This window comes from Gallinula chloropus (assembly GCF_964237585.1).
Source record: "Gallinula chloropus genome assembly, chromosome: Z".
In the NCBI taxonomy this organism is placed as follows: Eukaryota; Metazoa; Chordata; class Aves; order Gruiformes; family Rallidae; genus Gallinula; species Gallinula chloropus.
In genome coordinates, this window is record NC_140089.1 from 50,433,958 (window position 1) to 50,506,046 (window position 72,089).

At 46.1% G+C, this 72,089-nt stretch overlaps 1 protein-coding gene across 1 annotated transcript; it reads right to left on the reverse strand.

Annotated features, from left to right (window-relative positions):
• Positions 1 to 4,193: 4,193 nt before the first annotated feature.
• SLC49A3 (solute carrier family 49 member 3) lies at positions 4,194 to 29,835 on the reverse strand (the record flags this gene model as incomplete). Its single annotated transcript, XM_084278205.1, has 10 exons — positions 4,194 to 4,348; positions 5,988 to 6,100; positions 6,581 to 6,738; positions 8,852 to 9,004; positions 10,581 to 10,697; positions 11,258 to 11,395; positions 11,513 to 11,589; positions 19,998 to 20,217; positions 21,164 to 21,322; positions 29,707 to 29,835. 10 exons carry the CDS (start codon positions 29,833 to 29,835, stop codon positions 4,194 to 4,196), a joined length of 1,419 nt encoding a protein of 472 aa, XP_084134331.1.
• Between the last annotated feature and the right edge of the window lie 42,254 nt (positions 29,836 to 72,089).

Here is a 72,089-nt window from a genome sequence, read left to right on the forward strand (position 1 = left end):
AAGGTGTCCTGGTGCTGCCTCTGAAGGAGGAAGGTTTGGAGTCAACCAACCAGCTCAAGCCAGGAGGGATGCCTGGTGCATTTCTCTAGCATTTGCAGTACTGAAGAGCTATCCCTTAGGAATGCAGTTCTTGCCAATGATTCATGCTTGCACAATATTAAACATCCTCTCTTTGTTTCCTGCCCTGGGAGTCTTCAGCTCTGTGCTCAAAGAGCTGCCCGCCCTGCGGAGGAGCTGATGCCATCTCTTTGCCATGGCTGGCTATGGTCCTGAGTGGCTGCTACTCACAGGGGTGATGCTGCTAGCCACAGAGGTGATGGGGCTCAAAAGCTCTCTGAGGAGAGAGGTCAGTGCTCTTCTAATTTTTGTCCATCACACCGGACACTTCTACTTTACTGCTTCCCTTCTGAAACTGGTAGAGTGCTCCTCTGTTCCTCACACTGCTTATCTCTGTTTTGAGTTTGCTACCCTGTATTCAGGATGTTTCTTACTTGCAGTTCTTTGTGCTTATCATCTGGAATCATTTAGCTACTTGAAAACTTTACTTCTGCTCCTGCACCCCTCTTTGGACTTTTGCTGATCTACATGGTTTGCATACTCAGCCACAAAACATGCCTGGCTCTATCATCACAGTGTTACCAAGTGCTTGGGCTCTGTTCACATTACACTAGTTGAACACTAATGAATGTGTTTATGCAAAGGTAGTATTAATGAAATTCTGATTAGTACACTTTAAATTCATGAGTAACTCAAACATTAGCTATGGTTACACATCTTCCTTTGTTACAGATCCCTGCATGGTGACATGCATAGCAGGGTGTGAGACATGAGGACTCTTGCAGGAGATGCCTGAACCCAGAAGTTCCCAGACCCTGACCCATCTAAAGATGCCCAGGAAAATGTCATTCCTTCTAGTGGGGTATGTGCAGACACTGTCCATAGGATGTGTGACTTGCCAGCTGCTGGAACTGCTTAGTATCATTTGCAAACTGCAAAGAGAGACACTAGAAGTTTAAGTCCATTGGTGCTTGAGTTACTAAAAGGGACTTGTGGTTCAGACTTACAGTGAGTCAACCACACACTTGTTTTCTGCAATACAGTCTCATGCAGGAAAGTGAAATCAGAGATGTGCTGCTGACAGGGCATCTTGAGTCCAGCCTCCTTCTCAGAGTAGGGCATCCATGGCACCATGGGGTCTAGGCACCGTGCCTTTGCTAATGCCACAGCAATTGTTCCTTGTCTGTGGCTGAAACAGCCTGGCAGAAAAAGAAGGAAAAAGAAGGCAAAGAAAAGATCGTGAAAGAGCATTCACTGGGCAGTGGTAGTGGTAGCAGTAATAATACTAGCAGGTTAAAGTACAGCTTTGGTGATTGGAAGAGGGTCTGCCTAGATTTCTCCTTACAAAAAAAAAAGGAGGCTTTTAGCTCAAAAGAGCAGCTTTGAGCAGAGAGCAGGGAGAGGTTAAGCAGTACATCCCTTTCCCCTTTTTACTTCCTGGCACTTACAACTATGTCTGACCAGTGCAGGAGAGCACAGGCAGGAACTGCTCAGTTTTCTGACTGTGGCATACCTCACCCTCAGGCTCATATGCAGTTGACTTTCCCCTGCCAGTCCCAGGCAGTTGCAGGGAGGTCAGAGAGAGTTTTACCAGGGGTGCTGCAGGAAGCCTGTAGGTGTATCTCACCAGGCAGAGCTGCTCCAGTGACAGGTACTGACAGTGTCCCATAGAAATCCTTTGGACTGAACTTCTCTAGAGGCTTCAAGACCGGTTGCTGCGCAAGATGAACCATTTTCTTCTTGTGGTGTCTTGACCCAAACTGTGCAATGGGTGGCAAGATGTGTATCCCTGCCTGAGTTGGAGGGTTCCTCTGGGATCCACAGCTGTGATGGGAACAGTTGGCTGACCTTTATGTCCCTCTCCTTTGTCTTTACAAAAGCATCCAGACCACTCCTTTGGCATGGAGAGGACATGGGTCCACTCCCCCACCAGCATACCAGGCTGCTTTTGCCTTAACAGCAAAACTGCTCTGTGGTGATGAGATTTCAGCTTCATACTTCCACAGGCTTTCCAGGGAAAGACATATCTAAATGTCAGCTGTCAGAGACAGACAAGTTATGCAGCCTTGAGAAGGGTGTGTAATTACAAGGGTAGAACAGAAATTTGAGCCTCTTTTGTTCTAAAGTCAAAATGTAACAACTGATGGGACAATGTACCTGGCCTTGCTGTCAGCAGTGCCCTAAGACCTCTATGGTGTGCTGCCAGGTATGACAAATCATGTGGTTTCAGAGCAACTTAAAAATACATCTGGAAAATATGGAGACCTTGGGTTTGTGCTACATAGCATCTGTAAAATACTTAAAAAAATTAATATAGCAAGGAAAGATCAATGTTTTCTTAAACCACCCTTTATTAAAAAACATAAGTGTTTGTAAATATATAAAATTATAAAGTACCAAGTGCTTCTTGCTTCCCAGTACAGTAGGACTCAGGAGTGGCAGGTAAATTTTGTGTTGATCTGTTTGGTGTATTAGATCCAGGGCTGCAGAACTGAACAGCTAGCTTTGCAAAAGACAGCTAATCTCATTCCTCTGACAGGTTCAAACCAACCTCGTTTCACCTCAGTTTCACACTTCTTTCCTGCTCCTTTTGACAAACATCAGTGCTTACTGGTGAGAGCAAGGCTGGACCTGTAGGAACTAGCAGGCCCCCTAGAAGGATGCAACTAGGTGTTTTGCAAAAGGGGAGCTTTCCAGCTGCTAATGAGGAAGATAATTCAGGCACTGAGAGAGCTCCTCTATGCATTGTTTCTTAGGGAATGTGCATCCTTTGCTGTGGGGTCATCCTCTAGCTGGATTGGATGAAGCCAGTCACAGGCCAAATCATTTCCCTAATCAGCAAGTATTTAGATCCCCATTCACTATGCATGGCATGAAGTATCACCAAGTCCCATCTATTTTTTTTTTTTACCACTGAAACATTTGTTACAGGGTAAAAAGTTCTCAGATTGTACATCTACATGTGAACACCAAAGCAGGACAATGGACTGCTGTGGAAGTACTTTAAAGTGAAAAATCCGCTTGCACCATTGCAGTTGTTTGAGTAAATGAACTCCAAATGGGATCTTTTGTGTCACTACCCATCTCTTCTGACACCAAAGAACACCAGTCAGCTGCAGAGAGAACTGGAGAGTGATTGCTGACATTTCTCCATCGTCTTCCCCAATAAGCCCCTACCACATGCAGAAATTTATGACAGGTCTCTGCATGCTCTGAGTGCCAGTTCTGCCACCATACCCCACATATGGGTGGGGGTATGCATACCCCACACTGCTGTGTCACTGTCCAAAAGGTGAGCTGCCCTCTCAGCGTTCAGCCATTCCTTGGGCCAGGGAGGGTACAATACCCTGATCTTACACCAGCAGGGTCATCTTGTGGAAAATTTAAAACCACTGGAGTTGCAAGATGGAGAAAAGAGAGAAGCCCAAGTAAAACCAGCTTAATGTGAATGTCTCAGCATCTGGTGGAGGACCAGAAGGGTGAGGAATGTTGCCATATTTAACTTTTGCTGCATACTAAAATTCCTTTTTACAGTTGGCACTGCAGGCAGTGTTTTTTCTTTTCACGTTGTAGGAGAGGTCAAAGTGGCTCATCACAAACCACCTTGTATTACAAATCACATACCTACACTTACGTGCTTCACGGGAAGGATGCTCTAACTCCTATGGCCCTTTAGTTAAGAGGCACAACTATCTCCACCCTTAGAGTGGAGGAGTTATGTTGTACAAGAACCACAGCCCTTAAAAAGTTTTCCAGTAAGCTGGTGGCTTCCTCCGCTCTGAAAGTTTAATTCCTGGTACAAGTACATGAAAATTAAAAAATGGCTAAAATATGATGCCCTTCTCCTCTGAAACACTTCTATAGCTTGAATCAAGTCAGCTAATAATCCCCGATACCTATATAGTTGTCCAGTTCCAATTTGGCCTTCCTGGCAGCATGATCTGGATTCACAAATAAATAACGAGATTGAGGAAAGTGCAGTAGAGGCATCCCCGTGACTCTGCTCTAGCCCTTGCTTGTTGTGCAACAGGACCCAGATATCCCAGCGTGCCAGCTGAGCATTTGCAGTCATGGTCCCTGCCCACGGGTCTGAGTCCTTCCTTTAGTGGGCCCTTGGCATCCCCTTTTTGGCCTGCTTAGGCTTCAGGAATGTCTGCTGTTGCTGTATCTTCTGCCTTGACCAAATCATTATTGCTTGTCTCAGCATGGAGCCGCTTGTAGTCAGTGTGGAAGAAGATCACGTAGAAACAAGCCATAGCACTGCAGAGCCCAGCTAGCACCAGTACTGGAGCTGCAAAGAAGATACATTTTTAGGTGGTACACTCACAATTCCCCAGGGAGGATGAAGTTTAGACATCAGCCCCCCAGCAACAGTACAGCCTGGCTGACCTCCTCCCAAGGGCTGCTCCCGAGGACAGTAAGCAGCTCATCTGGGGGAATGGCAGCTTGGCAGCAGCTAAAGCTTGCCTCATGTAACACTGACATGGGAAGAAGATTTGGGTAAAATATGGAAGGTTTCCATGACTCTCACCCTGTGTGACCCCACTTGTCTTGCACCAGTGCATGTAGTGTGCTTGTGGGAGTGTGTTTCTGTGTGCGTGCATGTTTCTGTGTTGAGGGTGTGGCAAAGACAGCTGCAAGAAAGACTGAATCAAAACATTCAGCTTCCTAAGAGAACAAGTTCAGACAGGTAGTAGTATATCACCCAATAGCAAACTGCAGGAAAGGTACACTAAGGATAAACTTTAACCAAAGAGAAATTAATGTTCAAAGAACCCTTTCTGAAGAGGAAAAATAATAATAAAAGAGTAAAGCTAGAAGGCATGGAAATTGTTGCATTCTCATTCCAGCAGTGTCTCAAAACTCTCCATGCTCTTCTCCAAGTAAGTCCTTGCATGTATGAGACCATAAAATCACAGAATCACAGAACTGTAGGGGTTGGAAGGGACCTCAAGAGATCATCACCTCCAACCCCCCTGCCAGAGCAGGTTCCCTAGGACAGATTGCACAGAGAGGTGTCCAGACAGGACTTGAATATCTCCAGAGAAGGAGACTCCACCATCTCCCTGGGCAGCCTGTCCCAGGGCTCTGTCACCCTCACTGTGAAAAAGTTCTGCTGCATGTTGGTGCGGAACTTCCTGTGCTCCAACTTCCAGCCATTGCCCCTTGTCCTGTCTCCACAGACCACTGAAAAGAGGCTGGATGTTTCCCCCTGTGTCCCACACTTGAGATATTTATAAACATTAAATAGATCCCCTCTCAGTCTTTTTTTTCTCAAGGCTGAACAGTCCCAGCTCACTCAGCCTTTAAATGAGTAGGAAAGGGTACAAATGGCGACCTAATCATGAGATCCAGCTCTGATCTGATGAGATGGAGAGTTGTGGGCTTTCAGATATGAAGCAGTGAAACTGCTTTTTGGGAGCAGTTATTGTGAAGCCTTGTTCCCTGCCAGCTAGTGGAACTTGTTCTGGGGAGTTTCTGCTCAGCCAAGCAGGTTATTTTAAGAGGTGTTTGTCACCCTTTGTGTTATGGTGTGGCCTCAGGACTTGGTGTCAGTGTTCCATAAATATGAACCAGCTGGGCCACGGTTCAGCCTGCAACAACACATTTATGCTCCAGTTCATCTCAACTGCCATCTATTCACAGCTAGGAAAGGAAGGGAAATGTGCAGTAAGACAGAACAAAGCTGTACCAGTGTGTTACAAAGTCAGGCAGCTGTGTGAAGCAAGGGAAGTAGTTTTCAGTCAATACATTTGTAATCTTGGCCTTCTACACTGCAAAGCAGCACAGGCTGTTTGGGAAAGGTGGCTAAAAGATGTTTACAATTGCAATAAGTCTTGCAGGCTCCCTCACAGAGAGACTTGGAGGAGAGTGGGGGGTACATGAGGTACAACTGAGCATCCAGCGTAACATCCCAAGGACATACTTACTTGTCCAGTCCAGGGCCCCATCCTGATCAAGGGCACAGGTGGAGGATGCATCCTCAGAAACACGCACAGTTAGGGCTTGCAGCAGAACCATTAGAATCACACCCTCAATCTGGCTGTGGGGAGAAACCACACACATACATGACCAGGCCACATATATCACTGCTTAGGGCTCCAGCAATTCATTCCTACTGCAGCCCAGTGCCATGTAGATTGATGACAGGAAAGACTGTCACTGCCACATCTGTTGTGGACAGCTGCCTTGTGAGTGATGAGGCCCAGCTCCCTTAGCAGAGCACTGAGACCTGACAAGTCCCTGTACTGCCATGGGAGCGGGTACCCCTCTCAGGCATACTTCAAAGGTAGGTGATGCTGGGCATGGTTCAATCCCGCTTTGTGCCAAGCAAGGAGCTTCATCTTCCTTCTTGCTTTTCTTGCACCAATTCCACATACTCCCCCTTGCTTTAAAACCTTCAGCTCGGTGGCTCAGCTAGCCAGAAAGTTCAGCATGCTACTCCTGAAGTCCCTGCTCTTCTCTGTGTGTGCATATTTGAACCCAAGCTCAGCTGTCAACTGAACTCCACCTGCCAGCTTACCTTGCGACAAAAATGAGGCCTGTAGATGTGCCCTCTCCCACGGGGTAGGAGCACTCCACAGCCAGCTCCATTGCAATTGGGTAGATGGCAAAACCAAAGAAACCAAAGAGCGAGCTGGCAATGGCCAGTGTGATGGCCTGATGTCTGAATCGGGAAGCCTGGAGGCAGAAAAACAACACCAAAGTCTCAGTGTCAGCACTGCTGTGCAGAAAGTCTCTGAACCCATAAGCTGCAGGAAGCCCCCAGGGCTGAATGTTCTCACCAGTACCTTCCCTGCCTGTTCCTGAAATCTCTCTTTTACCTCCAACCCTCTAGACAGCAAATGGCTAAGCAATGGAGATTTATCTGTTGACTGTCAGGAATTGGAGAGAGGATCAGCAGAATTATCTGAAAATAGCTGGTGCAGTTGCATTACTGTCACTTGACTTCCTGGTCAGTAACTTACCATGAGCATGCTCAGTATATCTACAGCACCAAGTGAAACACACACCTTCCTCCCAATGCAAGCGAACGGGTCAGAGGTGGTGTTTGCATTGGGCTACACAGCAGAATTCACTGGGTTGCTGCAGATCATTGATAGGAAAAAACATTATTTATCATGTCAGTCTGATCTTTGTAACATTGGGGTTTTACCATCAAAACCACACAGAAAGCAAACAGAAATCCACCTGAAACATTAAAAAATCCTGGAGGTTAGTTTAACATCTAGAACAGTCTTGTTGCTAAATCTGCAGGACAGACTGTCCACCCAATGCTAGTATAGTCAAAAGGTAGTGCTGGTACAACCTTCGTTAACCATGTAATAAATTACCACAGAGGAACAGAAGGTGTCTCTCCTGGCACAGCTGCAGGAGGCCTGGCCCAGATAAATTGGGAAAGTCGGGGAAAACTCTATCTGTCTGGAACCTGAGTTCAAAGTGTCAAGGCATTGAGAAGATTTGAAGGGGTGTTTTGTGATTTACTACTTTAAACAACTGGTTCATCTGTATGAGACGAAGGGGAAGGAGGGAAAGGTGTGCTTGTTGCTCCTGACAAAGCCTCTTGCCTACTCTTTGCTTTACCTGTGCCCAGGCATGCTGACTTGTATTTTGAGCATCCCACAACAAATGCCAAAGCACTGAAGTGGTAAACGCGTGGTCTGCTTTAGGCACTGTGTCCTACACTTAGAAAGGCACTGCATTTGTGGAGATTACATCACTAGGATCTTGGCCCAGGGAAAAGTGTCTTAATGCTCTTTTAAAAGCCTGTTTTTTTCAACACACAGGAGAAATGCACAGAATCAGCCTGTTTGGAAAGCAGAGACCTGCACCAGTCCAGGTCCTCTGCAGTGCTAGAAGACCTGTGCCTTATGTTAAGGTTCCTGCTGGGTGATGGCTCCCATCACCAGCAATGATCATAGAATCATAGAATGGTCTGTGTTGGAAGGGACCCCAAGGATCATAGAGTTCCAACCCCCTGCCACAGGCAGGGCCACCAGCCTCCAGGCCTGGATCTACACAAGGTTGCCCAGGGCCCCATCCAACCTGGCCTTGAACACCTTCAGGGATGGGGCATCCACCACCTCTCTGGGCAGCCCATTCCAGCACCTTACCACTCCCTCTGTAAAAAAACTACCCCTAATATCTAATCTAAACCTTCCCTCCTTTAGCTTTAGTCCATTCCCCCCTTATCCTGCCATTATCTACCCTTTCAAAAAGTTGATTCCCCTAAACGATGCTTGAGTGCAGTATTTATACTCCAGCCCCATGAGTACAAAGTCTCCAGGTTCTGCACCCTTCTTCAGGCTTGATTCAAGTCCCTTTTCTGCATCTCCCTTGTCTTGAGCTCTTCAAGGAACTACTGCACAAGTAGGCATGTAGCTAGGTCCCTTCCACTAATCTTGTATTCCTGGCGGCTACCACTCTTAAAGGCAGTTGTTAGGAAAACTGTAGGATACTTGTTCCTTTTTCTAAGATGGATATTTAGCAATTAGATTTCTTTTTGGAAGGAATGGTTTCAGGGCAAGTAAACAAATATGGTGATCCAATGTAAGGAGGTAGAATTATGCTATTTTACTTGTGTCCTGAAGCAGTCTTCCTCAGGCTCCACAGTGACTGCGAAGTCCTCAGTAAAGGGTTTTTCTTTAAAACATTCCTAGCTGAGAGAGATAATCCAAAAGCATAACAGGTGGCTTAATAAATAAGGACATCAAATGACAGTGGTTTGAGTTGATTTATCAGGTGACAGCAGAACTAAGCCCAGAGGTACGGTGTAATGCAAGGGAGAACTCACCACTGCGAACATGATGCTGGCAAGCGCGCTCAGACAGTAACAAATCTTGGTGGACTCTATGAACTTCCTTGTCCGGTCAACATACAGGCCTAGCAGGAAAGCACCCAACAAGCCACACACTGTGAACAGTGCACCATTCAGGCCAGCAAATTCCTGGAGAGCAGAAGAAAAGCAACTGAGCAATTAGAGCAATTAGGAAAGAGGTTTTGATGTCACTGACCTGTCTGCTTTCAGTTCCTGTATCATTTACTGGAGTGAGAAAAGTTTCCCTGTGTGTTCCAACAGCTGAGGACTTCACCAGGCTTTGAGTAACAACATAATGTGCCCCAGGTGCTGCTAAAAGTGTGAAAGATGTGTGGGGACAGCAGGGCCACAGGACTCCCAAGGTGTCAGTGAATGGCAAGTCTCTGCACACAAGGTAAGGGAGACTAGGCACAGAGAAGCAGCAGCTCCCTGGCTTTAAATGCTCCAGCCCAGGCATGAGACTGTTCTTGGCTCCTCAGGGGCAATCTCGTGGCCTTCCCATGCTGCTGGGATTTCCTGTTTATAATCATATTCCTGGCCATTTTCTAGCCAGGGACCTGCACTGGTGGAATGTCTTCTACAAAGCTGGCAGTCCCAAAGAGTGGTAGATAAGACACAGCATCACCTGGCTGTAGCAAGAAGGTCTAATGAGAGAGGCTGTGAGCAGCAGTTAGGACAGGGTACATGCTGTTGCCTGCAGTGACTACAGTTGTTTGAACCAGTCCTTCAGCTTTGTAAGGATTCAAATACAGACATCAATCCTGGAAGCAGGGAAGCTGTAACAAGTTTGAGTAAATGCTTTGGGACCCTCAGGGGCAGACTGGAAGTGGTATCTTCCAGGGTATCTAGAAGAGTTCTGGTGGGCTAAAGGGCCAGAGAGCAAGCCAGTCACACACAGTCAAAAGCACCACGATACACAGAAAGCAAGGGTAAGGAGTGTAAAACATGTCCATTTAAAAGCCAGTTGACTCTGCAAATGTGACCCAGCAATCAAGTACTCAGCTAGGTATCAGACCCAGGATCAAGAGGGAATGGACAGAGACCAGACAAGTAGATAAGCATACATAACAGCTAGAGAGGTATTTTAAGAGGACTTCCACTGCCTGTCTGAGAGGAAGTACAAGAACTGGGGCAGCCCTTTGCTATCGCAGGGAGAGAGATGGAGGAACCAGCTATACACACATTGTGTTCAGCTGCCAAACTGGACCCTGGCCGATGCTGGAAGATAGGGAAACAGCTAGCACAGTACCTGTGACTTCCTCTGCTGCCCTGGCTTCATGTAAGGCTGTGCAAAGAGGAAAAGATGCATCAGCCTGCCTACAGTTTCACTTCAGGGCCTGTCTAAATCTCATCCCACTCTGAGGAATGTGTCAGAAAGTTGCATAGACATTAGCACTCTTGAGTGGCTTATAAAAACCACAATACTCTTTAAAAAAAAAAAAAAAAAGTGTTTGAGGAGTAAAGGTTTTTCATTTGCAAATGTGAGCTTGGCCACAGATAGTAGTGAAAATGCAGATCATCCATTCTACTAAACCCTGGATTAATGTACTGATTAATCTATGTTAGATAATGTGAACAAATATGACAAGAGACAGTGCAGCACATTCAACTGTCTTCATTTTGCTCTGAGTCCCTTATCAAGGAAAATAATTTTGATTGTATCATAGATGATGTGGACAATAGGGACAAAAGGAGGAATACTCACATTTGAATACCCCTTTTCACAAAGGATCTGCTCTAGCAGAGCTGAAAAGCAGGTGAACATCCCAATTCCTCCTCCAAAGGACACTGCCAGGATGATGTATGACTTATTTCTCAGGAGCTAGAGAAAGAAGTTAATCATTTAAACAAGTGAAGGGGGGGGGACAGTATGACAGTAGACTTGAGAGTCAGTGGCTTTGATCCCTCAGTTAGAAATACTGAGAAGCAGTCCTGTGATCATTAGAGGACTTTGGCTGTCTCCTGTCAGTTCATCCAGAGGACAAGTTGAAATGGGAACCATATAGGGAGGAAGGATCTCTTCCATGCCTGAACTCTTCCTTCACTTTGCCACGTGCTCTCCTACCTGTTATCACATCTGCTCAGAACTCTCAAGTCATCTTGTCCTCTTGGATGAGCCCAAGTGAGCCTGTTTGAGCTAGCTGAATGGCAGCCAGCCCATGGCTGAAGGGTCAGATAGCATTTCTCACAGCTTTGCTGTAAGCAGCTTCCACTCCCTGAGGAAGGAAGGTATCCTGGTCTCCTTCAGTGGGCTCTCCACAGTGGGGTTGGTGGAGTGGAGTTCAGAGTCTGCTTTTTCAGCTGATTCCCCTGCATATCCCTGTCTGTCAGGGCTGCATCCCTCACTCTAGCACTGGCTTCTCTCTGTGTTACAGCACTTACCGTTTTGAGCCCTGTGAAGAATGGCTGGGCGGTGGAGTTAGTGGCACTGGCAGAAGGAGGTGTTGGAGGAACCTTCTCATGAATCCCCACAGTGGCTAGAGCACAGGCTGTTACTGCTGGGACAGCATAAACACACAGCTACACAACACAAAGACAAGACCTGTTACCAGTCCTTCCAGTTGCACTGCCTCCAAATAAATAAATCAGCTGGACCCCAATTAACCCAGCAGGCTGATTAAAGCAGTTTTCATTTACCATCAATGGGATGTGCTTTCCTTCAGGAACTAGTGCAGGTGACAGCACGTTTGCTATAAGGATACCCAAGGGGTTGGCTGGAAGAAAATAAAACAGAGAGACATTTTTTTTCATGCAAGCAGTCAGAATCTTGTGTCCACCCCTACTGCCAGTCAGTACCAGAGCTGCAGTGTACAGCAGAGCAATCAGTAAGGGCAGAACAAGGCATATATAGGGAGAAATAAGGAGGGGAACGCTTGGAGAAGCTGACTCTGTGGTCTTGCTGTTGCCATGTGTTCCCTCACCCCCACAAAGTCCATTCTGTGAACCTGTTTCCCTGCAGCCCCCAGCCCCTGTAAACTGGATTTCATCTATGAATTACAGTGTCCTGATCCTCACCAGACTGCCTCAGTAAATCTAAGCTGAAGGGACAAAATAAATATGGGCAAATCCATGTCATCTATCCTGATGCTACATAGCAGCAGTTCCAGAGGTGCTTCCTTTCCTTTACTTCCCCTATGCCATTAGATGTCTATACTTACAGATGAGTTCCCCCCAAGCCTTCTCTAGGGTGAACAGTCCCAGCTCTCTCAGCCTTGGCTGGCATGACAGATGCTCTGTTTCTTTAATTGTCTCAGTGGCTCTTAACTGGACTTACACTAATATGTCCGTGTCCTTCCTGTACTGAGGAGCCTAGAACTGGACACAGCTCTTCAGATGTGCACAGAAGACCTCCCTCAAGCTGCTGGCAATGCTCCTCCTGATGATCACCAGGATGTCATTGGTCTTCTTTGTCAAAAGGGCATGAAAGGCAGGAAAGCCCTGTGACAGCTTTCTAAAGTGATACTAGGTCATTCCTGATCCTTTTCAGACCAATGCATTTCCTCAGTAAAGCCCAATCTGGCATATAAATTGATCTCTGCTACCAACTACAAAAATCACGAGCAGAAGAGAACCTTGGACACTTGTTTGCACTGGAGGAAGGGGTTAAGTTGTTATGGGGCTGGAGCCGAGCAGCACATGAAACAGCACTCCTGGAACTCAGCTTGGGAACATCCAGAATTCCAGGAGACAATTTTCTTACTTTAAGATGCTCTGCAAACAGTCAAACAAGTCAAGTTGATTTTCTACTACTGTGCAGGGATGGGATTAGGGTAGCTAAAGACAACCTGGAATTGAATCTGGTGAGACATGTGAAGGGTAACAAGAAGGGTTTCTACAAGCACTTTAGCAGCAAAAGGAGGGTCAGGGAAAATGTGGGTCTGCTTCTGAATGGGGCAGGAGACTTGGTGACAAAGGACATGAAAGCGGTGGATGACTTCTTCACCTCAGCCTTTACTGGTAAGGCTGACCTTCAGCCTGGAGACCAGATGTAAAGCCTGGAGCCCAGTGGAGGATGACTAGGTTAGGGAACACTAAATAGACCAGACATACACAAGTCCATTGGGCTGATGGGCTGGCCCAACAAGTGCTGAGGAAGCAGGCTGTTTTCATTGCAAAGCCATTCCTGGTTATCTTGAAAAGGCCATGGCAATTCTAAGAGCCTCTTGAGGACTGGAAGAAAGTGAATGTCACTCCCATCTTCAAGAAGGGCAAGAAGAATAATCCAGGGAACTCCAGGCCTTTCAGTCTCACTTTGATCCCTTGGTAAAGTCATGGAACAACTAAGGCTGGACACCATTTCCAGATGAATGTCACCTTCAACAAGGTGAACAGGAGTAGTGAGCAAAGGAGATGCTTAACCAACCTGAAAAGCTTTTTGCAGTGGGATGACTGGCTGGGTGGATGAGGGGAGAGAGCAGAAGAATTTTTTTATCTCATCTCTGGTCAGGCTGTTGACACAGTCTCCTCTAACACCCTCACAGACGAGCTGATGAAGTACTGGCTAGGTAAGTGCACAGTGACATGATTTAAAAGCAAATTAAACATCTCGGCCCAGAGGATTACTATCACTGATATGAAGTCCAGCTGGAGGCCTGTCACTACTGGTGCCCCCCAGGGGTTGATACTGGGGCCAATACAACTTAATCTAAACAGGGCAAAGTAAACCCACCATCAACTTGCAGATGATGTCGCCAAAGAGACCAGCTCCAGAGCAGGTATATTTGCCCTGAGGAAGAGCATTGTGGTGAAAAAGGCCAACAAAGAGCTTTGGGGGGGCTTTTTGAAGCTGAGACACATGTTTGTGCTGGGGCCAGCAGCTTGTGGGGTGGGCAGCACACTGGCAGCACATCTGAACGCAGCATAAACATGCCAACAGTCACTTGCTGAGAAGACCCTCTCCAGAGCAGAAGAAAGATAATACTTGGAAGGAGCCTAGCCCTGGCATACACCCAGTGAAGGGCTCAGACTTCTCTGCTTGCTGGATGGACTGTGGCTACCTTGACAGAGCTGCCACAAAAACATGTAGCCACCCAGACCTCAGGCTGCAGGGAGTGCCAGAGCCTGTCTCTGGTGGCGGGGAACAACAGCAAGAAAGGCTGTGTGAGGAGCGACCAGGTGGATGATCTGCTGAAGCTGCTAGAAGAAATGAAAAGGTGGAAGAGTATCAGGGAGTCTGAGAAAGAAACAGACTGGTGAGCCCAAGCTCTGCCCTCCCAAGAGAAGCAGGAATTGAAACACCAATTGAAACCAAAGGTGGAGGGGACCTTGTATTCTCCCCCTGGCAGGCAGAGGGCAGTAGCTCAAATGAAGAGTGTGAATTGAGACAAGTCTGCACTCAGAGAGGCAAGCGAACCTCCTCCTTCTCCTCACTGCCCACCTTGCCCTGCCAAGTGCCACTGCATAACAGGTATGAGGCTCTGTATATGGAAGGCTATTTAGTAGAGGACACAGGTGATAGTCAAGCTACACCAAAGGCAGCACCAAGGCCAGAACGGCCTGCATGGATGAATAAGGAGCTCCTGGGAAAACTCAAACAAAAAAAGAAAGTGTATGAAGGGTGGCAGGAAGGACTGGTATCCTGAGAAGAGTACAGGGAAACTGCCCAAGCTGCCAGGGATCAGGATCAAAAAGCTAAAGCCCTGTTGGAAATAAATCTGGCCAGGGATGTAAAAGGAAATAAGAAAAGTGTTTACATGTATATCAATGAGAAAAGGATGATGAGGGACAACGTGGGAATGGAATGGAACAGCTGACCTTGTAACCCATGTTATGGAGAAGGCTGAAGTACTTCATGACTTTTTTGCCTCAATCTTTACTGGAAAGAGCTCTAGCCACACTGCCCAAGTCATAGTGGGTGAAGGCAGGCACCAGGAATATGAGGAACTGCCCACTGTAGGAGAAGATGAGGTTTGAGAATTCCTAAGGAACCTGAAGGTGCACAAGTCTGTGTGACCTGATGAGGTGCATCCATGTGTCCTGAAGGAACTGGCAGATGAAGTGGCCAAGCCAATCTCCATCATATTTGAGAAGTCCTGGCACTCTGGTGAGGTCCCCACCGACTGGAAAAGGGGAAAATAGATGTTGGACAAGGGAAGAATGACAGACATCATCTTCCTGGTCTTGTGCAAGGCCTTCAAACCTGTCCAGCATGACATTCTTGCCTCTAAATTGGAGAGACATGGATTCAGCAGATGGACCACTCACTGGGTAAGGAACTGGATGGATGTTTGCACCCAAAGAGTTGTGGTCAATGGGTCAGTGTCCTTGTGGAGGTCATTACCATGTGACGAGTGGTGTTCCTCAGGGGTCAGTACTGGGACTGGCACTGTCCCGTATCTTTGTTGGTGACATGGACATTCTGTGAACTTCTGTGATTGAGTGTACCCTCAGCAAGTTTGCTGATGACCCCAAGCTGTGGTGAGGTTGACACGCTGGAGGGAAGGGATGCCATCCAGAGGGACCTTGACAAGCTGGAGAGATGGGCCCATGCGAACCACATGAATTTCAACAAGGCCAAGTGCACAGTCCTGCATATGGCTTGGCTCAGTCCCACACACAACTACAGGCTGGACAGAGAACAGACTGAGAGCAGCACTGAGGAGTAGGACTTGGGGATGGTGATCGATGACAAGCTCAACATGAGCCAGCAGTATGCGCCAGCAGCTCAGAAGGCCAACCATGTCCAGGGCTACACCAAGAACAGTGTGGCCAGCAGGTTGAGGGAGGTGATTCTGCCCCTCTACTCTGCTCTTGTGAGACCACACCTGGAGGACTGTGTCCAGGTCTGGGGTCCCCAGCACAGGAAAGATGCAGAGATGTTGCACTGAGGACAGAGGAGGGCCATGAAGATGATGACAGTGCTGGATCACCTCTCCTATGAAGACAGGCTGTGAGAGTTGGGCTTGTTTGATCTGGAGGAGTCTCTGGGGTGACCTACTTGTTGTGTACCAATATTTAAAGGGGTCATACAGGAAGGTGGGAGAGGGACTGATCACAGTGGAATGCAGTGATAAGACAAGGGGTAATGGCTTTAAGCTGAAAGAGGGTAGGTCTAGGGTAGACATGAGAAGAAATTCTTTACTATGAGGGTGGTGAGGCGCTGAACAGGTTGCCCAGAAAGGTTGTGGAAGCCTCATCTCGGGAGGCATTTAAGGCCAGGTTAGATGGGGCTTTGGGCAAGCTGGTCTAGTGGAGGGTGTCCCTGAGCGTGGCAGGGGGGTTGGAACTAGATGATCTCTGAGGTCCCTTCCAAGCCAAAGGATTCTATGATTCTATGATGCAGAACTGGAAAGAGTGGCTGACTGAAGAGATGACTATGCTGCCATTCAGAAGAACATCAGCTGGTTGAAGAAATGGGCAGGAGGGAACCTTGTGAAGTTCTGTGAGGAGATGTAAAATCTTGCACCTGAGGAGAAACAACCCCAGCCACAGGTACATACTAGGGCTGACCAGCAGAAAAGCACCTTTGCAGAGAAGGATCTGGTGTGGGGGCCAGGGGTACTGGTGGACACCAACTTGATCATGAGCCAACAACACAACCTCATGATAAAGAAGGTCACCAACACCCTGGGATGCATTAGGCAGATTGTTGTCATCAGAAAATGATCCTTCCCCTCTACTCATCACCAGTGAGGTCAAATCTGGATTATTGTGTCAACTTCTGAGCTCCTCAGTATGAGGGAGACACAGACCTACGGGTCCAGAAAGGGCGAAAATAGGAATTGGAGCTCCTGTCATGTGATGAAAGACTGAGAGAGCTGGGACTGATCTAGGAGAAGCTGTAGGGAAGCACTTTTGCAGAGAAAGATGGAGAGACTTGGTGACTGCAAGTTGACCCTGAGGCAGCAATGCACCATTTCAGACGGGTGTCTAACAGCATCCAGGGCAGCAGTAGAACAGCACTGCCAGCATGTGGAAGGCGGTGATCCTTCCCCTCTGCTCAGCCCTGGTGAGAAACATCTGGAGTGCTGAGTCTGGTGCTGGGCTCCTCAATACAAGAGAGGTATGTAGTTAATGAAGCACGTCCAGCCAAAAGCCAAAGACATGATCAAGAGACCATATGCAAAAAGGCTACAGGAGCCAGGACTGCTCAGCCTGGAGCAAAGAAACTTGATCAGAGGTTGCACAGAACAGGGAACCAGACCTTTCTCAATGGTGCCCAGTGGTGGGATTAAAAGGCAGTGGGCACACACTGTAACGTAGGAAAGTCTGTCTGCATATAACCTTTTCTACTGTGACAGTGGTTCAACACTGAAACATGTTGCTGATACAAGTTGAAACATATCCATCCTTGGAGATAAGTCAAAACCTGACTAGAGCTGACCCTGGGGCACCCCACTGTTAGCCAACACTGCTTGAGCAGGGGGTGGACGTTATAATCCCAAGCAGCCTTCCAACCTCAGGAAGGTACTAGCTTATGATCCTGGTGAAACGTTACCTGCTTCTAAGTACAGGGACACAATTAAACAAATGTTTCCAATGAGACAGACTAAAGCTTCTCCATTGGGGTAAAACGCATCTGGGCATTGTAGGGTTCTGGTTGAAAGCTGTAAAGTGTTTCCATGAATGCCAACAGGCATGCTGAAATAGCTCTGGAAGGTATGGCTGAGTGGTGGAAATGTGAGCATTGGGCAAAATTTGAAAAGACTAAGTGAGACTATCTGACTAATAACAGGGGTTTAGCTGCCTTCTGTCCCTGGGAAGAGAAATCATGTAAGTCTAGACTAATAATGGAAAGGAAATCACTGGAGTTAATCAGCTGTACACTGTGGTCTGGGGGTCCTGGTGGATTAGATTGCAATACTCTGCAGAAGGGCTGTGTGTTTCATGGACAGCGATGCTGATGCAGTAAAACTCCACAGGGTGCAGAAAATTACATACTGACAATAAATTAAGATTCCATGGATGAAGCAGAGGCCACTTCAGTGGACTCTGACAAGTATTTCTCCTGACACAGGAGAATTTCTCAGTCTTCACAGGGGATCAGTTCTCGGCCCTGCACTGCTTCTCTCTGAGTAAGTCTCTACAAATGATGGGGAGGACTGAGATATGTTAAATACTCAAGAGCAGAGCTGAGTCACAGTGATTTCAGCTGCTCAGCAGGATCCTGGGTGCAGGATCTATTTTTGCCTGCACACAAGCAAAAGGAAGCCTACCCAGAGATACTAACAGAGGCTGTGGGGATATTGGCAAGAGGCAGTCGGACCAGTTTCTGTGTGCAGCGCTGGTATCGACAGCACTGCAACACTGAGTGCTGCTTTGGCATTAACACAGGCAGTGGGTACTGATAAACTGGGGCAAGCTGAGAGAAGCAGCTCATGTGGGAAACAGGCAGACAGAGATATGTGGGAAGAGGCAAAGGGAAATGTGGCTGTCAAGTGCTGGGGTTTGCAGCCATTCAGACACAGAAGAGGTGACTCCATCCATAACCACCCAACAAACAGGTGTAACAAGGCTTAATAGCTAGGGGATAAGGAGCATCAAGATGAGAAGTAACATGTAGGCATTTGCCAGTGAGGTAATTAACCACCAGACTGGGGCTGTGGCAGATGCTCCTAGGCAGTATTTAAACTTTCTTCTAATCCTGATTTTGCACAGTAGACAGTAATGGGCGTAACCAGACACTATTAAAGGAAGCCCTCTGCACAGCAATATGCAGGTATTGCAGCAGACAGTAATCACAGCCCATTCAGTCCTCACACCGGTATCTCAACATGCCACAGATTGAACAGATTCAGGCGTAGCGTTTCCAGTATTCCTTGCTCTTCATTCTTTCCCATAATCAGATACATTTGGTCCTGTAAGGACTGAGGACAATATGTGAAAGAAATGCTCTTTGGCTGCTCTGGCTGCTATCTCACTTAAAAAGTGCAAGTTGTCTGCAGGCTGGAGTCCTTCAGGGGAGTAAAGGACCAAGTGCCCAGCGATGCCTGGCTGTACTAGTACACCACTGACAACAGAGCTCCTTCTCCAGCAAGGAAGGTGAAGGCCTAGCTCAACCCTGGGAAACAATGTGAGCCATCAGGTCCACCCTATTCTAGGGAAGGGAGTGCAAAAAAGTTTTGTTCTGACAAATAAATTCTTGCCAATCAACAGTGTTTGTGCTCTGGGTTTACAGCAGCACTTGTAAAACTGTATAGGTGTACTCCTACACTGCCCTTTGCCCCATGCATCACAACTCCAAAGCAGTGGGGAGGGAAGGCAGCTGTTGGCTGTTTTGAGGGAAGGGCAGGTGGGGCTTCCACACACATATAAGTTCTGTGAGATTTTGAGCTGGAGCCAGGGAGCCAGCCAGATTCAGGGGTACCTCTCAAGTCCTTGAAGGAGAAAGACATTTCTTCTGGCTGCTGGAGAAAATGTCACATGGAGGGATGAAACAGGTCTGTGAAGTGCAGCATCCTTTGTCTAGCAGTGCCCAAAGCAGCCAAGATGGGAATGAGATCAGAGCAAGTATATCTGTTGCCTCCCCTCGCTTACCAGCCTCCAAGCACTTTGCAAGGCAGATAGGGTTTCTGTGTGAGTAGCCTTGCTGCATTTAGCATCTCCAACATGTTTGTGTGACCAGTTGAGTACATTTTATCTGTGTGTGCATACATACCAACTGAGAATCCATGCTCAGCCTTGCTACTGGACAAATCAGTGGACAAAACTGCTGTGCAGCATCACCTCTATCCAATTACAGAATTTGACAGCCATGACCACTGGCAGCACAAGCAATTTGGGCACCTTCCTAACCAGCTGAAGAATTAAGACCACTACAGACTTTAGCTTTAGTAATACTGAGGGCTGTCCTCACGCTCTGTGCTATTTAGGCAAATATGTTCACCTCATCACAGCAGAGAGGAAGAAGGCTGGGAGCCTGGGAAGCTTACTTTGAAATTTGCACCTGGATGTGGTGAAGGGACACTTCTTTCTCCCCAGCATGGGAATGCCTGTCTGTCTTGTGGGGTCTTGAAAGCACTGGCTTATTGCACATGGCTAGGAAGCTCTTTGGGAGAGCTGTATTTGCAGGGCCAAAGGGTTGTTGTACAGAGGGTTTCCTCTACCTGGTGCCTCTGAAAGGCAAACAAATGCTAGTAAGATCTAGGGGGTGCAGCAATATTACTTTGCAGCTATCACTTACACATTGATGCGATCATATTTGCTGTCGCTCTCTGGTGGTCTGGGAACCATAGTGCTGCCAGTTTTGTCGGTGAAAAGATGATAAGGGGCTGTGCCAGTGCACAGAGGCACTGCCCAATAAACAGGTACCAGTAACTCTGGGAACCCAAGCTCAGGAACTTCAGGACGCTGAACATCCGGATGATGCTACCCATCATGTTCAGCCACGCACTCAGGATCACCTGCAGCAAGCAGAAACAGCCAGGGGTTGTGTGCAAAAGCCCACAGGGCAAACTTCCTGCAACTGGGTAGCATGAGTGGGGTCTGATACACACCACTGGAGGCACCGGGGTGTTAGTAATCACTTCATGGTAAGTTACCTGCAGACCATCCCCCACCCCCCTCTGGGTCACTGTAGGATGCTCAGTGAACAAGTTACCTGTCTCCTTAGGAAGCAAGGTGGCTCCCCTGGCCCACATGAGAACTACACTGCAATGTAGCTTATGGAAGACAGCAGACACTGTTACAGAACTGACGAGGAATTGAGTGTTCACTTATTACACTCCACTTGCAAGTTTGTGGCATAACCTGTATTTTGCTGTGACAATCCCAAGATTACAGCAATGAGTCACACTGCATATGGATCCTGCTAATGCTCTTCTTTACCACTAGCACACTAACGTTTCAGGGCCACATTCCACAACACTCTCTTGCTTCTGGGAAGACGGTGTAGAGATCCCAAGGTGACTTAGCACAGACCAAGCTCTGAGCTAACAGGGGTCCCTTGCTTACACCCTGTGCTACTGCTCCTTAAACTGGCCTTGAAAACAAGAATAGCTGTGCTAACAGCTTTCCATAGCAAACTCTACCCAGCTACAGCAAACTCTTCACAGAGCCAACTCAAAGTATCCAACCCTGTCAGGTGGCTAAGACAAAATGTGAAGCAGGAAAAGGTAAGTAGTGGTGTACACTGCTCTGACTTTTCCTGCTGCTTTCAACCTCAAGAGGCGATGGGATGGCTATTACTGAACTAGGACAGAGCTTCTAACATACTCATCCTCTGCAGCATTTGGCAGAACTCCCCTTCACAGTGTGCATGTTAGTGCTTGGTGCAGCCAAACCCACAGAGATGTCACCACTGCTACTCTGGGTGAAACACCCTCAAGGACACAGAACAGTTCAACTCACCGCACATCTGAGCCCCACGCTGTCAAGAACCCATGTTGCCACCAGACCAAATGGGATTGAGATGAGTAGGTACACTATTGAGAGCCAGTTGACCATCTCCAGGGAAATGGAGAAGTAGGCAGCTGTCTTATCAGCCACAGGAGCAAATGTCAGCCACAGCTGCAGAATAGAGAGCAAAGATGGGAAAGCACGAACACCTCCAACAGAACATTCAGCATCCCTCCAAACTGCCTGAGTTTCAAAGGGACTCACTATCAGTCTCTCCTTGAAATTAGGATGTTAATGCTGGTAATTAAAATTCTAACCCCCAGTATCTACAGTTACTCATTATAGCACTGTTTTACCACTAGTATCATCATCGTCTTGGCCCAGTGCACCTCATTCATTTCATTACCTCATCCCCAATCTCCTAGTCCTGCTGCAGGGAGCTGGCTGAGGCAGAGGTGACTACCTTCTTCTGTCCCCAGGTTGAACATGCTGGTCCCTGATGCACCTATTTACCTGATGTAAACTGCAAGCAATCTTTAGCATAAACAAAACAGGGTACCATCTCCTCTTTGCAACCAGAAGCCTTCTAAACTCCACCTGGTTGCACTGGTAGTCCCTGGATGTGGCCTTGTAGGAGTAACTTCACTATGTGTCAGTCAAGAGACACATTACTCCATGCTGTCCTGCATGACTCATTATTTGCATTTATTTTCAATTATTCAATATATAAGGACATGTATCAGGAAAACAATTAGGTGGCTGCAGATGCTGGGTCCTGAAGAAAACTGTAGTGATTAAACAACAAGGAGGCTCTTCTAGGTCACTGGGAGACTTGCAGCAGACTTCTAATAAAGTGAGGTTTTTAGCAGTTCCTCAAAGTAACATATAGTAGTGGAATGATGTTACTGTCCTGTCTCATGAAGAATTTCTGCCCACCTTTCTTCTTCCAGAACTCCTATCCATCAGATTGGATACAATCAGATTGGATTACAAATGTGTAATGCTAATATTACTGTTTAGATTCACAGGTATCACTACATGAGTATTAATTTGATTATGGGATGATAAACTGCTACTAAACACAACTCAGCTCTGTTTCCAGCAACAGCAATTCTCAGTTCCTCACTGCCATCCAGATGGGGGTGGTAGTGATGAAACACTGTACTAGGAAACAGTGTAATTAAAGAGATAAGCCAGATTCAGGTACATTTTCACTCCTCCTCTTCCTCCACAACATGTCACATACACGACGTCATTAGAATGATGCCACAAGACAGAGCACGACATTTCATGTTCAGTGGTTGTACACATCTAGGCAAGTTGGGATCAAGCATTGTGACACATTTCCATTAGACCTAGTAAAACCATCCCTTGCTGAAAACCATGCATTTGGACTGCCCTGTATTTCTACCCTAAGCAAGAGCTCCAGTTCTAGTATACATGTGGGAGAGCACAGAAGGTGCGAAGTTGCAGCCTGTCCAAGCTTGAGTTTGTTCTTCAAAATAGAAAGTGGGAGAGAAAAAATATGTTTCTGGCTCTGTTCAGGCAGGAGTTATTTACCATGTGTTGATTTTACAGAGAAATTAAGATCTGGGCAATGGAGCTTGAGATGTAGCTGTGGTCAAAGTGGCTGCAAAATGCCCCTGCAACAAAGAGAAAGCATTGTGGGGTTTTGCCAACACAGGGAAACTGCCATGCTAAGCAAGTGAGTATGCTACCTTCTGGTTTTCCCAGCTATGATGACTTCATCCACAGTAATTAGCAAGCTCTTCTGCTGGGAGCTGGAGCCTTTATCCTACCTGTTGTGTCTGAAACTCTGCATTGCCAAGGCTGGTACTTAATGCAGGGACTATCCTCAGGCAGAACAGGGTGTGGATGATGCAGTTCTTTCCTAGTAAGGTAACTTCTTAGCTCTGTAACTTCTCAAGACACAGAATAGAGACTGAGAGGTTCCCCTCTCCTCCAGGCTCCAATGGCCATTGTCGTAACACAGCTTTGGCACACTAAAAATAGCTCCCCACTGTAGGGCACTGTGATAGATGCAGGAGGTGAGATATGATGTGAGGTTACAGGATGCCAACCTCCAAACCTGGGTTGCTCCTGAGACAGACAAAAAATGGAGAAGCAGACACCTCTGTCCTTGCAGGGATGTCTATACACTTGTTTGGTCCCTGCACAAGACTCACTTTGCGGAAACACGCCCATGAGGTCTGCTCAAACTGCACTCAGCCCCATTGCTTGGGTAGCCACACAGACCTAAAGCCTCAAGTGAGGTGCAGAAGGCATCAAGGGGAGTCTGTGTAATGCCCTGTGCTGCCATGTTTCTGTCCACACACACTCATGTGAAGGCAGCTCAACAATGCTGAAAGCAACAGCAGTATTGAGAGAGTCCAGCCCCTTGTCACTGTTTCTTCCTGACTTCTAATAGTGACATGAAATTTCCAGTCACCCACTATGGCTTATATCCCTCCTGAGCCCTGTCAGGGCTAGCTACAGTCAATCAAAACCTTTTGGCAAACTTCTCCAAAATTCCCAGCTTGGCATGCTACAGATTAGGAATACCTTGTACCTGAGGCTTCAGATGCACCCAGGTCAGAGTCCCACACACTGACCGCTCAACAACTATATTGTTTAGTCCCTAGAGCAGAAGGGGTGCTTAACAAGTTGGAGGTCAGCAGGAGTCCACTCTCTGTGCCATGGCATAGTTCATAGAATCACAGAACAGTTTGGGGTGGAAGAGACCTCAAAGATCCTCTAGTTCCAAGCCCCCTGCCATAGGTAGGGACACCCTCCGCTAGACCAGGATGCCCAAAGCCCCACCCAACCTGGCCTTGAACACAGTTAGGGAAGAGGCAGCCACGGTTTCTCTGGGAAACCTGCTCCAGCATCTCACCACCCTCATAGTTAAGAATTTCTTCCAAATATGTAACATAAATGTACCATCCTTCAGCTTAAAGCCATTATCCCTTGTCCTATCACTCCCTGCCCTTGTAAACAGTCCCTCTCCAACTTTCCTGTAGGCCCCCCCATAGGTAACAGTAAACAGCAATAAGGCCTCACCAGAGCCTTCTCTTCTCCAGGCTTAACAAGCCCAACTCTCTCAGCCTGTCTTCACAGGAGAGCTGCTCCAGCCCTCTGATCACCTTCATGGTCCTCCTTTGGACTCTCTCCAACAGTTTGATGTCTTTCCTGTACTGGGGCCCTCAGACCTGGACACAGCACTCCGGGTGGGGTTTTGCAAGAGTAGAGTAGAGGGGCAGAATCACCCCCCTTGACCTGCTGACTACGCTTCTATCGATGTGGCCCAGGACATACAGCACAGGCTGGGGGTTGCCCCAACCCCTGTGCAAGACCCTGAACTTGGCCTTGCTGAACTTCATGCAATGTGCACAGGCCCACCTCTCAAGCTTTTCAAGGTCCCTCTGGGTTACATCACTTCCTTCCAGCATGTTCACTGCAACACACACTCAAGTCACACAGAAGACTGGAACTCTTGCCTCTGAACATCAAGCAACCACAACGGGTTTGTGAGCCCAGCCCACTAATACTTAGCAAAGCTCACTTCCCTGCATTACCTCATAGATTTTTGCGTTACTTGTTCTGAAATAACAGCTCCTGCTGTAGTATGATCCAGTAACACCGTAATATGATTCAGTATCACTCATGCTGCAGACCATAGTATTTGATCCTTCAGAATCTGGGATGGACTTTTCCCTTTCTTCAGCCATGCATCTAGCAGAATGTTGAAACAGCTGCTGTAGTAACATACACAGTTCCTTCTCCAACTGCAGGAGCTGTAATTCCCACACTCTTCTTGCTTGAGCTCAAGCCTTAGAGGCATATTCATCTCACTGTGATTTCTGAGCTTAGACACAGCAAAAGCTGCAGTGCACACTAGTCTGGGCAAGAAGTCATATCTCAGCACATTCTTCACTATAAAAACTTGTACTCTGCACAGCGGGCACAGCAACTGGAAGACAGAGGTCCCCTGAAGACATGTGAGCCTGCTCTGGCTTGCACTGGGTAACAGCTGCAGCTCTCACTGCTTTCAGCACCCAGCTGGCTGGGTAGCCACGTCTCATCACTAGAAGAAAAGGACAGAATTTTTTTCACACAGGGTCTGTTTACGTCCTCAGTTACAGGGGAGCTCCTTCCACACCTCCTTTACAACAGAGCATGTGGAACCACCAGGGAAAGCAAGTACACTGAACCTCAAACCACCTAACTGGTACTGATGTTGGAGGGGTACTGGTTTCACTTTCTGCTAGTCCTCCCTTTGCTTTAACTTTCTTCCAGCTGACATTTTGTTCTCTCTTCCACTGCACTACCCAGACACAGCCCGCTCCCTTCCCCATTAATTGCAGGCCTGCTTGGGCACTCCTGTAACAGCTGTTCTCATCCTGCTCCCACTTCTAAGCTTCTTTGCTCTCTGATACTGATTCTCAGACATGGATCCAATTGTCTTCCGGAATCAGCCCAATCCCTTTGTTTTTTCTCATTCTCATGTTGTTTTTCATGAAAGGCAAGTGCTAACCCATGTCCACCCTCCTCACCAGGAAGACTTTAAAAGTAAAACAGCTTGCAGAGTGGCAAACATGTGCAATAAGGCAGGGTGAAAATAAAGCTGTTTTGCCAAGTCAGTGGTGGTATCAGCTGGCAAAGGCTGCCATAGGGAGTGTTCTTCACTGTCTGACATACTGTATAGCTATGCAGTGTAGCAATGCCCCTGAAATACTGTTAATGTGCCCCTTAAAAAGGAGGAGCCAAAGGAGACAACTCACATGAAACAGGACCTTCTGCTTCATAAGAGGCACAGGTTCCCAATCCCCCATCATGCATGGCTTGCAGCAGCTCTTGCAGTCCCAGCATATCCTCTCCCATGCATCCCAACTTTGCAGGTGATACAGGACGTCTTTCTGAGGCATACAGGCTGCCTCCTCCTCATCCTCTCCTAGGACAAGGTTATGAAGCCCTTACACCAGACCCCTCATCTTCAAGGTCAAAAGGGCCACATGGTCTGGAAGCAAATAGTCTCAACTGAAGGTGCCCATGCTTACTCTGCAGTCTAGGAAGTAAGGGCAGAAACATGATCTTTAGAAAGGGCAGATGCCTGCCCAGATGTCACTTGTAACATCTGCATCTCTCAGAATGCTCAGCAGGACTCAAGAGCCAGGCAGCAGCAGCTGTGTGTGCATGTGTAGTATCTATAGGGGCACTGCTGGAGCAGACAGGTGTGAGCAAGAAGCATGCACACCTTGCCCTGGAGCATGCCAATCTCCCTTTCTGCAGCTCTCCTAAAGTACATTAAGCACTGGTAGAAGCCCTCCAGGCTGGTGAGTCAGAAACCACCCAGTCAAGTGTGAGCCAGCTCCAACTCTCAGCTCCCTTCCTCCTCTCTGTCCTGCTCATGCTGGTGAGCATGGAAAATGGCAGGAAAGACTCTCAGTTTCATTCTTCTGTGCATTTTTCTGCCCCCAGTGCTACTAAGAAAAGAAGTTCCTCCTGTGAAACACAAAGTTCCCACGTGTTCAGCCTCTCAGGGAGGATCAACAAGGAAGAAGTATTTGCCTCAGAAGTTTACTGCTACAGCAGCTATCAGTACATCACGAACACTCTTAAACATCAAGTCTTCAGCTTCAGAAACCCATGCACTCAAAACCACAGAAACTGTTTGACAAAACAAATCTGGGGAGCAACTGCAGGCATAATTATGTCAGCCCTCATCAGCAATGTTGCAAGACATAGCTGGGGAGCAATTATCTAAGCTTTGCCGTGGTCAGAACAGCCTCGCTGGCCAGGACTTTCAGGCAGCAAGTGAATTATATTGATGCCTACTTATGGCCTTCTTAAGATAATGCAAGGATTTCTTATGCTACACTGTCACCTATGGATTTCCAGCAGACTTGTAAGACAGTACCCACTCTGTACAGCAGGGAGAGACAGAGGCTTTTAAACGCAGGTCAGTAACAGAGATTTCAAGTAGGAGTCTATTTATAGTTGGTGTAAAAGCCTCCCTTACAGCTTCTCTATCCCACTGTGCTCGGGTTAAAGAAGGGATTTCTCACAATCATCTATTGCAGGAGGAGACATGGAAGAGTGCTCATTTCAGCACCACGTGGTCTTGCCCAGCTTTGCTCAATCACAACCCTAAAACACATTGAACAAAGAAATACTTGCTGTATGACCAGGTGTTGCTCCTACCCTGCCTGCCCTACACTGACAGTCTCTCCTTCTCAGAAATGCCTCCTCTCTGACATTTTTAGAGATGCTGAAGGCCACTAGTAGAAAGCTGCATGTGTGCATAGGTAAGAGTAGGGAGTACAAGGCACCATCCTGGAGGCTTTGTCCAGCACATGAGGTGATCTGTGCTTTCTGAGTCAGACAATTCAAAAGCCACATGTCCTCACCAGATGCATTTTGTAGGAAGCCTGACATGGGAATAAGACCAATGAAGTGCTGCGTGCAACATCTGCACATGAACTGAGGACACAACTTGCAATGCAATTTTCACACTGCAGAACTGGTAAATTAATCTTTCCACCTGGAACTTTTAAATGGCAACCAATCAATTTGAACTCATGGCCTTTCAACCACTCCATTTTAATGTGATTTTTATCAGGAAGACTTAGGATAAAATATAGCATCAGAAAATGTTTAATTATAACTTTGTATTTCAGTGTATTTGCCATTAGATCTTTGCAGTGTCTTATTTCCAGTATTGCTACTCTCATATATTTATGAAACATCCAGTTTTGAAGCGGTGAATTTCCAGCTGCAGTTCATACTGTGTGCAGTCAGGAAGTTGGCAAGAGACAAAGCAGCCAGACTACAGTACAAACCTTCAGGACTGCAAAGTTTTCAGCAGCAATGTGACTCAGGACACTGACACATACTTGCAGATGCATTGTAAGGATCTTCTTAAGTAACCCTCCAGTTTCACTGTTCAGGTTTTAGCAAAGCCAAAGTCTGACACAATATTCTCAAAAGGTATTTTACAGTTTCTTTCACCCATGCTGTCACCATCTACTTCTAGTAGGGTGGTTTTTTCCCTGCTACACAACGTTCTTGTGCTGTGTCAATTTAACTGCAAGCAGTGGGGCTTCACAGTGCTTTTCTAAAGGGCACTTTTTTTACAGTCTTAGGGGATACAGTGATTTTTCCTTCGAGAAGGCACATTAATATTTTGTTTTCCATGTACAGCCAAACTCTCATTGTGTTTTTCCTTTTCTCTACTCCAGCATTCTTGCATCATGGTATACTTATTCTTCCTCCCCAGCATTTAAATGCTTGCAGCTTGCAGTACCTGATCTTGGCTGCCAGACAGCCTGCATTCGCAGCATGGTAATCCTCAAGCACACGAATAATTCCACATCAGTCTGATAATTATCAACAATGTCCTCAGTGACTTGCTTTCATCTTGCATCCAATGACTCTCTGAGGGGAAACTTTAGGTGTTTATCTTGCTAATTACAGACTTAGTTTTGGTCTGTTCAGCAGGTGGAGTGTGGTCTGGCTTTTTCTTTTTTTTTTTTCCATGTCTTTCAGACTCAAAGTGCCTCTACCCAACGCAAAGTTAACAAAGCAATGTGTTTAGTGCAGAATCACTCCTGTTCTGTTCTGTACGGGCATCAGACCCAAGAAGGAAAGCTACTACTAGCTCCTTTTTCTGAGCAGGTGAGTTTGCTGCCACAGGACAGCAGTAAGGCAAGGCGAACTCCGGTACCCACAGCATTTCAGCACTGCTCTACTCTTTAGGTTTGAAACATGTGACACTCAACTGATGCCACGTGTTTTCTGTTCCTCCCCACGGCCTGTGAGACGGACTGGGCAGCAATCTCAGCCGGGATTCAGAGTACGGACCTTTTGCTCTATCGCAGCTTGGCGCGACCCCGCGGCACTTCCTGCTGCGCTCCCGGAGGGCGCACACAAGCTCCCGACCCATCCCGCCCTTTCCTCACCTCCGCCGAACCCACCCGTCAGAAAAGACGGGCGTGCAAGCCGAAGTCGTAACCGGAGAAACAAAAGTCGAAAAGGGAAACCCGCTTACTCCGTCCCTAAGGCAGGGCCGGGCTGAGGCGTCCCCGTACGGCGCGACTGAGAGCGAGCGCCGGTGCTCCCACGGAGGAGTGGGTTGGCTCTGAGACGGGGCACTGGGATACAGCCCGGGCGACTGCCTGGCTGGCTCTAGGAAGAGACCGGAGGCGAGTTCGGCTCAGCTGAGCCTGTCATCCCATCCTCTCCCGGCGGCAGGATCAGCAGCTGGAGCTGCTCTGCGGGCGCCGGCAGGGACAGGCAGGAGAGAGGGCTGCTCGCCCTGCCTGCCCCGCGCCTCCGGCGCTCACGGCTGGTCGGGGCCACCCTCGCCCCTCCGACGCCCTGCGCGGCCGCAGCTGCGTCCGTGCCCCACCCCATATGCCCCCGCAGCCCACCAGGCTCGTCAGCCGTGCAGCGGGAACGTCTCTTCGCGAAGGGGGGGAGGAGGGGGGGTGAGCAGGGGACAACCCGTCGGCCGGCGGATCTCGGCAGGGCCGGTGCCGCTCCCGCGCAGCACTCACCATGGCGTTGGAACAGTTCAGCAGGCACACGGCGGCCAGCAGGAACCACCGCCGCCGGTAGGTCTTGAAGGGGGCCAGCTGCCGCAGGCCGCGCTCCTCCAGAAGGCTCGCTGCCTCGGCACCCTCCATCGCGGCTCCGCTCGCCACGGCACGGCGCGGCACTGCCCCGCCCGGCCCGGCCCCGCCTCGCCGCGCTCGCCAGCCTCCCCGGGGCGGCCCCGGCCGAGGCACCGCCCGCCGCCCGGCACGGCCTGGCCCGGCCCGGCCCGGCTCGGCTGGCAGCGCGGGGCAGCGGTGTGGGAGCGCCCCGCGGAGAAGCTGCCCCTGCCGCTGCCCGGGGAGCTGGGCTTGCCCCGAGTTTCGCGTGGCAGAGGGGAATAGCCCGGTGCCGCGAAACGGGGCTGCCCAAGCGCTCAGAAAGTGGATGGGTAACGCGCTCGGGGGAGGGATCTCCGCTTTTTTCTCCCTGAGTCCCAACACCACCGACAACCGCTGAGGGCTCTGCGGTACCGTCAAGGATTGAGGGTTTGCCTGTTGCCTCGGGGCAGCGCCAGGGGCTGGGGGCACGGCCTGGGGTAGGAGGGAAGAGCCTTGGGGCAGCCCCGTCTGAGCACGGTGGCTTACTGGAATAGGAAAAGGACTAGAGGAGAATAAAGGGGGGATTTTGGGGGCCCACCGGGGTCTGTGTGGCTACAGGATGTATAACTTGGTTATGGTTTGATGACTGATCAGGCTGCAGAAACCCACACTGGCCTTTATCTCCTCAAAACCTCACCACGGGAAAAAGGCAAGGGTGCAGAGCAAATGCCTCCTTCACTCCATTGCAGGTCGGCTGGACTTAGATAGTACCTGGATGTCTTTCTTGCAGCCCTGAGATTTGATCACGCCCCTCCCCTCCCCCCCCCCCCCCCCACCTCCACCACATCCCAGTGCTCAGCTTTTCTGTGATTCTATGCAATGTTACCCTCTGTACCTTGATTGCAAAATGAACGTAGAACGAAATGTTGGGAGAGGATTCTACATCCAATGCAGCCTTCCAGCATTGAGCACTCACGGCAGAAATTACAGGATCATTCAGGTTGGGAGGCGCCTCAGGAGGTTTCTAGTCCAACCCTCTGGCCAAAGTGGGATCAGCAATGAACTCAAACTGGTTTGCTCAGGCCTCAGTCTAGTCTTGAAATCTCCAACGATGGAGATTGCACAACTCATTTTACTGTTGGATTGGTCCTAGGATAGATAGCACAGTATAGTCTTAAGAGAGCACGATTCATTAATCACAACCCTCTGATCCAATCCAATCAGTACCTTACCCATCCAGTTGGCTACGTCCCAGTCATTATGTCCTACATTAGATATAAAACCACAGCGGTAGAAAGTTTTGAAATGTTGCTAGACTCACAATAATAAATTATATCCACTGTTTCCCCCATCCACAAATCCCATTCTTTTATCAAAAAGGGCAATCAGGGAGGTTCACCAGGTGTGATATATTATTCTGGGTCAACCCATGCTCACTGTTTCAAACTACAGATTCACAGAATCATAGCATGGTAGGGGTTGGAAGGGGCCTCTGGAGATGATTTAGTCCAACCCCCTGCTAAAGCAAGATCACCTAGAGCAGGTTGCACAGGATTATGTCCAGGCTGGTTTTGAATATCTTCAAGAACGAGACTCCACAACCTCTCTGTGCAGCCTGTGCCAGTGCTCTGGCACCCTCAAAGTAAATAAGCTTTTCGTCAGGTTGAGATGGAACTTCCTTTGTTCCAGTTTCTGCCCGTTCCCCCTTGTCTTGTTGCTGGGCACCACTGAAAAGAATCTGTCCCTATCTTCTGGATACCCACCCTTCAGATAGTTATACTTGTTGATGAGATTCCTCCTAGGTCTTCTCAGGCTAAACAGACCCAGCTCTCTCAGTCTTTCCTCAGAAGAGAGACGCTCCAGTGCCCTAATCATGTTTGTAGTCTACCACTGGATTCTTTCAGTAGTTCCCTGTCTTGCTTGAGCTGGACAGCCCAGAACTGAAGACAGCACTCCAGATGTGGCCTCACCAGGATAGAGGGGGAGGAACCTCTCTTAATCTGTTGTCCAAACTCTTCTTAATGCATCATGGGATACCATTGGCCTTCTTAGCCATGAGGGCACATTGCTGGTTTGTGGAGGGGTTGTTGTCCACCATGACTCCCAGGTGCTTCCCTGCAGAACTGCTTCCCAACTTGTACTGGTGTCTGGGGTTATCCCTCCCTAGGTACAGGACCCTACAGTTGCCCTTGCTGAATTTCCTCAGATACCTCTTCATCCAATGTAGTCTGTCCAGGTCTCGCTGGATGGCAGCGCAGCATTCTGGTGTATTATCCATTCCTCCCATGTTTGTATCCTCAGCCAACTTGCTGAGGGTACACTCTGTCCTCTGGTCCCCCTCACTGATGAATATGTTGAGTAAGATTGGACCCAGTAGTGACCTGCAGTTGCCTAAGCTGTCCTTCAACTGCTTTTTTGAATACAGGTGCAGCATTTCTCCAATCAGCAGGGGTATCCATGGCCTCTCAAAGGTGATCAAAGGTGGCCTTTCTGTGGCATCAGCCAACATCCTTGGACACAGCCTTTCTGGCTCTGTGGACCTGTGTGTGTCAAATACTCTCCACCAATTTCTGACTCATCTGCTAATGGTCATCCTTTCATTCCATCAATCCCAGCCCTGCAAGACCTTGCTGGTGAAGATTAAGGTAAGGGTGGCATTGAGTTCCTCAGGTCTGTCAGCATCCACACTCATTAAATCACCCAGCCTACTCAGTAATGTCTGCCACTTTTCTTGTTCAGGCTCTTACCACTAATTCAGCAGTTGAGCTTGTTCTTGTTACCCTTGACATGCAAAATAAGACTCCAACTGAGCTTTTTTTTTGTTGAATACTGAGGCAACCTGTTCTTAAACTTTGTTAAAGTTTCAGTGACCGTGTTACTGCTAGAGACACTGACAGAGTGAGAGGGTGCTTTTTCCCCTGCTGTGTGCTGAAAGAAGCAGAGAACAAGATGGACTGAGCTGCAGAACTAAGAAGCCAAATACCTCAGCGATGCAACTTTGGGTTGACTAACGTTGAGAAAGTTGTAATTGCTTATCGTGGCTGGGGCATTAGGAATATCCCCTTTCTGCACAAATTATCTGCTTGTTACCAACACTGCATGTTTTCTGTACTGGGGTGATAATAGGTGTTCTCTCTTCAGCCACAGATTTTCATGAAACTGTAGGAACTTTGATGGTTTTGGGAATGCTCTCCCTCTGCCAAGCTCCATTAAAACTCACTAACATTAAAAAAAAAAAAAGAGAGAGAGAGAGAAGGGGAAGGAAATAGGCAGACATACTAGTTTTGTGCATTCCTTACTATTGTTGAACCCAAGTTAAAATAGGAACCGAAAGTGTAATTAAAGACCATGCCACCTCGTTATATGCAGAGTGGAAGGGGTGGAGGTGGAATTAGGATTGCTCAAACAGGTTTAGTTCTTACATTTCTTCATGCCTTAATGTTTAAATTAGCAAGGTTTGATTAATGAAATTTAATTTCACAAAAATATAGTAAAAAGTGCTGGTTTTACATAAATGGATCCACCATCCACTGTCTATGTCTCTTGACCTGTTGTTGGAAGTATGAGGAGATTTCCTCAGGAAATCCTAGGTTTTGGTTAATCTGGCCCTTTTACTGCTATTTAAAGAGTGTATATGTATGGCTTTTGGCAGAGAGGGCTCATTCAGTGTACTGTGAGGTCAGCATCCTGTTTGTTTCTACAGAGAACTGGAAGACACCAGGGAAGTTTTCATTTACAAGACTGTCACAATGCAAGTGTTAAGACCCTTCATGGAGCAGACAATTTTTTTTTAAATAAAAGATGAATTGTGAAGTGCACAGATCAGAGGATCTCCCAGCCTACAAGAGACTATTGCATATGCATGTTCTGCAGTTATGGAGAGGAAACAGGAATGCAGGAGTCGCTGTACTGGCACATTTTTCATGCTGCTGAACCAGACATAAAGATTAGTTGTTTGTTCAGCCAAACAGAGTAAAACAGGCCGGTCAAAGCATCATATCTGAGGAGACAGGAAAAATGCACGTTCAACACTCAGGGCAGCAGAACAGTTGCCCAGGGGCTGAATCTTTCCATGGCAAGGTCCTGGGAGGACAAAATGGTTTTATAGGGTTCCTTCTGTGGCCATCTTTGGCAGCTGTGGGCCTGCAGAACCAACATGTCCCCTAAGAAAACTGCAAGCAGCTGACAGAAGTGCAGGGAGAGAACAGTCACCTGTGATGATACAAACTTCAGTGAAGCACAAGTCCATTGTGCAGTCTTATCTCTGAATATTTTTCTACAGAGAACAGTGTTAAAGATATGCCTGCACTTAAGCTTGCATCTCCTTGTGAGAATGGTTCTTTATATATGCTTTAAATATTTCTTCTCCAGCACAAGCATGGTCACTCAGTGACCAATGTCACTCACGCATTGCATGGCTGGTCCTTGTCCCCCTGAGCCCAGATGGGTCCTGAGTAAGGCTGAGTACCCCTCTGTACTGCTCTGCCTCCACCTCCCATTGGGGTTCCTGGCAGAGCCCCTCAGCCAGCACCCAGCTGCTGCACTGCGGGCACAGTGCTAATGAGACAGGCAAAGGCCATCTTCTTCCCAAAAACATTCCCACATTTGTCCTTTGTTCTCTGCACAAAGAAATGAGTTATGTGGGAGCTAAAGAAGGGCATAAAGATCCACATAATGTAAACGAGACTGGGTGCTTGATATGATAGTCTGGTGGTGCAGCTCTCCCCCACCATGCCCCATGCTGGGCCACTGATCCCAACACTCTGCTCTTGTCTTGGTTACAGATGCAGTGAGTTGGCATGGCTGGGGCCTTTCTTGTCTTGGGTACAAGTGTAGTGAGTTGGGACAGTGCTTCTCAACCATACCTGGAACTCCTGCTGCCTGGATTGTATCTCCATCTGGACCATTATTCTTGGCAAGAATTATAGCCTGAATGGGAAAAAGCACTGACCAAAGTCAATCATCTCAAAAGCCTATAAATATCAATCCCATGTCAGACCCTTTGAGCTCTCCAGAACCCCAGTGGGATGTGAACCAGTATCTCCCCCTGTGCTGGGAGACACCTCACAGGGTAGGTTTTTTTTAGGCATCCATCTGCTGATAGATGCTGATGAAGGAAAAGGATTCAAAGATTGTCCACTGAGAATACTGACAGAGGAGAGAAGTGAGTAATTCACAAAGTAATGTGCAAAGAGAGAAAATCTTGATTGCAGGTTAACCTCTGTGTCTGTATCTCTGAATGTGATTCGATTTAGAAGTCAGAAGTCTTAAGTCTGTGTGAATTGTGAAATTTTTGAATCTTTAACCTAGTCACAAAATTTTGATAGTAACAAAGTTTGTTAAATCCTTTTTTTTTAATTGGCTGTTAGTTGAGTGTCACTAAATATCACACAATCTATCTTGTGATTTACCATAAAAGTGCTAATAAATCTTACACTGCTGCTACCTCATAATTGTGTAAGATTCATCATGTGACAAATCAGCATAGTTGGCAGTATCCTAAATCACTATTTGTGATGGAATGACATAGTTTGCAGGATCCTAAAATCAGGATTTGTGACATGGTACCAGAAAGCAACTTGCTACATGTGCAGGTACACTGCATCCAAGATGAGATGTTCAGTGCTGGAAGTGAGCTTATCTGGGTAGAGCACCCTCATCTGCTCTGCAGGGATGCTGTGAAAGGCCATATGATTTTAATTATTACATACCAAGACACATCATTGTTCATATTCTCAGAAAGCAGTCAGGCCTGTGGACAGTGACTCCCTTTTCTGCTTCTCTCTCCCTTTTTGTCTCTCCCTTTCCTCTTTTCTTTTCCTTCTTTCTGCAAGACAAAAACAGTTGGGATATTTTATCCCTGCCTCTCCTGTATATTTGGTCTTCTTAGTTCTACTTCTGGTATTTGGAAGACTTGATTTGTGGTAATTGCATTTGCTCTTCATTAAATCTACCATGTGATTTGATTCATCATTTGTTTCATTCTCTTTCAGCTGGACATTTACCACCAAACCCACTCTATCGCTCCCCTCATCAGATAGACAGGGGAGAGAGGGCATAATGAAAGGTTTGTGGGTTGAGATAAGGACAAGGAGAGATCACTCACCAATTACCATCATGAACAAACCAGACCTGACTTGGGGAAAATCAATCAAATCAGAGAAGTGTAATGAGAAATAAACACAACTCTTAGAAATGCCTTCCCCCACCCCTTTCTTTTTCCTGGGCTTAGTTTCACTGCTGATTTTGTACTTCTTCCCTGCAGCAGCAGAGGGGGACAGAGAATCGGCGTTATGGTCAGTTCATCATACATCATCTCTGCTGCTCCTTTCTCCTCAGGGGACGGTCTTCTCACACTCTGACCCTGCTCCAACCCGGGGTCCCTCTCACAAGAGACAGCCCTCCACCATCTTCTCCAATGTGAGTCCTTCCCACAGGCTACAGTTCTTTGTGAACTGCTCCAGCATGGGTGTGTTTCACAGGGTGCACATCTTCAGGACCAGACTACTTCAGCATGGGTCCGCCATGAGGTCACAAGTCCTGCCAGCAAACCTGCTCTGGCGTGGACTTTTTTCCTCTTCATATGCCCACAGATTTTGCCAGGAGCTTGCTCCAGTTTGGGCTTCCCATGGGGTCACAGCCTCCCTTGGGTACCTCCTCCTGCTCTGGCATGGAGTCCTCCATGGGCTGCAGATGGACTCTCTGCTCCTCATCATCCTCCATGGACTGCAGGGGGACAGCCTGCTGCACCATATGGTCTTCTCCCTGGGCTTCGGAGGATGCTCTGCTCTGGTGCCTGGAGCATTTCCTCCCCCTCCTTCTTCAATGACCTGGATGTCTGCAAAGTTGTTCCTTTTGCACCTTCTCACTCCTTTCTCTGTCAGTCATTGTCCACGGTGGGTTTTTTCCTCCTTTGTGACTACATTAGCCTAGAGGTGCTACCACCTTTGCTGATGGGCTTGGCCTTGGCTAGCAGTGGGTCTATCTTGAAGCCAGCTGGCATTGGCTCTGTCAGAACTAGGGGTGGTTTCTAGTGGCTTCTCACAGCAGACCCACCTCTGTAGCACCCCCCCTACCAAAACCTTGCCACATACATCCAATACAGTGATGTAATTTGTGATTGCTGATGACTAGAGAGAAATTCTCAAGTTCTCAAATTTTTTTAATCTCCCTCCTCCTTTTGCTAGTCTGATTCACTAATGTATTCCTTCTGCTTTATACCACTTTGCAGATGTAGAGAGCAGCTCCAGTGTACAGGCTGGGTGAGGAGCACATAGGCTGAGAGGGGATTTCACCCAAGTCCCTGGGAAGCACTATTTCCCTCTCTTCTGCTCTGTCTCTCTCTGCATGCCAGCAATCCTCAGTATGTGACTTCTTACTCCCTCTTCCGGAGAACACGCAGAACGCATGAGATGTTCACACTCCCACACCATACAAAACACATGGAGGCTTGCATATTTTTTTTTACTCCTGCTGTCAGTTTCTGTAATTACAAACCAGCAATTCTGTATTTTTATTAAAACAATGGCTGCAGGAAGTGCATGTGAGAACTTACGAGAAGTTGGGGGGTTAATTATCCTGTTGTTGACTAGTCTCAGTCTTTTTGTTTCTGAAATACCTGTCGATCTAACCAGCCCAGAAAAGTCCTGCACTTGGGACAGAACCATCCCATGCAGAGCTACAGGCTTGGGAAAAAGTGGCTAGAAGGCTGCCTGGTGGAGAAGGACCTGGGGGTGCTGGGTGACTGCAGACCGAATATGAGCCAGCAGTGTGCCCAGGTGGCCAAGAAGGCCAATGGCATCTTGGCTTGTATCAGAAACAGCGTGGCCAGCAGGTACAGGGAAGTAACTGTGTCTCTGTACTTGGCATTCGTGAGGCTGTACCACAAGTACTGTGGTCAGTTCTGGGCCCCTCACTACAAGAAAGACACTGAGGTCCTGGAGTGTGTCCAGAGAAGGGCAACCAGGCTGGTGAAGGGTCTGGAGAACAAACTTTACAAGGAGCGGCTGAGGGAGCTGGGGATGCTTAGTCTGGAGAAGAGGAGGCTGAGAGGGACCTTATCCTACATGCCTACAATTACCTGAAAGGAGGTTGTAGAGAGGTGGATTTTGGTCTCTTTGCCCAGGTGACAGGTGATTAGACAATGGGGAATGGCCTCAAGCTGCACCAGGGCAGGTTTAGATTAGACATTAGGAAAAAATTCTTCACTGACAAGGTTATTTGGCACTGGAACAGGCTGCCCAGGGAGGTGGTTGAATCAGCATACCTGGATGTATTTAAAAGACAGGTAGATGAGGTGCTCAGGGATATGATTTAGTAGAGGATGGGTATGGTTGGACTCTATGATCTCAAAGGTCTTTTACAACCTAGTGATTCTGTGAAAACCTTTGTCCTGTATTTTCATTTTCCTCTGGGGAGGTATCTTGTATCTTACAGAAGACTTGTTGACACAATTCTTAAAACCAAAGTCATTCTTATATTCAGACTTATCTAATTTTCTTGTTTGGCCTCTGACTGTAGCAGTTGGCATCCTGAAAGGTAGACTTGTTATTCTAATTCTTCAGTAAAAAGTATCTTCATTTAGGTTCAACATATTCGTTCACTTAGATAAAAGACTTCACGTAAAACAATCACTGAAGTTCTCAGGAAGCTTTTCAAGCAGGTATTTGTGTCCTGTATTAGTCATTAATGTTACTTTCTTTAATCTGTTTTTTATGTGACAGACTAGCACCACTTTTAGTTTCAACATATTAACTAATTAGGGAAATAAAAGACTAGGTAGATTTATATCACTGAACAGGAAGTGTGCTAGATAATGTTCAATGTTTAAACTAGAGTAACTATTTTGAAGTTAATAGTGTGTACAAGCCATGAATGGAATACCTGTTGTGGTGAAGCTCACTGATAGGGGAAGGTAGATGAAACATGGTCTGATCCTTGCTGAGAACGTGCATGTGAAATGAACAAGCAGCATCGCTGAAGCCAAAGCTTCTCATGCTCTCTGATGTTGGCTGTGCTTTGTCTTTCTTCTGGATGCTTCCTCCTGCTGTGGATTGTTCTGGATCCCAGACATTAATGGCATGCCTTAGAAATATGGCCAAACAGCTGCAAAGTCAGCCATATACTGGCAGTCAATTCCCCTCTGACCTGTACCTCTAAGGCACATCAGAAATACAACAATTTAACTAATAGCAACAACACAGGAAATACAGAGTGCACACACCGGAGAGGAACTGCTAGGCTAAAACTAACTGCCATTACATTGTAGGAGTTTTTCCATAGCACCAGCATGAAAAGAAACAGTATTTTAGCATGTTTGTCATGTGTTGCTTATGTTAAATATCTGGGAAAAAATTTGGTGTTATCTGCCCAATTATCAAGATGAAAACATCTGATCCAGGTGTGTTGGTTTTAAGTCATCTATAGAGGGTTCTGATGGGAAGTTGCCTTCCTCTTTGCTGGTGTATTAACCATCGACTCATGTAAACACTGGGAACTAAGGTCTCCAGATTGTTGCAGGGTTACTGCTTCAGAAACGGAGAGAAAATTTGTTGTGAGCTCCCATGTCCAAAATCCAGGTTTTGGAAAATAATTTATATCCAGGGGCTTTGGAAGTGCGGAGAGGCGCTGGGAACAGACTGCACACCAACATGGTTAAAAGCAATCAGTTCACTTTATTAAAGCCAGTAGCTGCTTGTATACATCTGAGGGTTACCTAACTAGGGGCCAGAATAGGGGGAGGAAAGGCCATCTGAACCATATCAGGTCTTTATCATCAGAAGGGAATTCTGAAGTACCATGAGATCTCGTTACAGATTCTCAGTCCCAAGCTTTTCAGCCCCTTGTTAGTGAATTCTTAAGGCTGTTTTTGCAAGTGCAAGTAGCTGTGGCCTTGATCAGCTAGCCAGGCTCCCACACAATTCCCTCTTTTTCTTTTTGTGCAAGCAAAACAGCTGAATTAAGGGCTTTGTTAATTAGTTGTTTAAGTATTTGAATCAAACGAGGTACTATAATGAGCATAGACAATATTATCGTTGGGATGACAAATCCAGCCTTAGTAACATCTCTGAACCAACCGGCAATTCCCAAGGTGTTAGACCATCTATCCAGCCAGCTACTCTGATACTTCAGCTTCACCATTTGTTGCTGCAATGAGTTGATGCTCCTATGAATCGATTCCCAGGGGTCTGACACAGCACGTACCTCAACGTCCTGACACCCATGACCCTGTGCCAAAAGCAAGAAATCAACAGCAGCTCTGCTGTGCAAAGTAGCGTGTCTCACACAATCTACATCAGCAAGCAGGCCACCAAGAGCAAGAGATGTACCACTGCTTTGTTTACTCAGCCAAGGGACGAAGTTTGTTCGTTTCTTTAGCGCGGCAGCAGCTGCTCCCCCCGGGGCCGGTGCTGGTTTGCTGGAGCAGAAGTTTTGCGGCCTCAACTCGGATCAGTGTGATCAAGTGCTGAGCTCCTTCACTGAAACACACACACAGCTTATAGAGGTTTCTATATCAGTACATGAGACACTTCACGTTGCTATTGGTTAGATGCTCTGTTCGTGTCTCTCACTATTGCTAATAATTGGTTGAGGCTGCACAGTCACTTTGCTCCTTTTTAAGGCAGTTGGTAACCTTCTTGCAGTTGGTTATCTCGTGGAGTTTCTGACAAGCTCCTGACATCTGCTCTCCTGTTACTGCATACTGACATGTCTCTGGTAGCTTCCCCAGGTCTGATTATATGGGGGTCAGAAATAAATCTGGATGGGCTAAAAACCCCATTCCTCTCAAACTGCATTACTACAATTCCCCTGTCTTGTTTATGGACCAGCCAGAGCATTATCCATCCTGCCAGAGAAACACTGTGACACACATGGCAAAAATAACACTAAGGCAAAACTAACTAACAAAAACATAAGCCCTTGTTTAACTAAATCTAAAAGCCATTATGTAAACAGAAAACCATACTGTAAAGCGTGGCAAGCTAAAACCTGCTAATTGGCTACACATACTGCTCACACCAAAGTGATTAATTAGTAATTGTAACGAGTTTTTATAAGCATATCTTATAGCTAAACATTGTTAGTTTACCTTTGATGTCTAAAAGTTATCTGCACACCTGCTGTGTTTTGGCTGGTTCATGACATGTTCACTTACTTCCAAGTACCTCCCTACAACTCCTTCTTGGTTTGAGGCAGTCTGTACCTTTGTCTTCAAGGTCACTGTGTTTTGAGAGTGTGATTACCAAATACCGCTCAGCATGAGTAATTTTCCTGTTCTTTGGGAATTCAAGGATATTGTCAGGGCCTATGCATTCTGTGAGGAGAGCCAGGTCTCTGGCAGGCCTGCTGTCCTCCTTAACAATTTTTTCCCTTTTAGTATCTGTGTTACAAAGACTCCTTTTTGAGGCCTCTGCAAGGGCCCTTTGCAGAAAGCTCAATAAACGTGGCAGTAAATGTAAGACAAGTACTATAATTACCAAATCCAGTAATCCAAATTTGACCATTGACAATATCCATCCTGAAATTTCCCAGAGAATTCCGCCCCCCCCTTTTTTGTTTTTGTTGGTGGTGGTGTCATTTGTTTTCATTGTATCTTTTGTGTTTGATCTGTTAATTTCTGAATGCTTCAATGAATCGTCTGAGGGTGGTCAGACAGATTCCTGCAGCACATACCTTTCAAAATTTTCACAACCATGTGTGTGAGCCAGCAACACAAATCGGTTGCTGTATGTCTTACAGAATCCACATCCGTAGCTAAGTGCCTTCATACCTTTGCTGTTGCATTCGTTTACTTTGCCAATCAGGAGTGTCAGAAGTGCAGAGAACATCAGCCTCAGGTTTTTGTGCAGGCACCCACTGCAGTCTGTGACCTTCGGCTGTGCAGAAATCGCTGTTTCCCTAATTTTCATTTAGCACAAGCACATGCATATTTCAAAGACTGTCAGGTGGTTCAAAATGTCCCGCAGCAAAATTCATAGTCCACCGTGGCAGCAGTTTGAACACTTGACTTCAGTTACTGGGATCAGGATCTCATCCTGGTTCATGCAGGCTTGAGTTCTTCTGGATCCACTTGGTTCCCATATCTGTAATGACACAGGCAGATCTCCTTCCCAAATTAGTACCTGTAACTTTGTTTCTTCCTAACACCTGACATTGACCTTTTTTTGTTTTGTTTTGGTTGGTTGGTTTTGTTTTGTTTTGTTATTTATTTATTTATTGTTCCCTTTCAAACCTACTTTTAAACCTACTGCATGTTTCACCATTGGAGGTCCCAAACTGTTCTGTGACAGACATAAATAGTTCAACACATAAAGAGCTTTGTTTAATCGATCAGCTGGAGAGATGTCCCTTTCTCCCCTTTTTGTTTGTGAGGTGAAAACGCTTGAGCATTTGACTCATACGTTCTGCCATGGCTTTGCCTGTAGGCAAATGTGGCGTCCCTGTAACACAGGTAATGTCATAGGTAATAGGTAATGTCCCATAACTGGAAAAGAAAAAGCTTTGTATTGTTTGTGCTACATATTCTGGGCTGTTGTCCAGTTCGATTTCACGGGGTATTCAAGTGCAGCTATAGCAGAGCACACTTACTAGATCCCCCCGTTTGGGCAGTAGCTGACACTGCCAGGAAAACCAGCACTCTGTAATCCCTTGCACTGGTAACTCGTGAATCAACCTGTTAACGTCCAAGTTGTTTTTTTTCCTGCAATCAGTGTGTCACCCATGGAATGATAAAAGATCAGGTCAGGATGCGCTTTTCGTACCGGAGCGAGTGCCCAGGCTACCTGAGTCTGGCACATAGTTGGTGAAGTTTTTGCCTTGTGAAGCACTACCCAGTAACACCTATAGAAAAAAAACCCAATCTTTTAAGATTTTTGCATGGTCCACAAGCTTGGGAAGGTTTGATATGCACCTTAGGCAGTCGCTCCTGTGTTTAATCTTGCAAATGGGCAATTTTTTTCCCAAGTAAGTGTCCATTAATTAGCCCAAACGGGGATTTACTGTTTTCCAAGTTACATTTCTAAAGTAAGCTGCCCAGTTTCAACGGTCGCTATCAAAACCCCTTTTGCTGAGTCAGCAGCCTTGCTCTCCGTGGGTAAAGGCATCCCTGAACCCGCAGCACATACAAACAAACGCTGCAAACCACATCATCGAACGCACGGCACTGCAAGACGCCAGTTGTCACATCCAGCCCGCATGGGTGGGTGGGTGGGTGGGTGGGTGGGGGGTGTGACGGTTCTCCCGCTTCTGCAGCAGTTCTGCCGAGGCCCCCGGCTCGCTGCCCGCAGCGCCGCTCTCCCCCCGCTGCGAACCACAGCGCGACCCCGCCGGTCACCGGGGCCGAGCCCCGGCTGAGCGCTGGGACCTGGCAGAGCGCCAGCACCCGCCGCGCGGTCTCCCTGTCCCGTCCACCTCCCACCGGCCCGTTATTAACTCCACCACCCGCTCCTTCCCACTGCAGAGTCTCTCGGGCGTCAGCAGACACTGATGTATTGATGGGTTGGTGGGGAGGTGCGGGTGGGAGCCGTGGGTATTGATATGAAAGGTGTCCCTGATCTGATGGTTGTCGAAGCCGATACTTGTCCACCTCCGTAGGATTCTCATCCCTGTCCTCAGGTTCCTTGTCCGTGGGGGCAACCCTGCTCTGTGCCTTAGTCGGTGATTCTTCATATAGGAAGTTTTTATCTCAGTAGTGTTCAGGTGGGTGGGTGGTCAGTTCTGAGACTACAGGCTTAAACCCTTTCACAGTAGGGTATGGCATTGGCTGCTCTGCTTTCACGTTTTCAAGGAGAAGCTGAAGTTGTTGATCCCAGTTAACATTCTCGACTGCGTCATGGGCTGTTTTAGGCTCAGTAAAAGTTAGAGGTGAACAGATATTAAAGGCAGTTGGTTGTACGTTTGTTTCCACATTTTTCCTTCCAAAGGTATAATGGGGGTGGGACGGGGACCTGCAAACCCTGGTGGCAGATTCACGTGCACTACTCGCTCCCCTTCCCAGTCAGTTCTGACAGATTTATCACTTTGCTCTGATAACACGGCATTAGTACTTAGCATGGTAACTGGGGCAGGTGAAAGAGCACCCAGAAACAAAAACACATTCTCCATAGCAGATTTTTTCCCTTTTTGAATTGGTTCTGTAGAACCCAGAACTGGTGTTAAAGCTGCAAAGGCTGAAGTGGCAGCAACACGTTCTGCCTCCATTTTGGTTAAAGTCCTTTTACTTCATTTCCAGAGAGTTATTAACGACTTAGGTTCTTTCGCCCCAACTGAGGGTTTGTCAAGGATTTGAGCTCCAATAGCTTCCCAAGTAGGTAAATCAAATGAGCTGTCAAGGCTTGTTATCAGTTTTCTTTCTTTGCTCCACAAAAGGAGCTGTTTTAAAGATTTTCATAATTTTTAATCACTCTCTTAGAGAGCACATTGTGGAGTTTCACTACCTCCTCGCCTTCTTTATCGGGCGTATTCCCCATTCCTCCCCGACCTGGTCATATACCACAGGGCAGGCAACTCGGGATGCTGCTTCCCACTGTCCTTCTATTATCACATCACGAATCACCCCTGTCCAACATGAGGGAACTGTATTTGGTGTAACTCCTGGGCAGGGTGGTGCTGAAGGCTTGGGCATTTTGCGTGGTGCCGGTGTCAGCAGCACTGAATTAGCAGTCTGATTATTCTGTTTCAATTTAATCTCTTGGAGACGCTCTCTAAGCTCCTGTATTTCTTCCTCTCTTCCTTCCCAATCTGAGGAGTCTTAGACGTTTCACAGAAACAATTCGTGGCTGAGGGGGCTGCACTTTCAGGACACTTTGTAGGTTCTGGTTGGTCAGGAGACCCCGCTGAGGAGAAAGTGGAGTCCTTTTTTGCTCCCCGCAACTGAGTCTCACAGTTCAGTGGCCGTGGAACACACAGAGTGCACTAAGCCATGGCCCAAACTCTCAAACATAGTCTGTGATGGAGCTGGAGACCCTGTTCACTCCTGCACTGCAGCGGCAGCCACCTGGCGTTCAGCCTGCACTGCTTCTAAAGTGTTAACCACCACGCGCCAGGTCAGTCCGACAGGTCGGAGCAGTTTTCCTTCTTCACCAAAGGATTTCTCGCCATTCGGAGACACTAAATATTAGTGCCACCTCTGCCAAACGCCCGGAGCGACGAGCCCGTTTTATCAGCTCCACAAGCCCTACTGGAGACCCTTGCTCATCTCTCTTAGAGAGAACACTAAGGAGCAGTTTCTCCGCAGCTTCCCACTCCATCATGGGTGCAGAGGACGGGGAGCGACTCCGCTTTTCCAGCTACCACAACACTCAGTTCTTGCAGCGGCACCAGCCCATCTGCTGCAGCCTCTCTCTGAAGCTCCTCTTGCTCCGGCCCAGCTGCTGCAACCATCTCCATAACCTGCATCCTGGTCCCTGGTCTTCGTCCATCCAGGTCCCAGTTTGGGCGCCAATTGTTGTGAGTTCCCGTGTCCAAAATCCAGGTTTTGGAAAATAATTTATATCCAGGGGCTTTGGAAGTGTGGAGAGGCGCTGGGAACAGACTGCACACCAATATGGTTAAAAGCAATCAGTGCACTTTATTCGAGCCGGTAGCTGCTTGTATATATCTGAGGGTTACCTGACTAGGGGCCAGAATAGGGGGGGAAAAGGCCACCTGAACCATATCAGGTCTTTATCATCAGAAGGGAATTTTGAAGTACCATGAGATCTCGTTACAGGTTCTCATTCCCAAGCTTTTCAGCCCCTTGTTAGTGAATTCTTAAGGCTGTTTTTGCAAGTGCAAGTAGCTGTGGCCTTGATCAGCTAGCCAGGCTCCCACAAAAATTTTCCAAAATGGTCTGCTGCATTCCATCTGCAGAGCATGCTAAAAGGTGTGGCTTGTATTTAAAACCATGTTTCAAAATAATCACAGAAAACAAGGCTAGGAGGGACTTCAAGGATCATGTGGCCCAACTTTTCTTGGAAAAAGCTCTGTGGGTATGGGAGGATCTTTGGAGCATGGAAGCAACGACAACTCAGGACTTCCAAAGTCAGGCTCCCAAAGCCTGTGGTGTTGAGGAGCGTTTCTCATGCTTATTACACTGCGTGCGCTTGTGGCTTAAGTCCTGATAGGTCAGTGCGACTCTCGGCCTTGTATCATGCTGACTATGAGCCTGTGGACTTTTATTTTCCTGGTCCCATCAACATATCCCATGTACTGACCATGGCTTCTTCACTGAGGCAAGTGAAGTCTTAATCTATACCGAAGGGCTTCCTCCCATATGTAATGACAGCATCTTCAGCACACCAAGCATAATATCTCTTCTTCTGTTGCAATATAAAGCTGCCCTCATCACCAGCACAGGCCTCCAGAGAAGCAGTTTGTGTCACCTGAAGGACACTTGTATCCCATCTCAGGTGTGAGTCTGTGTTTTCTGGGCTTCTAAGATAGGGTCTCCTTGGTCCCCCAGGTGAATGCATGGGGCTTCAGCTTTGGTGCACACTGACTTCTGACCCGAGAATTGTGTCTCAAACCTAGAGAACTAGAGGCCACTGCTCTGGATAGCCCAAATAGACTCATCTGTCTAAAAGTGCTTCTGTGTGCCACCTCATCCCAATCCCAGGGATCTTTCCCCTTGCACCACTGAACCTAACTACATCTACAGACCTCTGTACAATCTGGGCTACCCAGAACAGGGCAGCCATTGGCTTCATGAAAAAGTTGGGCAGGTACCACAGAGATGAGGATGGTGTTGGAGCACAGCACATCTGGGAAGAGATTGAGAGAAAGGCCTTTGTTCAATCTGGAGACAAGAAAGGAAAGGAAGATGTCTTCAACCTCTTTGGGGTGGAGGAACAGGAAGGAAAGAGTCAGACTCTTCTCAGAGGTACAGAGGGACAGCACCAAAGACACTTGCCGGAGACCAAAGGAGCCCCTTCTATCCCCAGAGGATACTAGATCCAGGAAGACAGACCCAGAGAAGCCTTAGGATCTCCACTCATTTTGGATCTTCCCAGATCTACTGGACAAGCCCTGGAGCAGCCTGATTCAGCTGGCACTCCTTTAAGCTCCATGTGCAGGTGGTTGATCACAGACCTGACCCGGGGTCCCTTGTGAATGACATTGTTCTACAGTACTTGCTTCCTGAACACTGCTTCAGCTCTGCTCACTTTTCTGAATGTCCCCTGCAACATGTTAGTGTTCTGGAGCTAATGGGAGTAGTCCTAGTAGGTGTGCTGGCTGAGTCCTCCCTGTGAAAGACAAATGTAGGCAAGAGGACATAATTTATTTCGAGGCTTCTTCACTCTGAGATTGTTGTACTGGTGACAGTGACCCTGGCCTCAGGTCACTAAATATTGCTCTACTGCCTATTCTTCATCAAACTGTGATCCCTGAATTTATGCTGATTTCAGAAGTTAGTAGTGATTAAAAAACCAGGCTTGTCATGTGTCAGGCCAGTTGAATTTGTTGATATTTATTCAGGTATAAAGCTTTAAGAAAGTTTTGCAAGAGGAGAGGGAGCCTGGGGCCTCTATAAGTAATCTTAGATACCTTGGCTACTGGAGAGGGCTAAGAAAAGTTGATGGCAGAAACTGTAGTAGCAGCACCAGATGCAAGCAGGTAAAATGGTGTCCTCCAGGGAGAAAAGTAGCACAAGATGTTTATAAAGGTGTTGCTTCAGAAAAAAAACCCAACAGTTTACCAACAAAAGCAACAGACACAAAATCTGATATGGGTATAAGCTTTCAGTTTTTCAAAAAAAGGGGAATACTATCAGCTTGCCTTACTCAGAACACAAAGGATCTTCAGAGGAAATGAGCACAGAGATAAGGGATAATGTGCTTCCCTATACAGATAGCTTTTCTAAGAAATATTGTGTGCTTTATATCCAGATGTGGACTTTAGAATTCCTTCTAGTTCCTGGGTCTAAGCCTTGTGTCCCATGATTTGCCTTGGATTCCTTAGTAACAATACGTCAATGTGCATGCTGAAAAAAATGAGCTGTGATGTCATCTTCATGAGGAGCTGAAAATACAGCCTTTATATTCCTCTGGTATCCAGCTTTGCAAATGTGCTCATTGTTTCTACTTCTTTTCTGCCTGTTGCACTAGAAATGCTGGAGAAACTGTTGTAGTTGCTGAGCTGTTCTTGGGAATCCAAAAGTCCTCATACCTCAGCTCCAAATTTCTACACATCTGGGACAGTTCTTCTGTCTGTATTTTCATTTTGTTACAGATTTGAAACATCTACTTGATCCTTTTAAAGTGTACTCAGCTTCCCTAAAGATCTGTCTTCTTCAGGAGCCAGGACTGCCATTAACATCTCTTATCATTATAGTCTAAATATGATGCAGCACTGGTCACCATAGAAATACCTTGTCATTGTGAGTCCTTCATGCATTTCTCATCATGCAAAAACATTTCTCAATTTTCTTTTTTTAAAATCTGAACTGCAGAAAGCCAGCCCACAAATGATGACATTATTAATCACTGTCATTGCTTTGTAGGAGCCTGGCATCTTCGTTTATCCTGTGTTTGCAGTTTGCTGCTTGATACCATAGCTAACATTGTAGGAGGGAAGAGAGAAAGGTGGGACGGCACCTTCCCTGCCCACAAACTGTTACCCACTCAGAGCTGCAAAAACCTGTGGAAGTCTTGAGTGTCTGAAATTGTTCTGTAGCCTGCTGATCTTTCCCCATGTACTTGGAAATGCAGCACATATGGAGCTGTGCTGGCAGTGGGCATTACATCCTGGGGGTGAGTGGCTATGTACAAGAACCCTGTCAGTGTTTAAACCCACTTGCTGGAGGCTGGTGGGGTGAGTAGGAGGAAGAGGGCGTGGTGAAGAGCCATGACATCCCAGCTGTGGGCTGGTCCTGTCCCAAACAGGGAAGCATATGTTGAAGAGGCTGTCTTCACTGACAGAAGAGAACCTCTGGAAACCCACACCAGCAGTGGATTTCTCAGCACCTCTAGGAAGGCTGTAAGTGAGGCTGAAAAGATTTTTAATGACAGAAAGGCAGTCAGGGAAAAGAATCAAACCATCTATGTTTTGTGCCTACACAGATTGTGACTCATAACCCACAGACTCAAAAGTATCAGATCAGGTCAAATGGAACTTATGTCTTTCCCTACAGTTTTCTGCAGAGCTTTTTACTCACAGTTCCTATTTTCAGAGCATAGTAACTCCTGCATTCTGTACTTGAAGGCTATACATGCTGCCAAATCAAGATATGCCAAGAATCTTTATGAGAGAATTTCTTCTCAAAGAAGTATCATGCACTGTTTTGTAGCCAGGAGAGGTTCAGGGGATTCAGTGTCTGTCTGGTGTTATATATGGAGCAGGATTGCTTTTTAGGCCACTTACTCAAGTGTAGATCTCTTGGATCTTGAGAATTTTCTTATTGCTATACTTTTGTAACTCCAGTTGAGCATTATATGTATGGTAGATAATAGGGTAATTCAGCTGGTATTATTGGCCAAACAGGCTGTTTTAATGAAATGCTGGATGGCTGCTCAATATTACAATGATACTGAAAGAGAAAATGACCCATCCAGGAACTGTATATTGTAGGATGCAACAAATATTTGAATTACCTAGTCTAACATGAGCCAAGCCAAATCTTTAAATAAATGGGTATAGATTAACCATTAGAGATGTATCTTCAGTAATGAATTCAATTTTAACCTGCAGCACTCAACAGACCTCTCTTTGCTAGAGATTTGGGGTCTGCAGTGGCACTTGTTCCTGTCCTCACCCACACTCCTCTAAAGTGTCAAAAATTGCATCTCTGGGTTTGTACATAGTGCAATGCATCTGGATAGCGAAAGCAGACTTTATTAAAAGCAGTTCCTTGAGAAAATCACAGAATCACAGAATTACAAGGCTGGAAGAGACCTTTGAAGATCATCGAGTCCAACCATTCCCATCCTATGCTATACCATATCCCTAAGTACCTCATCAACCCTTTTTTTTCCAGGGATGGTGACTCAACCACCTCCCTGGGCAGCCTGTTCCAGGCTCTGACAACTCTCTCAGTAAAATTTTTTTTTCTAATATCCAATCTAACCCTGCCCTGGCACAGCTTCATGCCATTTCCCCTTGTTCTATCCCCTGTCACCTGGCTGAAGAGACCATCGCCCACCTCTCTACAACCTCCCTTCAGGTAGCTGTAGGTGGTGATAAGGTCTCCCCTCAGCCTCCTCTTCTCCAGGCTAAACATCCCCAGCTCCCTCAGCCGTTCCTCATAGGATTTGCCCTCCAGCCCCTTCACCAGCCTGGTTGCCCTTCTCTGCACTTGCTCAAGGACCTCAATGTCCTTTTTATGGCGGGGAGCCCAGAACTGGACACAGTACTCGAGGTGTGGCCTCACCGTGTGTGCCGAGTCCAGGGGCACAATCACCTCCCTACACCTACTGGCCACACTGTTTTTGATACAAGCCAGGATGCCATTGGCCTTCTTAGCTGCCTGGGCACACTGCTGGCTCATGTTCAGCCTGCAGTCAACCAACACCCCCAGGTCCTTCTCTGCCTGACAGCTATCCAGCCAGTCTCCCCCAAGCCTGTAGCGCTGCATGGGGTTGTTATGTCCCATGTGCAGCACTCTACACTTGGCCATGTTAAACTTCATCCCACTGGTCTCAGCCCATCTGTCCAGTCTTTTCAGATCCCTCTGGAGAGCCTCCCTACCCTCAGGCAGATCAACACTTCCTCCCAGCTTAGTGTCATCTGCAAACTTACTGAGGGAGCATTTAATCCCTTCTTCGAGGTCACTGATAAAGATGTTGAACAAGACTGGACCCAGGACTGAGCCCTGGGGGACACCACTCATGACCAGCCTCCAGCTGGATTTTGTTCTATTCACCACCCTTTAGGCCTGTCCATCCAGCCAGTTTTTAACTGTCCAGGCCAGTGGCAGCCAGTTTCTCAATCAGAACGCTGTGAGAAACCGTGTCAAAGGCTTTACTGAAGTCCAGGTAGACCACATCCACAGCCTTCCCCTTGTCCATTAAGTGAGTCACCTTGTCATAGAAGGTGATCAGGTTAGTTTGACAGGATCTACCTTTTGTAACCCCATGTTGACTAGGCCTGATCCCCTGGCCATCATGCATGTGCTGCATGATAGCTCCCAAGATGACCCTCTCCATGATCTTCCCCACGACTGAGGTCAGACTGACAGGCCTGTAGTTCCCTGGATCCTCCTTCTGGCCGTTCTTATATATGGGTGTCACATCTGCCAGCCTCCAGTTGAGTGGAACTTCCCCAGTCTGCCAGGATTGCTGATAGATGATGGAAAGGGGTTTGGCAAGCACATCTGCCAGCTCTCTCAGCACCCTTGGATGAATCCCATCAGGTCCCATTGACTTGTTAGTGTCTAACTGGCCAAGTAGGTTGCTAATCATTTCATCCTTAACCATGGGAATTTTGCTATTCTTCCCCCCTCTGTCAGCCTGGGGATGAGTACTCAGGGAATAACCATCTTTACTATTATAGACTGAGGTAAAGAAGAAATTAAGGACCTCAGCCTTGTCCTCATCTCTTGTCACTAATTTTCCCTCGGTATCCAACAAGGGCTGGAGATTCTCCTTGATCTTTCTCTTACTGTTAATATACCTATAGAAGGACTTTTTATTATCTTTTACAGAACTGGCCAGTTTGAGTTCCAGTTCAGCTTTAGCCCTTCTGACTTTCTCCCTACATGACCTCACTAAATTCCTACAGTCGGCCCAAGACACCTGCCCCTTCTTCCAAAGCTCATATTTTTCCTTCTTTTCTCGAAGATCTTCCTGGATCTCCCTACTCAGCCAAGCTGGCTTCCTTCCTCGCTGACTCCTCTTCCGACAGACTGGGACAGCCTGTTCTTATGCTGCCAAGATTTCCTTCTTGAGGAGCAACCAACCCTCTTGGGCTCCTCTGCCCTCCAGGGCTGCCTCCCATGGAATCTTATTGAGCATCTTCCTAAACAGACCAAAGTCAGCCCTACGTAAGTCTAAGATGCTTGTTCTGGTGTTTCCCTTTCTTACTTCTCCCAGTACTAAGAATTCTATCAGCTCATGATCACTATGCCCCAGGTGTCCTCCAACCTTCACATCCCCCACTAGGTCTTCTCTGTTTACAAACAACAGATCCAGCAGGGCACCTTCCCTGGTGGGTTCATTCACCAGCTGGGTGAGGAAGTTGTCCTCCAAACACTCCAGGAATCTGCTAGACTGCTTCCTCCCTGCTGTGTTGTACCTCCAGGAGACATCTGGTAAGTTGAAGTCCCCAATAAGGACGAGGGCTAGTGATCATGAGACTTCTCCTAGTTGTTTAAAGAACAACTCATCAACTTCCTCCTCCTGATCAGGTGGTCTGTAGTAGACTCTCATCACTATATCTCCCTGATTTCGGGCACTCAACCCTTTCATGATCATGCTCCAGCTCCAGGCAGTCAAAACATTCTCTGACATACAAGGCCAGGTGTCTGTCTTGGAAAAAAATGGCTTGTCTTTTCAAATGGAAGAAAGGTCTTTTGGGGTAGATCCTAGAACCACAGAACATTTTGGTTTGGAATGGACCTCAAAAACCATCTAGTTCTAATTCCCCCACCATGGGCAGAGACACCCTCCACTAGACCAGGCTGCCCAAAGCCCCACCCAACCTGGCCCTGAACACTGCCAGGGAGGGGACATCCATAGCATCTCTGGGCAACCTGTGCCATCACCTCATTACCTACACAGGAAATCATTTCCTCCTAATATCTAATAGAAATCTACCCTCCTTCAGTTTAAGGCCATTACCTTTTGTCCTATCACTTAACTCACTGACAGAGTCTTCCAGCTTTCTTGTAGGTCCCCTTCAAGTACTTGAAGGCTGCAATAAGGTCTCCTTGGAGCTTTCTCCAGCCTGAACAAACCCAACTCTCTTAGCCTGCCTTCAGAGGAGAGGTGCTTCATCTTTGTGGCCCTCCTCTGGACTTACTCCAACAGCTCCATGGCCGCCTTATGTTGGGGGCCCCAGAGGTGAACACAGTACTCCATATGGGGTCTCACAGGAGCAAAGTAGAAGGGCGGGATCATTTCCTTTGACCTGCTGGTTATGCAGTTTTGATGCAGCCCAGGACACAGTTGGCCTTCTGGGTTACAAGCAGGCATTGCCAGCACATGTGGAGCTTTTCATTCAGCAACACTCTTAAGCCCTTCTACTCAGGTCTGCTCTCAATCTGTTCTTCACCCCGCCTTTAGTTGTGCTTGGGATTGTGCTGACCTATGTGTAGGGCCTTACACTTGGCCTTCTTGAACTTCATGTGGTTCACAGTGGCCCACCAGTCAAGATCTTTATGGATGGGATCCCTTCCCTCCAGCGTGTCAACCACAATACACAACTTGGTGTCATTGGCAAACTGTGAAGTTGTGGCAAAGAAACATAAAAGTCTGCAAGCCCAAAACCTAGGGTAAAAAATAAGGCAAAAAGTGCTTGTTTTGTCAAGAGTGGACTGACTGCAGGTTATGTCAGGTATGTCACAGGCATTTGCAAAGAGAAACCATATGAACTGCTTTGTCTACTAAAAACATAGCAGGAAGAACAAAATTAAAAACTGGGAAATTCTTTGAAGCTGGGAAATACTTTCTAACAATGAGACCAACAAAGTCAAGGTGTTCAAACCTATTTGAGATGAGAATAGACACTGTATGTCTTCATGACTCACCTGTCAGAATCTTATAAAGCACAGATACCACTGATTGTACCCCTTGGCATATCAAATGACCTTTCATGGTCCTACCATGTGTCGTGGTTTTACCCCGGCTGAGAGCTGAGATCCATGCAGCTGCCTGCTCCTTAAAGGAAAAGAGCAGGGGAAGAGGGAAGGGTGGGTTGTGAGAGGCAAGGGAAGGGAAAAGGAAGAGGCAAATAACCCCAAAACCAAGAAACTAAGAGGCCCGTGGGTTGGGATAAGGATAGTTTACTAAGATAACAGAAAGATAAAATATAACAATGCCAACAGGACTTTAGAGCAAAAATTTATGAAGCTGTTGATGCACAATGCAGTTTCTCACTGAAGCCACAACTCAGGCCGTGCCACCCAGAGCCGTCCCGGAACCCGACTGTCCCCCAAGAACCGCACGTCCTGGAGCCGCCCTTGGCCTTCCTCCCATCAGCCCCCTGATATCCTGGGCAGGATGTAATTGGTGTGGAATACTCTCTTTGGTCAGTTGGGTCACCTGTCCTGGCTTCCCCCCTCCTTTCTCATGAATAGAGAAATATGAAGAGCTGAGAAAGTCCTTGACTGTCTGACAGAAACTTAAATCATCAGGGTGTTACCAGCACTGCTTCCATTTTAACTCTCAAACACAGCATTCCATCCGCTGCTACAAATGAAGTTAACTCCATCCTGACCAAAACCAGGACACCATGCCTCTAGGAAATACCTCTAGGAAATGGGTGGAGAAAGGGGGATGAAGTGAGCTTCTAAGGCTAGTGTTGCTGGCAAAGTACATGAGGTAGTATCAGAAATAACAAACACAGAACTTCATACTGAGCCATCTGGAGAGGCATGACTTGGCATGCACTGGTTAAATGCAAGATAATGTTGATCTGCTTCAGCTGTTTCATAGCTGAAGCAACAGGTGTTCTTTAGTCAGTTTCTCCTGCTCTCTGAAGCCAGAATTTACTTGTGGTACAAGTAGAAGATTCAGATGACTGGTTCCCAATGGTTTTGTGCAAGTCTGAAGTTATCAGGTAGTCATTAGGGTGCTCATGCAGAACATAAAATGTAAGAATGTCAGTGTTTGATCTTGGAATAAATAGAGAGTTGTAATTTTGCATGGCAATGCTGTGATTTGGGGGTTGGTGGGGGGAGGGAGGGGAGTGGGCTGCAGGGGTGGCTTCTGCAAGAAGCAGCAAGAAGCTTCCCCTAGGCCTGACAGAGTCAATACCAGCCAGCTCAAGGATGGACCCACCGCTGACCGAGACTGAGCCAATCAGCAATGGTGGTAGTGCCTCAGTGAAGCACATTTAAGAGGAAAAAAACCTACAAGTGGTGGCTTTTTGTCTGACAGAAAAGGGAATGAGAAGATATAAAAAACCTTGTAGACACCAAAGTGAGTGAAGAAGTGGGGGGTGGAGGCAATCCAGGTGCCGGAGGAGAGATTCCCCTGCAGCCCATGGAGAAGACCATGGTGGAGCAGGTTGTTCCCCGGCAGCCCATGGAAAATCATGGGGGGCTGAGATCCCCCCTGCAGACTGTGGAGACACCCCATGCTGGAACAGGTGGAAACATAATGAAAGATGCTGTGACCTGCAATGGAGCAAGCTCCTGGCAGGACCTGCAGCCCACGGAGAGAGAGGCCCATGCCAGAGCAGGTTTGCTGGGGGAAATTGTGACTGTGGGGCATCAGGCTGGCGCAGCCTGGGCCTGAGAGACTGGACCCCACAGATGTGACCCACACTGGGGCAGTTGGTGAAGAGCTGAAGCCCTGTGGGAAAGGACTCACATTGGAGAAGTTCTTGCAGGACTGTCTCCTGTGAGTGAAACCCCATGCTGGGGAAGACATGAAGAATCTCCTCCCTGTCCCCCTCCCTCCCTGTGTTCCAACTTGTAACGACCTGACTGAAACACTCATTCCCTGTCTCTTCCTGTGACACCTGTGTGTGTATGGGAGGGGGGAGCAGGTGGGAAAGGGAGAGAAAGCTGAGCCCAGGAAGAAGAGGAGGGGTAGGGGGGAGGTTTTTAAGATTTTGTTTTACTTCTCATTATCCTACTCTGGCTTCAGTGTGTGTGTGTGTAATAAACTAGCTGGGGTTTTTTTTTCAATTCTGTGTTGAGTCTGTTTTGCCCATGGCACTAATTGCTGAATGATCTTTCCCTGTCCTTCTCTCAACTACTAAGCCTCCCACTATCTATTTCCTCCACTGTCCAGCTGAAAATGGGAGCGATAGAGTGACTTTGGTGGGCTTCTGGCCTCCAGTCAGGGTGAATCCACCACACACTTACAGGTTAGCACACTCTTTAATGGCATTGCAAAAGTCATTAGAACTGATTTTAGGGTCATTAGAACTGATTTTAGGGTAACGAGGTTGAAAAGAGCGCAAGCCATTGCATTGCCTCTCTGAGGGTCACAACACTTTTGTCACAAGGAGTATATTCAAGTAGATTGTTTGGATAGACATCATCTTGACTCAGATACCATATTCTAAAACATACCTATATTAAGGAAGAACTAAAAGCCAGAGACTCTGGCTTATATGGTTTTCCCAATCTGCAGCATTTGGCTCTGGAAACACGAAGAACTGGGGGCGGGGGAGGGGGGCAGCCTGTGGAGAAACCCACAGTGGAGCGGGTGTCCCCCTGCAGCCCATTGTAAAGGCCAAGACCCCACCTGCAGCCCATGGAGAGGCCCCATGCTGAATGGAGCAGGTGGAGACATACAGGAGATGCTGTGATCCATGTTGGAGCAAGCCCCTGCCAGCACTTGCAGCCCATGGAGAGAGACAGAGACACAGAGATGAGCGAGAGAGAGATCCACGCCAGAACAGGTTTGCTGGGGAGGGGTCTTGTGACTCCGTGGAGGACTGGGACTGAGAGACATTGTGATTTATGACTGCCCACCATAGCAGTGACCCACGCTGGGGCAGTTGGTGGAGAGCTGAAGCCCTGTGGGAAAGGACTCACGTTGGAGAAGTTCATGAAGGACTGTCTCCTGTGGGTGGGACCCCCGGTGCATCAGTGGAAGGGTGTGTGGAATGAATGCCCCCCCAGCCAAGAAGGAAACCAACTTGGGAGGAACTGACCAAAGCCCCCATTTTCCCAGTCCCTGCCCCTCCCTGTGCCACAATGAGGGGGAAGAAGGGAGTGAAATCATGACTAGAGTGAAGTCTGCTAAGAACGGAGGGACGGGGTTGGGGTGGGTGGGGGAGTAAGGTAGAGGTGTTTTAAGATCTGGAAAACAGCTCATGAAGTGACTGAGAACCCCATTTCCCCAGTCCCTGTTGCTCCCCTGTGCTACAGTGGAGGGGAAGAAGGGAGCAAAATCATGACTAAAGTGAAGAAGGGAGGGGTGGAGGAAGGTGCTTTAAGATCTGGTCACACTTCTCATTATTCGACTTTGGCTTCACTGTGTGTGCAGTGCAGTGCAATAAATTAGAGAGTTCTTTCCTTTACTCTGTGTTGAGTCTGTTTTGCCCATTGATGTTGATTACAGGATGATCTCTCCTCGTCCTTGACTTCTAAGCCCCTCAATATATATTTTCTCCACTGTCCAACTTGAAAGGGGAGTGATGGGCTGACTTTGGTGAGTGTCTGGCCTCCAGCCAGGGCTAAACCACCACACTATGAGAACCTCAATTCCAGAAGTCAGGCAGGCGGCCCTGCAAGCTTTCAGGAATACGTCTCTGTAAACAAAAGCACGTGTAAAGTCACTTTTGGTTAAACTGAAAACAATTTAACTTTTTGACAGACAAGATGTATCCACCTGACCATGCAACCCTTGAAGTCAAGTGGAGCCAATCCACAATTTTCTGTGAACACAGTTTTAGCTTCTGGATTACATAGCTGCCAGACCCAAGCACAGACCCTGATGTCTTGGTTCAAAATAAAGGCTCGGTAGTTTGTTGGACAAGGAGGAGAACATCTTCCAGGGCCGTGCCACATCAGACAGCCCATTTCCAGTTGCATTCTTTGACGTGGCGGAAGGCTGTCTTGTGGCTCATTCTTGGTTGGCAGCGAGGAAAGAAAGAGGGAAATGCACAATTATTTTAAAGCACCACATTAAAGATAAACGCACAATTTGGAACACAGAGGTTTACTCTGGTGTATTGCAAGTTTGGGCAGGGGAATGCTGTCCTTGCACTTGTCTTTGCGAACTTGGCATTGAGCCGCTTGAACTTGGCACTTGCTTCCCCAGCTTTCACGCACGCTCTTTGACCTAACACCTCGGGCCGTTTGGGTTCGGGAAGCTCTTTGACCTAACACCTCAGCCCGTTTGGGTTTCGGGAAGCTCTTTGACCTAACACCTCAGGCCGTTTGGGTTCGGGAAGCTCTTTGACCTAACACCTCAGGCCGTTTGGGTTCGGGAAGCTCTTTGACCTAACACCTCGGGCCATTTGGGTTTCGGGAAGCAAAAATCTTCCTCCTTTCACAGACTGGAGTGACTTGAAGTTCGCCACCGAGCTGCAGGTATTACACCTCCAGTGCTCCCAGCGCCCATTCAAGTTTCGGCGCTCTCGGGATGCCGAGACCTCCCTGTGCTTTTGAGGAAAGCCAGGAACAGGCCGGGACAACTCAGCCGAGTGCCGGGCCGTGCCCAGACCAGGAATGAACCGGCCGTCAGGCTCACACTGCCGCTCCCAGGTTCAACGGGCTTTTCAAGGCCGGGCACCCCGCTGACCCAGCCAGCCTCCCTCCGCCCCTCTCGGCCGCAGCTCCGGGACGGCCGGAGGCTGCGGCCGAGCGCCACGCAGACCCCAGCGGCCGGAGCCCCCCCCGACCCCCCCTCAAGCACGCGCGCACGCGGCAGGGGGGCGGGGGAGCGCGCGCGGACCAGCCCCGCGCCTCACGGAGGGGGCGGCCGGAGCCGTGCCCGGGTGAGCGCCGTGCGCGCATGCGCGCTTCGTGCGGCGCCCCCGCTCGGCTCCGCTCGGGCCGTGCTCGGCTATTTCCGCCTCTTTGTTTTAAACTCCGGGCCGAGCCTTTTAATTTTATCCCCCCCCCACCCCCCTTTCTTATTTTTTTTTTCGGGGGAAAAAAAAAAATTAAAATTATTTGTTGGCGGGGGAGAGGAAGAGGGGCCGGTGTTCTCCTCTGTCTCGCCTCACCTCGCTCGCGTCCCTGTTTTCTCGCTGTGGTGGCGCCCGGGGAAGGACGGGCCGGGGAGCCGAGGACCGGTGACAGCGAGCAAAGCCCCCCCAAGCCGGCCCCGAGAGGCGACGGCGCCCCTCCCCCGTCAACGGACACGACGGCGCCGCCCCTCTCCCGTCAGGTCAGTCCAGGGCCGCGGCGTGGAGTGGGGTGGTGTGGGGGTCCGGCGGCGGTGGGGCCGAAGTCACGGCCTTCCCCAGTCCCTCGGTGGGGGCCGTGGGCCGTGCGAGGCCGGGCGAGGGTCTTGGGGGCGGGGCGGGCCTGCCACCCGCCCCCCCCGCCCCCCCCACCCCTCCTCCCCCGAGGTGTTTGCGGTGAGGGGCCACAGGGGCCTCTCGGCACGGGTGTGCGTGGGGGTGGGGGAGGGGCCAAGTGAGGGTCTTTCTCTGCCCCACCGGGTTGGTGGTCTGCGCAGGAGCGGGCCTCCTGCCCCCTCCTGAGGTGTCGGGGTTGGGGGGCGGGTGGGGGCTGAGCTTGAACTTTACGTGCAGCAGCAAGCGCGTCGTGTTCCCGGGGAGAAGGGGGGTGTTAGTAGGAGACGCTTTTCGTGTGGTGATCCCCTCCCCACACATTCCTCCCAGAATAGGAGAGGTGGGCGAGAGAAGCGTCCGTTTCTCTCTGGACAGTTCCCCAAGCCCGCCCTAGGGGAAGGTGGCTCTTGCCTTCCGGAGGAAAGGAAACCCTGATGCCCCCCACTCCACCCCTTCCTACCCCTGACCTGAGTTGCCTGTTGTGTGATGAGGCCTGGGGTAGCTCAGCTGCGAGCGAGGCGGTGCCGCCTGTGGTCGGCCAGGGTAGATGGAGCTGTCCCGAGTTGTCCCGGAGTGCTTATTCACCTTTAGGGGTGTGTTTGCAGGGCTCCAGAACCCCACAGCTTTGGGAGAAAAGGTCTGTTTGAGGAGTGGGATGGTGGTGGTTGGTAGTGGTAGATATAACCATTTCCAATAAGCTAGAGAACAGAGGGGACATGTCCCTTGTTGGTACAGCCTCAGCTGTGGAGATACATGGCTTCAATGGTCTGTATCTAAGTAGCATGTGGGGTTTTAAGGCTTGTGAGAAATAGGAAATTAAATGGTACTTCTAGATAAAATACAGAGTGCTCGTGGTTGAAGTTGTTTTAAGCTGTAAAGATATATGTATGTGTATATACACGTACATATACCTATATGTTTTATATTCCAAAATTCTGATTATTTTCTCAACCACTGAGTTTTAGTGAGTTGTGATGCTGTTGGATTTGATCTCTTAAATTGGTCTTCTTTAGTCTGAAAGTGTCCGGTGTTACTTGAAGTGTCCTGTGTGGAAAGTTTAGCATGTCCTGGAGTCAATAAGGCTCACAGGAGGTGTAGGAGGTGTAATTATTGTGGCTGATGAAGTATGTGGATGTGCTTTTGTTCTTTCATGTGCTTTTTTGGTGGGTTTTGTTTGCTTGTTTGGTTTGGTTTTTTTTTTTGATCACTTTCTTAACTGTTACAGAACTATTGTTCTGTGGATACTTTGTGTCAAATCAGTTTAGACATTTCCTGCCTTGTGTGTGAAAGGCATACCTCTCAGAAACCAGTTCAAGAAATTCTGTTTTATTGCCTGTATATGCTGTGGAACATTCTTCTGGAAAGATTTTTTTTTTTTTTTTTTTTGTTATTAATCCAACATAAGTACCTCCAGAGTTTCAGAGGAGAGTTAAGTTTGTAGATGAAAAGGTTTGAATATAAAAAGAAAAAAAAAGTTGGGATGAATTTTGTGTTTAAGGAGCATCCCACATATGTATCTTCCATTTTAAATTTATACACCATGAATATTTAGGCATATGCTAAATATGTGGTTACAAGACTTTTTGTACTATGCCACGTGCTTTTTAAAACCTTCATTAATTATTGCTGGGTAGGATATTTCCAAATTTTATGTTTCTTCTTTTAGTGGCAGGTCAGATGAATCAGAACTGTGATACTTACTGTATGTCTTATAGAGGTACTTTGCAATTCATAAAAATATTTGGTTGGTAACAAAGTGAATAGAAATAGAAACTCTGTACCCTTCCAGTAAATTTACTATTTCAGTTTAACTTGTAGATATTTTATAATGTGTTTAAGAGAATACGAAACCTGTGCGGAACTGAAGGTACTTGGTGAGATCACATAGGATGCACTGGAAAGGGGTACTGAAATAGAAAGCTTGGAAAGAAATTTTAAACCATCTTGTAAGCCACGTTTTGAGGGAAATGTGTTTCGTTTCTTCATGTGGGCTAGTCTAGCCAGTTTGAAGTTGTTCTCTTCTGCCATCACAGAAAATCAAGACTGAACGCTTTTAAGTGTATTAAAATTGACTTAGAGTTTGTAACTACACTGGTCTAATACTAATGCATAGATAGCAGAAATTAATTACCATGCTATGAAAGACTTCTGCTACTAAGTGACTGTAAAGTACAGCTCCAACTTGCTGCAGCTACCCAACCTACTCTTACCTCTCCTGACTACCTACATACTTAAGAGGAGGTCATATCTAAGCTTTGTATTTGAGGTACAGGTAAGCTGTCTTGCCAAGAACCGTTCTATATTTGCTTTTTATAGCTTCCATTTCCTTTTTCCCATATGACTGTTTAATCTAGGTGGCCTTTTTAGCTTTTGTCGGGTAGTGGTCTCCTAGGACTGAAATAATTCCAGGTTAAAATCCTAACCTGTCTGGGAAGCTTTGTAAGAAGAAGTAGAAGCATTTCCATTAAAGCTGTAAGCTAGATGCAGCCTACAAAGTGGATGTGGACATGATGTTTTGAAAAGCCTGTGTGTTTCACTTTTCTCTACGGTTTTAAGAGCAGATACCAGCTTGCAATAGAGTGTGAGATCTTGTGTGTTATAAAATAAAGCTATTGTCCAATTGGTGCACATGTGGAAGTAGAGATAATAAATGGAATCTTGTATTGATTACAGTGTTTGGAGATGCAATTGACTGCTGGCATTCCAGAGAGTTTAATAGTTTAAACTCTCTTCTCTTTTTGTCATTGCTATTAAAGATGTTTAATGAAGATTAAAAGTCCTCCAGTTTCCTAGCTTTGCTATGCTGTCATGAAATGCAGAGAAAACCTGCTCAGGGCAGTTTAATTGGAGTAGGTTAAAAGTCAGGAAGAAGATGCCCACGGCTTTTAGCTTATACGAGACTTAATTTGAAGTTCAGTGTTGAAGTAAACTTACAGTTTTGTATATCATAGAATCATAGGGGTTGGAAGGGACCTCAAGAGATCATCGGGTCCAACCCCCCTGCCAAAGCAGGTTCCGTAGTACAGGCCGCACAGACAGGCGTCCAGACGGGTCTTGAATATCTCCAGAGAAGGAGACTCCACCACCTCCCTGGGCAGCCTGTCCCAGGGCTCTGTCACCCTCACTGGGAAAAAGTTCTTCTGCATGTTGGTGCGGAACTTCCTGTGCTCCAACTTGCAGCCATTGCCCCTTGTCCTGTCCCCACAGACCACTGAAAAGGGGCTGGCCATTTCCCCCTGCATCCCATACTTAAGATAATTATAAACTTTAATCAGGTCTCCCCTTAGTCTTTTTTTCTCTAGGCTGAACAGTCCCAGCTCACTCAGCCTTTCCTCTTAGGGGAGATGCTCCAGGCCTTTAATCATCCCTGTAGCCCTCCTCTGGACTCTCTTCAGGAGATCCCTGTCTGTTTTATACCAGGGAGCCCAGAACTGGACACAATACTCCGGGTGGGGCCTGAGCAGGGCAGAGGAGAGGGGGAGGATCACCTCCTTCAATCTGCTGGCCACACTCCTCAGCTTTTTTCTAGCTTTTTTCTAGCTCCTCCCTTTTTAAAACACATGCTTGCTGTATTGCAAGTTTAGTTAATATGTGGAAGTCATAAATACAATAAAAGGGAATAGGGTGGGGGTTATTCTATATTACCAGCAATTTTTTGCTATTGTGATATTTAAGTTTCATGGCTAACTGAAGATGCACTGTAAGCGGTGGTTTGTTCTATAATTGCTCTGAAGAGCCAAGAAACGACTTGCTTCTTTTATCTGAATTAGTTAATTTTATTGAAAAAGTATGTCTATATTTAAATCAACATACTAGAAAATTAAACACTCACTGGGGTGAGAACTAGTGATTATTGAAAGCCTTATTTGCTATTGGAAGCTTGGTTAAAGCTTGCTACTGCGGACACCTCAAGTCTTGCAATCATATTACAGAGCCAGCATTGTAGGAAGGAATAAAACAGCTGTGAGATGATCAATCATACTATTCCCCCCCCTTCTTTTTTTTTTTCTTTTCTTTTTTTATTTTCCTTAATCAGAAACAGTACTTCATGCCAGGAACTTCATATTATATGTAGGAACTTAAGGGTCTTTTTATTTCTTGGTGCACATATTATTCAACAGTGAGGGATGGTACAGGTCATTCAAAAGTAGGGGGAATGACAAAGTATGTTGTGCTCAAGTTACTTGTTCTTTGTGCCAGAAGGTGACTTCTTTCACAGTTGTGACTGTTTCTTTTTGAAGTCACACTCACAAGTTGAAGGGGACGGTAGAGGAGGACATTGTTGAGGGGGTAAGGGGAACTGGAGATAATCAAGGTGTGTGAGTTGTTATTACTACAATGCTAGGGGCTGCTTGTGGGCCGCCTGGGGAGCTTTCAGGCCAGCTATGTCTTTTGGTCCTGGCTCCTTTGGTTTGGGAGCTATTGCTGGACGTTCATCATGTTTTCAAGGGAGCGCTTCTGCAGCCGTGAACAGCACCTATGGAGATAGCTTGAAAGATTCCTGGCAAAGATTTTGAGGAAGAAATAGGCATATGTGATGAAAAAAACCCATGCTTTTTCTTTGCTTGTAGCGGAAGTAGTTTCTTAAACCATCTGTACCTTTATTTTCCACCTCTCTGCAAAGTGGCAAGTTGACTTATTAAACCTATAGATGTATATTTAGATTGATGTTAACAGGTAGCTGTTTTGTATTCTGACCTTGTGACTGACAATAACCTAGAACTTTGTCTTCATTTAAAGGATTCATGCTTTGGTGGCAGTAAGGATCCTTTTTGTTTGAGGCTATCCTTATTGTTGGAAACTGAGGATATCTTTGCTTTGTGGATAGCATAAATTCATTTTTAAGGTGGGAAGCATTCTGTGTCTGTTTTGTATGGGCAAGAAAGTCCTGTGCAGTATTTATTTAATTGAGTCAGTCTTTTAGGATTGATGGAAATGGTGTCATGTTGTTTGCTGTCTTGCAAATGCCTGTCTTGTGAAGTTTTTCAGTTTTAGTTAAGAACTTTCTTTTCATTCTGCATAACTAGTCAGTCAGTGTATGTTACTTACTATCTTTAGTCAGTTATTATGTAATGTTACTGGTATAATAATCTTGTATGTATTCTGTATGATGTCACACTGAAACAGGTCATCTCTGCCTTCTTCTCTTGCGGTGTGCATGCAAACATTAATATATACTGTTTGTAACCATAAATGTCACTTACTCATCAAAGCATGTGAACATTGCTGGTGCAGTGTTTGCTGATTGTTCAAGTAATGTGTAGTGCTCTACAGCTTTTCCCTGTTCATCACCTGAACAAGAAACGTACAATACAGCTAACTACCTTATACCTCCTTTGTTTATATTATGACATTTCACATTATATCTGAACTATTAGAGTACACAGATTGGCATAATGAGTGTCATAGGTCAGTTGATTACTTAGTTGGAGGACATTGTCTAGTTAAGTTAAAATAAATTTGGCAAAATTTTTATTTTGATTATAACAAATGTATTTGTTGTACATGGCAATGCCCATCAGTAGAATTTGAGGAATGTGATTGATTTTTTCATTTAAAAATTTTTTTAATCAGTGGTATGCTTTGTTCATTCAGACTGACTTTCCCCAGAAATCATTTGATAAGGGTGTCTTGGGGCTGGGGTCAAAATGGACTGGGATCTTAACTCCTGTGTTTCATGTGATTGTATTTCAAACTGTTCTGTTTTGATAATAACACTTTTGTTCTTTGTTTTGTTTTATTCTTTTTCCCTAAAATATAAAGTATGTTCTAGACACCGTGACTCTGATCTTGATTTAGGGATTCAAAATAAGCAAGAGATGAGGAAGGGGTTTTTTTATGTACTTGTTTAACTAATCAAGAAAATTGCTCAGAATACATATTCATCTATTTCTAAGTCAAATTATTTATGTTTCAAACTCCTAACTTTTGTTAAACCCCTATTTTTTGAAGAAATATATTTAAGAGACCGCTAACACACTGTAATCAAAACAGTCCTCTTAATGCTTAAAATGCATTTCTTTCTGTCTTTGAATTATTCATTTCTTCTAAGGTGTAGATCCTGAAGCATTGTAGAGTGTACAAATAATTCTATTTGTACTGATGAAAGCCCTTCAGTTTCAGTGCTGGAGCGATTCCTTTACGCTTTCTTGCTTTAGCATTATATTAGTTGGTTGTTTAGTGGCTGCTTTTCAAGCTTTGCTGAATCTTTTTTGGAGAAGAGCAAGTATAACACCACTTGTTAAACGCTCACTTAGAATTTCTTACCCACAACTGCAAGTTGCTCGTGCCCGTACAGTCTGCACTGTCAGAAAGGTTCTTTTGTGTTGGTGTAGAAACAGTGTAGTAAAATATTATGCTCTGTGAGTGAAATCCATCAGGTTTGGAAATAAACATTGACATTTGTTAGGAAGAGTTAGGTGCCTTTTCCTGTAGTTTTCTAAGACTGATTGCTAAGTAGCCCTGGATCTTATGCTTTAAGATCATGCTTTTTATATTAGGCTGCAATAAGGTGATGATTAATTCACAGGTATTTAGTTAAAATCTTGGTAAAAGCAAGTTTTTTAATCTATACTTACACTGTTCTCAGATAAATTGTGAAGAGATGCCTAATGTTTTTCTTATTTTTACTTTTTTTTTGTTTGGTGTTCCCTGCCTGCAAAATCCATAAATGCATTTGCTTCCTAGGCTTCTTTTCCCAATGTGTTTGGATTTGCTAAATTGACATTACCTGTACTTTTAAATTCTGAAGTTCATTATCACAATCTATATCTATCCCTACGGTGAAATATGAAATCTGTTATTTTTGAAATGCTGTGGTAATAGCTTACTTTATCAAACGTTCCAGTTTATTATTGAGCAGGAGCAGTTTAATCAAAAGATGCTTTTTAATAACATTTAGCCTTGTTAACAGTAGCATTATGTTTGGTGCATTATATTTAGTTAATAGTAACATTATGTTTGGAGTAAGTTAATTTACGTACTGATTTATTAATCTACTCTTTCTAATCTTCTATTTCTTAATGGGCTGGAATGAGAGAGAAATCCATCCCAAGACCGGGTCATTCTGTAACAATTTCAGAAAGGACTTGTGTTCATCTCGACAAAAAGCTTCATTTAAACTTATTGTTTTGATCATTGTCCACAAGAAAACTAGTCTAGATTTTATAGACTTTTATCTGAGGCACCATAAGTGGTGCTGGACTCGCTAAGAAGGCATCCAGCTAGCTAGTGGAGCTAACTTTCTCTAGTTCACATTCTTACATGTGAGATTCTTTCACCGTTTAACAAAAGTTACTGGAAGCAGTCTGTGTATATTGATCCACATGGTATTGAAGATTTCAGTTTATGAATATATTTGAGATACCTAGGTGTAAAAAGTACTCTATTAGTTGCAGTAATTTTTAATGCAACTTTTTAGGCATGATTTTAGATGCTACCACCAGAAATTACCAGGAATATGTTTGCTCTAATCTATAACTGTTATTCAGTTTATGTAAGGTTATCATACCCAGGTGGTAGGAGATCATGGATTGTATGACTATGGTTTTATGACTAAAAATGGCTAGAATTTGGACAATGTGTTACAGATAGAGATGGTAACTTCTTATTGGTAACAACTTGTTTTCCTTCTCTCTCTCTGGGTTTTTTTGGTTTTGTTTTTGTTTTCCCAAAAAAAAGGTACTTTACCCTTGCATATTTTTCTTTTTTTGTGACATTAACCATGTAGTGGAACACAACAAGGCTAATTCTATATATAAGCCATTCCATGATCAAGTATGGACTTCAAATGAAGTGTTGCATCTCTATAGGAAGGGAAAGTATATTTTTGTCCCCATGTTTCAGTTCCTTCCTCTGTTCCATCAGATGGGTCAAATGATTTGCCTGGTGGAACTTGAGGTAGACTTCCAAAGCCACAGCTTTGTCAGGGCATTTATTCTCTAGTCACAAGCATAAGTCAACATGGGAATTGAATTTCTGAAGGTGATTGGAAAGTGCCATGGAGATTTGTTATATCTTTAGAATGTGGAAATACAGAGCATAAGGATAAGTGAAAAGATTCCAGGTTCCCCTTTCTGTAGCCTTCATTGTTAGGCCTGTTACTGTAACCTGTATCCACCGGAGTGAAGAGAAAAATGAGCTGCTTTGTCTTCTCCCTGAGATTCCTTGGCCACTTACTGCTTGCTGAGATAAACAACTTTTTTCAAATTAGTCTTCCATTATACTGTCTGCAGACGTTGACAATTGTAGCTTGCAAATGGAAAGAAAAAAAAAAAACTTCTCTCTTCCCAACTTTAAGACAAAGGAGTGCACTTCCCCCCCCCCCCCCCCCCCCAAATTACTTTTTCTGATGTTCATAATGTATGAAGAGATCCACACGTGGATCAAAGACAAAAAGTCTTTCACATGCCCTGTGTTTGCCGTGTGGAGATCATGGTGAGGCAGGGGTCTGTCTGTTCTTGTCAGCCAAACTGTCAAAGATAAACATTTTTTGAGAGGTGTTTTATTAAGTTGTGTTCTGAAGAATGAATTGAGAGAATGTCAGTGAATATGTCATCTATATAAACAACTATTACATTTTTATTAATATTTTAAAGTTATTTTGATTGTTCCTTATGGCATAGATAAGTACCCAAAAGCAGTTTTTAGAGAATTAAAGAGAAACCAAATTTAAGCCTACAGATATGCTAGCAGGCTACAAGCAGAAGATGGTATCTTCCTTTTTACATGATGATTTTGTACATGTCACATAACCATCTAGTGTTTGAAATATGTTGTAGGAAGCAGTATGGGTCTATGAGAGTGATTTTGCTTTTAAAAAGTTTGTGTGGGGGGGGTGGAGGCTGTGATACATAGCAAAGGTAGTGTTTACTTTACTTGGTTTACTTATTTTATCTGGACTGTCAGACCTTATTTAGGCTCTTTTCAGGTAATATTTTCTTCCTACAATTTTTAGTAGTTTATATCAATGTGCAGCTGCGGAACTGTGTTAATAAAAAAACATCTTTGAATGTTAATTATCAGTTCTATGGTAATTCTGTAAGTTCAGTGATGTCTTTAAGGATGGATATGTTTTCATACATAATGAATAGAAGATTGATTAAAAGAAAAGCTTTAACTTAGGAGGTGCCACTGTTTTCTTTGTAACTGCTGATTTCTTATCTGCTGCTGTGGATTAGAAAAGTTCTGCAATGTATCATAGAGTTGTTATGTCCATGTGAAATACTGTTGTGAACTTTTGACTCTTCACAGCACAAAACCCAGTGGTTATTTTTCTGCTTTCATACTAGTTTTGCACATATATGTCTCTCTTACCACCAACAACAAGAAGTTCATCTACTGATTTTATTTTTTATTACCTATTTGTTTCATTATCATTTTGTATTTATTGTTTATTTGTTTCATATAGCTTAGTGCTGTCTTTTTCCAGCCTCCAGTATACAGAGACAGTTGCTTAGCTGTTAGTTTTCTGTTTCAACGTCTTCATAGGTACGGGAAGACTGCTGCTGAAAATAAAAGCTGACATCTGTGCCTTGTAAGGGACTCAGGAGTTTTGTGCAAAGGTCTCAATGCAGAACATGTCTTCAACTCATTTAAAGACTAAACCTAAACTATGCCAGAAGCTGTAGAATACCATTAATTACCATGGCTGGATAAGGAAGAGCAATTTAACTTTTGGACTATTCAAAGATGTGTTTTCTATACTTCTGACTTTAGAGAGACAGGCTCAAGTCTGTGTCACAATGGTTACACGCAGGTCTGGAAGGGGAGATTTCTGTTCAGGAAGTAGTAAATTTCTCTTGCTAGCTGAAATATGTGAAGCTCGTGTTTGTGCTGCAGTAGGTGTTAAGTTGTAATAAGGGAAACTCGTAATTGCTTACTTTCTCTGAAATTCATTTAAGTTGTTGGTATTTGGCAATTTAGAGAACGTTTTTCATGGCTACTCCTTACTAAAGTGTAAATAGTATTGTACATAGGAAGGGAAGTACAGACTATCATTTTGGGAGATCTTACTAAAGTATGATGTAAGAACAGCACTTGAGAATTATGCCTGACAGACAAGTTGGTGGATCTAGCTCTCATTCCACCTACCCTTTTTCCTGAACATTTTCTCCTTGCTCTTTTGCTACATTGAGCCTATGCTGCCATAAAGCCGCATTCATTAGTGGTTAGTACTAATATTCTGTAGTTAAAATAAGCACCTGATGTGTAAGGAATTTTTGGTTTAAGGTGTCCTTCTTCAGCAAGCATGGGCAATTGCAGCCAGTAAGTTCTAAACCCACAAAAATTAGTCTTTCAAAGCTCTTACAGAAGTGAAACAAGTCTCATGGTGAGATTATTTTGTTGCCTTAATAATTTAGACCTTTCAACTCCTGACTGACTGCCGAGCAATTTTTCTCTATTTTAAATAAAACAGCAAGGGTCAGGTCACAGCAAAGAATTCAGTTTTATAAGTGCTGAATCCTTTTGTGCTGTTGCTTTCCACTGGATTTTTCTGTCAAGAATCCTTGCCCCTTAAACCAGTTTAATGTTGCAGCATTAGGACTGACAGACAAGATAGTGATGCTGTAATGGTAGACTGCTTTTTACTATGTGGGGTTTTTTTTTTTTCCAGAACTACTTCTTAGTAGTGATTTTAATGCAGACTTTAGAATGACAATTGATATTCCATATGTTCTGTGAAATTTTCTTGAGCTGTGACACATTATTAGATTAGGCAGTGAAGAAATCTTAAGAGTTAAACTTAGGAAAATCTTTCTGTACTGCAACATGGCCAGTAAATCATTAAAAAAACCCCGTAACAACCCAAACCAAACAAACAGCAGAAAAATTTTACTAAGTACCATATCTTTCCTGTGAACTGTCATGCCTTTGTTGGACTTCCTCCCTTCTACGCATGTGCAGAACATGAGATGTGATGAAGATGAGGAAATGAAAATAGGTAGAATGTGAGGGCTTTAAAGATATAAATCTTTCTACAAGTTTTCAATGCTATTATCCTGTTGAGAATGTTGTGAACCTTTTTGATCTATGAATTGGAGCATTCTTCAGTCATTTTTCTTGGAAAAGGATGGCTGTTTCAGCTTCTAAAGGTAAAAAGAACCCTGAATTCCTCTCAGAAGAAAAACAAATGAACCACAGGACCTATGGTTGTTAGACAGGTATTTGAGAATGCTGGCTTCTGTGCTCCGTCTTGAAAATGTAGTACTTGCTATGTGTGCTCATATAAAACACTTTAAGGGAAATTCAGAGATGCTAGTGTCATGTTGCTGTAACAATTTCATTAAGCCTGCAGAAGTGTGAGGTGAAATCTTTCCTTTATGCAGTTCTTGAGTAAAGGGTGCACACCTCATGTGTGGCTGAGGTAGGCCCTCCTCTTGAGCTGGGAGGTGCGGCAAGGACCCAGTTGCTTTCTGAACTTCTTTTCAGAGAAGAGCCTAGGTGTGGCTAGGCCCAGTCTTAGTCCCAGACTGGTCAAAGGTTTATGTCTAAAGGATTATATATAGCCACATATCAGAGTCAATGTTTGCCTGTCAGAGCCCCTGATGGACTTTCACTGAGTCTGCTTTGCAAAGCCAAAACAGATAGAAGTTTTATTAGAGCAACAGAGTTCAGAATTGCTATTGATAAAATGCACTTAATACAGTGCTGCTAAAATATGATTGTAGTGGCAGCAAAAGGATACTCTGGGTATTCTGACCAGAAAGGTGAATTGTGCTTTTGACACTCCAATGCCAGTCTTCATTTTCAGTGCTGTTTACATTGAAACTTACTTCTCAATTGGTATGAGTACAACAGGAGTTCTGCTGAACACAGTTTCTTTGTCCAGGTTGCTGTTTTTTCCCTGCCTTTGTAGGGTTAACAAGTTCATTGCCCTTGATTCTGCAGAGGCCAAATGTCCCCAAGGGTTTTTTGCACAGCTGTAGAATAGAGAGCCTCATACTGTCTTGACAGTTCAGCTGCTCTGTTGCTGGTCAATGGAAATGTGTTCTGGGTCTTCAGTGTTGTTGCTGTTTGTCCAGTGACTTTCAGGGGAAGTTTGTCACTTGTGATGGATGATACTTGAATGGAAGATTTACCACGAGAAGCATATATGCTGCATGAAACCTATAGGATTGACAGTAAAGAAGGCTTGCTAGAATAGGAGATGATTCTGCTTCATGGCAAGTGTGGCCTCTCTAAGAACTGATGATTTTCTCCTAGCATTTTAGTACAGATGTCATTGGTGGATGAGGAATGAGAAAGGGAGATAGCAAAGAAGCAGCAGTGTAGCTTGGCCTAAAGTTACGTCATGTAATTAGGGCTAGGAGCTCTGTGGTAGTATTTGAAAAGTTCCATGATACTCTTGTGATCAAAATAGTTTTTCACAATATGTTTATATTGTAAGGCATTAAAATGGATACATGAAGTACTGTGCATTTCTCTGCAAAAGACCTGAAAAGATAGGATTGCCTACATCAGGTACTGTACTGTCCCAAGCATACTAAATTAAAGATTAATTTTCTTTTAAAAATACTTAAGTTCCTAATATTTTGTTTATTCTAAAGATTCTACTCAGCAAAGAAGTAGAAATGAGAATTCTGGTCTCACTGAAAACTTGAAACTTTCGGCTTTAGTCTGGTTATCCTAGGACTATTATACTGGACACAGGTCAAGGCATTTAGTGAAGGAAAATGGCAAGTCCTCATAAAAGAAAAGTCCCATGTTGCTTTATTGTCTCCACATGTTATGACTGTTGTGTTCCTGCTTATTAAAAATAATTGAGCCTTTTATTGGCATTGAATTGGATTAGGTTATATTGACTGGTACAGTCAGTTTATCAGTGAGGAGTAAAAGTGTACTGATAAGGGGTTTTATCACCTGGTGAGGTTTTCTGTACTTTGGAGCATTTTGCTAGCTGTATAATTGTGTCCTAGCCTAATTTTGGCCTGAATCAGCTGTTTGAACGGGCTAAGTGTGTGTTTGGACTGGTGCGTTTGTTCAAGGTGAGGGACAGATGTGCATGGCAGAATGAGAGCTGCAGAGTAGAAACACAGCAGGCCAGAACTGGATTGGCATAGATTGTTGTCCAACATCTTAATTAAGCTTAAGATGTAGGTAAACTAGACTTCACAATGTGTTTTGACATTCTCAGATTCCTCACATTGAGCTATGCTGAGTAGTGTTTAAAGTCCAAAAATTAATGACAATTTGTGAAGAAAACTGGTTCTGCTCTGCAGTTCTGTTGCTCAGACTTTGACATAAAT